The sequence below is a fragment of the Coffea arabica genome, chromosome 10e (assembly GCF_036785885.1).
Source record: "Coffea arabica cultivar ET-39 chromosome 10e, Coffea Arabica ET-39 HiFi, whole genome shotgun sequence".
NCBI classification, from domain to species: domain Eukaryota; kingdom Viridiplantae; phylum Streptophyta; class Magnoliopsida; order Gentianales; family Rubiaceae; genus Coffea; species Coffea arabica.
In genome coordinates, this window is record NC_092328.1 from 37,932,561 (window position 1) to 38,004,649 (window position 72,089).

General features: G+C 37.9%; 1 protein-coding gene across 5 annotated transcripts; it reads right to left on the reverse strand.

Annotated features, from left to right (window-relative positions):
- Positions 1-3,859: 3,859 nt before the first annotated feature.
- LOC113712931 (histone-lysine N-methyltransferase ASHR1-like) lies at positions 3,860-19,260 on the reverse strand. Of its 5 annotated transcripts, XM_027236570.2 has the most exons (14): positions 18,958-19,248; positions 18,395-18,546; positions 17,547-17,681; positions 15,406-15,460; positions 15,163-15,287; positions 13,974-14,062; positions 13,828-13,909; positions 9,286-9,390; positions 9,105-9,195; positions 8,897-9,013; positions 8,524-8,630; positions 8,175-8,244; positions 6,103-6,166; positions 3,860-4,314 (listed from the first exon to the last, which is right to left on the reverse strand). In XM_027236570.2, exons 1-14 carry the CDS (start codon positions 19,058-19,060, stop codon positions 4,149-4,151), a joined length of 1,461 nt encoding a protein of 486 aa, XP_027092371.1. In that variant the 5' UTR covers positions 19,061-19,248; the 3' UTR covers positions 3,860-4,148. The 5 variants fall into 5 exon arrangements, with proteins under 5 accessions (XP_027092371.1, XP_027092373.1, XP_027092372.1 ...); XM_027236572.2 differs by lacking the exon at positions 8,175-8,244 and having other exon boundaries at positions 18,958-19,256; XM_072067544.1 differs by lacking the exon at positions 3,860-4,314 and having other exon boundaries at positions 6,111-6,166; positions 8,160-8,244; positions 18,958-19,260.
- Between the last annotated feature and the right edge of the window lie 52,829 nt (positions 19,261-72,089).

Sequence of the window (72,089 nt, forward strand, 5' to 3'; positions counted from 1 at the left end):
TAAATAAATCGTCAGCAACTTATCTGCCCAATTTAGGTCTGCCAAACTTTGAACCCATTCCTCCTATCATACTAAATTATATTCAAATATTTATTATGCTCTAAATACTATACCAATTGCATTAGCATTGTTAGTATAGGCCTCTCTTCAAAATCTCACAAAAAGGGCAACCCTCGCACATAGTCTTAGGCTCATTAGCTAGTATTCTGATCATAATGTAAGTACTTTATCTATACACTTCAGTAGGAAACAAATTTTCACCATTGAGGTATGACAATGTGAATTTGAAATTAAAAATATTAGTTACTATATATAATTTATCTTCTAAATATGTATCTAATATACCAAATCTAACAATTGTAGACTCTCTTAACTATTGCTTCATTATTTATCACTAATGTTATAGCCAAGTAACAATAATTTATCTTTAAGACTAGGGGGTAAGCCCGTGCGTGATTTGGTACCTATGGTTTAACACAGTTTGTAGTTTTTGCTTGGTGTAATAGTATAGAAGTATAATTTGTAATAGGAAAAAAAAGCTATTAAAAAATTAAGTGTAACTATATATTAAACTGTATGAGAATGGAAGATTAGGTAAAATGGAATCCATAAGTTTCCTTCATAGTGCCTCTTGTATCTGCATGAAACTAAAGTAGTAGTCTGTTGGATTTAGCTTTTTGTTGTAGATGGTAGTTGTCTATTGTAGTAATGTCTTTCCTTGTGTTGTCTCTATTATCTTATAGATAGGTTGAGAGTTGCAAAATTTTTTAATATTTTATTAGAAGCTATTTTTGAGTGTAGTAGTTCTGCTTGAATATTTGTATTTTTTGTAATGCTTACTATGGTAGGATGCTTGCATAGGGGCCGGAGCAATGTTAGCTATATGTTGGTCCTCATTATTGTCATGTTCACGCCAAAGAGTTGGTGCCATTAGTTGACGGCTGTGTAAGATTGTTAGTGAGAATATATTTATAGTGCATTTTTATTAATTGAATAGGTGTTTGTTAAACTGTTGATCAACAATGATGACTTGTTTGGTACGTAGATTTGTTGTTATAGGCTGTGATGGAATGTGAACAGCAATTGCAGGAAGATTTGAACATATGAATTTTTTGATATTGTTATTGAAGAGGCATACATACTTGTTAGTTTTTGAAAGAAAATTTGGATCGTATCTATTTTGTAATTACTGTTAAGGTGGGAAATGGAGACATCTGAAATGAGTGGCTTGTCAATTTCTTGCAATTATTGGACAGTAGTTGTGGTGTTGATGATCCATGAATATTCCTTTTTTTTTTTGGAACTTATGGTCAAAATGGGTTGAACTTTTGCTTTGGAGATGTAATATTTTTTATAGGTGTTAAAAGTTTGATTAAAAATTCTATATTTGTACCATAAATTAGCGCTTCAATCTTTTATCCCTGTACAATAAAAATGCATTAGAAGAAAATGTTAGGTAGAAAATTTGACTAGACAACTCATTGGCTAAATCGTTCTCAATTAACAAATAATATTTATTAAATATATTAAAAATAAATGAGTTTTCTGTGGTATAGTCACATATCCCTTAATGATATTGAATGAATTAAAAAAAATTATGGATAAATCCATGAACAAAGCAAATGAAGAAAGACTTAATTAACAAATCAAATTATAATTTACTCTATTTTGGCTATAAAGCAAATTGATGTATTTTTTGTGATTTATCCTACTCATTAGAAACACAATATTTTACAAATTATCACAAATTCAAGTTAGTTACTTGTATAAATTAAGATCTTTTTTTGTTTTGCTACATCAAAACCTCTGCTTTTCCTTAACACTCATATAAAGCATTTGTTTGAAAATGAGAAACAAGGAATAAGCATATAAATATATAAATTAAAATCATACATGTCAATGATTATGCTAATAGTGATTGAAGTAGGAGTAAAAAAAGATAGAGCTCACTTTGTAGGGTTGGAATTATTGTACATTACCTAACCATTAACGAAGAGCAATTTGATAGCATTTTTCATCTTTTGAGTATGGTAGTTTTTGTTTTTCAATCACTTGAATAATAGTACTCACTTGAATAATAGTACTTTAATTGCGAGTGAGACGTTAGATTTTTGACAACTCGAGTAAGTCTTCAATTATTGTTCTTTGTGTGTATAAAGCTGATAATACTTATGTTAGGACTAAAGAAATAGCAAATATGAAGTTTGGAATAGAACTTAATTAATCAGAGATTTGCATTTGAAGTCCAGAAACCGTGAAGCCAAAGTGAGAATAAATTACTCACCTGAATTGGAATTAGAAGCCATAGGTATAAATTGTGCACTTGAATTTTGTCACATCACTAGTTGGGTATTGAAATGGAAGGAATGGAAGGAAAGAAGAGGTTGCAAAGAAACAAATTTTGATAATGAAAGGAAATGTTTCAGAGGAACTGATCAGGAAGGAGTAAAATTCCAATTGATAAGCACCTCAACTTTGGTGCTATTAAAGTGATAGTAAAGAAGAAGAAGTTGAACAAGTTGGCTGTTATATTGTGATTATGGGCATCCAATATAACTTTCCTAATGATTTCTATTAATTAATATATTAACATCTCTCTTGCTCATAAATATGCTATACACTTACATTTTGTGAAACAGGAAGGCACAGAATGACAAGAAAAGAAACAAAGGAAAAAAGCACAGAAGGAACAAAGACCAATGAAGAATTGAGGTTGTTTAGATTATTACAGCAATACAAAGGCTATTATAACTTGTACCTGTTGCTATAAAAACAACCACGATAACCACACATTTCAAAAATACTCAAGGCCCATTTGGGGTTGTGGTGGCTTATTGAAAAATACTTTTCTATTAGAGTTTTTAATAAAAGTACTTATCAACTGCTTAAGTGCTTTTAAATATATTATTTGGAGATATAATTCAATAAGTACTTGTTGTATTGAATAATGTATAATTTAAAAATTTTTAAAAGTATTTATCTCTTTATTTGGTTTATAATATAGAATAAGATGATTAAATTTGATGTTTTATTTTTTAAATCACAAAAGCTACTCTAAAAACACCAAATTTGAACTTTTGTCAAAAGTGCTTTTAACATCAAAAGCTCTATTTCTAATTTTATGGAATGATGTTTATCAAACATTTTAAAAGTACTTTTAACACCTAAAAGTACTTTTTTTACCAAAAGTACCGCAACCTCAAACAGGGTCTCTTACGTTTCAAAAAACACAAATTGAACTATACTACATTTACAAACAAAAGCCATTTCTGGAAGAACAAGAAAACAAACTCTACGATAAATTGTACTCCACGCAATAACTACACCCCAAATAACCTTACAATCAAAAAATGCCTCTACCCTTACTGTTGAAATTTAAAGCCCTTTTTAATCTAAACTCATTCTTATATAATACAAGGATACCATAATAAATTAGAACTTTAACTGAATTGCCCTAGCAGTCGCAGTTTGCTGCCCATTTTCCCTAACATGCCAACTACACTTCATTGGAATTAGCCTCATTATTATAGATTTTCTTCCATAGTGAAATAATTATAACTCCAACACTGGTTTAGAATTGTTTAGCGAGTTTAAACATCGTGCAAGCATAATTAATTATGTCGACTGCCCAATTTCTTTAAATCTCCTTATTTATATGAGTTGCAATATAATGCTAATATGATGTATGAAAAACCCCGTAGTAGACCAATGTATACTATAAAACCAAAATTAGTGCAAACTATATCGCTCTGCTACTTCTCTTGCATTCGAGAGCATCCCTCTGATGTTTTGACCAAAGTTATGTAGGACTCTTCTTTTTCTACATACTAATTTGAAGAACTAAAGCAAAGCATATTCCTGGGCTCTTAAGCTGTTTGGATTTCCTATTCATCTCAATATGCAACACAGTTACAAGAACATTGATAAAGTTCCCCCTTTTGATACAACGGTTATCTTTAGCCACCTATCTATCTCTGATCTCTGAATCTCGAATCTCGAAATCTCTCTCATGCATAGGATGGGGTTGTGAGCTCCCAAAGACTTGATGCACAAGGTTAGAGATCTTCAGATTATCATAACAACATCATATTCATGGAAATATACACCACCTTACATTTGCTTAGGTGCGCATCTGAAATGGGAAAATCTCACTGATCGTCCTTGCATGAAAGACTGTAAGATGCCTCAGCACGTGCTTCCTCCAACTTAATCAGGAGTTCCTTCATAAAAGAGGTGCTTGTTCCATGAGTGATTCGCAATACGTCCACTGCCTTGGTTAATGACTGGATGGCTTCATTAGTCTCTCCAAGAAACCTGAGATGGAAACGCGCTTAGCGATCCCCAATTTCATGTGTGAATCAAAGATTCCTGGAGATTTTAGCTCCCTATAGATTCTAAATCTAGCGATTGAAAAGAACAGTGGAAACTAAATTCTCATACATTTCTATTGTACTAAGAAGCTATCAATAGCTTGGAAATTACTAAAAGGCAAATGATTCTTGGCTCAAGTGTGTTCATCCGTCTGGGTATTACTTTTCTTTTGGTATTTCTCTCAGAAGAATAAAACCAATATGTAAGACTCGAAGAGATTCCGTAATAATTTCTTTCTTCTCGAGAAACTGCACCTTCTGAAAAATGGCTTTATAATAAATGTAATGAAATTGCTTGGCCCTACATATGAGACAGAAGATTGGATTTTCGTAGCTTCTACACCTTCAAATTGTAAAAATCAAGTCAAACAAAGTCAAATTAATTGAAAAATGTAAGTAAAGCTAAGCTGGAGGTGGACAAGCTTGGACATGCTATTTGGAAATCGAGTCTTTAGAAAAGGAAACAAGAAAAGAGAAAGCACTTAAAAAACATTATCAAGGACAATAAGCTTTGAAGGTTATCTATAATCATTAACTCTTTTACCAGATACATAATTAAACAAGTCTCGTAATAAATACTAGAGTAACGGTTGTTGCTATGGGTCACTTATGGTACCAACCGGGCTCATTCAGCAAGGCTGTCAAGCCACTTAAGGCGTAATGGATTTATTCAACCGTGGATGATGGTTTAATGTGCTGGGAACCAAATGTATGGAAAAAAGGAGATTGGAAGGCACAGCAATATGCAACCCTCAAGGAGGATGTTTGGTAGATGCAGAAGCTCAAGCAAGGATTATGATGCCAATCAAGGTTTCACGAGGAAAATAGGGGTATGTATTGTAACAATACTTGACATCTCACCTCAAGATACCTTAGAATCTTTGTTCATATTAAAGAATCAAATTCTAGATTGACACAATAAATTCTACATGTGCTTGAGGTAAGCAATCAGTCCAACTAAATTCAGGGTCAAAAACTACAAATACACTACTGTCTGTCTAAGGTTTCCATCCAACTAAGGGTAATGCATTAACCATACACAACTTAAACCTCCTTAATAGATGCATATTGTATCCAATTCTACACATTCAAGTCCATCACCCAGTGCATTAGTAACTCTAGCCTAATTTACAGTTACAGCCTTGAACCAGGGAACCTCTCAAAAGTAACCACATCCTAATTATTAGACCCTTTCTATATTGATCAATTAGTATTAACTCTGTCTTGTGACATCTGTTTGGAAAGTTATGACACACTGAAGCACCAAATACATTACAAATCTACTGGCTGCACAAATACGTCTCTCTGTCTCCCTTTTTCTCTCTCTCAGGCCCGCCCCCCTCTATGGTGTTCTTCTCATGTGCCCTGGATTATGGAGTCATTTGTAGCATTAAGTGAGGTCCCTACCCAGAGGAAAAGGCATCTCATTCCCTTCACTCCTAAAAATGCCACCACTGACAGAATAGACAAGGTTTGCAACTCTACTGCTAAAGGAAATTACACTCCAGAAATTGTTCACCTATACACACTCAGCATCAAAGTTTCATTCGTAATCAATTACAGGGACAGGCAACAGGAATGATGGATGCAAACGAACTTATGCAGTATACCGCCCATCGGAATTCAGAAAATAGGCTAGGTGACAAGAATTATCATGAAAACCTGAAACCAAATAACCAGACTGATCTTCAAGGCAAATGGAAAAACAAGAAACAAAAGGTTAAGTTCTAACCATTCAAGTTTTCCACAAGTATAATATTGCAAACCAACCAAAGGATGTAAGCGCGGATATACTCCTGTTAAAGAAACAGGATGGTGCATTAGAAGAAAACATACCCAACATAAAGAACAAAATTTGAAAAAAAGATTGTTCAAAAAGCTGAATGTACAATAACAAATCTAAGTAGACAACCTGATGGAAATGTTTGGATCCAACATATGAGATGGATACATTCTCATGGAAATAAATTTTATTAAATTAAATAACAGACACAAACAAAATACAGCTTCCACTTCAAATTTCAACACGATTATGGACCATGACTATTGCTAAATTGCAGCTAAAATGATAATTTATTACTCATTGTCCTTACATCAAACAACTAACATAATTTCATTAACACCTCGCCTTTCTAATTACTTACTGCTTACCACAAAATCTTCCTATTCAAAGTCAGATTGCCAGGTGGTTGATCTCTCACCTTTCACTTCCCAATGTGCAGGATGTACTAAACTAATGCCCAACAGCCACTGCTATTATTAGTAGGAGATCTCAGTCATTAATTTCATAAATTATGCATAACGATAATATAGTCAAAGATACCAAAATATGGAGAGACATCTATTCGGTTTAATGACTTTAAAGAGAGGGACAGGGTTTGAAGAAAGAATTTGCTCAATAGGGTTAGAGCTGGTCTGATGAGTCCTTAGCTGACAAATGTCTCAGTAAAAATTCATTAGTCTACGTAGCAAAGAGGAAAGGAGAGAAGTAGGACTTAAAACTAATCCATCCCCAAAATACAACTCTCTAAAGATCAAAGTCCCCAAGTTCCTCAATCATTGAACAGAAACCAAGAGTAAACTGATATTCTTCTGCGTAAATAACAATTTTGTACTAATCAAATATAAAAAGAAGTTAGATATAGATTTCCTTTGAGAATTGTAATGAATAAAACTGATTCTTCATAAGCAGAGATATCACCATATTTCGTTTCTCTGCTGGAGTACTATAAAGCACTATCCATATTTTTTTAAATCCACTTAATTTTATATACAAAGAGAAATGAAGGTGCCCTTTGTCTTTTATAATTCTATTTCAAGCTTTTCATTTTTTTTCTTAACCTTCTAGTTTATGATCAGTCCATACATATTTAAACCGAATTTCATTATAGATAGTCCATGGGAAACTCTAAACACTTCTATTGATAGATTTGATCTGGTATTCTGACAGAATTGACAATAAAACCAGTATTGAAAGGGTAGATAGCAGACATGGATTTGAATAATTGGTTTTTCAATTCATTTTTCTTCATACATATTCTAAACTACCTACCAGTCCCTACTAGGAATTTATGATCAACTAATACCGCAAACTGCCCCAAAAAAAAAAATGTTAAACCAATAAGAGCTGTGGCTAGGCACTTGCTTCATATATTTCTTCTCTTTATTATATCTTCCTAAAATTTTAAGATACTCAAAACCAAATTCATTTTTAACGCAACATTCGGTCTTCCTCATTGTTTTACTCATTAGCATAAATAGCAGATTAAACTATTTGGCAGCATAATATAACTGTTACATTTTGCCTATTTAATCCCTTCTGGCAGGGTTTCAAGAGTCTTTGGTTGTCTTGAAAACTAGAAGTGTCAGTTTGCAATATCATAAGCCTGTCTGCACGTATTTATGCATCTCTATATACACATTACACACGGGTGAAAACAAATATACATATAATGTATATACATGTCCATATCTCCTTTTTTTTTTTTTTTACATAATGTAGAGTATCATGCATGGCATATTAAATGTCTCCATGCAGTACCAAAGCGGAAGTGAAAATATATCCAACTAATCTTGACCCATTTGGTAATTTCAATTTCATAAGATCAGAAAATCTATCACAAGTTTGAAAAGTAATATTTACCTCAAGTATATGCATGATTTTTTTAATGACAGATCATTAACACAATATACCAAATATAAAGATCAGCAGAACTGTGCTAGCTTTCACAAAGCCCTTCATGGAACTACAAAGACTAAACCACCAACTCAAGAGGTAAACAATTCTACCTGGATGCTACTTACTCTCATAGATAGGGATAACAAATCTGCAATATGCTAGAGCCTCTTTCCAATTTTGAAGCTCCATGTATATCTGTAAAAGATTAATCTACTACTATTTAATCAACAGAATATATCTCCCCTAAAAGATTTAATGTGTTTCACTTGTGATAATCATACTCCGATGGAGAACAAACAAGGATGAGGATCCAATATCATGAGACCAATATTTGTACAGCAAGGACACAACTTACCGTTCCAAGTAAATAATTGAACCGCAGTTGCTGGTTCTCCATCCAATTATGGTTTACAGATACAAACTTCAAAAAAGTATGTAGATGCATGTTAGAAAGATCAAGTCATTGCACCATACCTTCAGAAGAGTCTCCCTTGTCCGCATTAGATTAATCGAGAATGGATGGCACAGCTCCAACTGTTGTTTCTCAATTGCCTTGTACGTCAAACTAGCATCTATTTTATCTAAATCTAGTAAAGGAACAGCAAATGTTTGCAAGAAACTTCCCAAGCATTGTATCATCATGGTAGACCTTTCACTCTCCCAGCCCCCTATCCCCTACTTCTTTGTTGGCCGACAAAAGTACAGAGTTTGTTAGGAAAAACATTCTTCAATCTTTTAATAAGAGAAAAAGGAAAAGGACTTTCAGATGTAAAGTCAGTGATTCTGTTATCAGCACAGCATCATGTTGCCAATGCACAATAATCTAACCAAAAACTTCTAAGGATACTTCCAGAGGAGCACATGGAAGCTTTTTCTATCAAATATTTGACTTCCCATTCAATGTCTTTAATTTCTTCCTTCTCTCTAAGCAGTCCGCATTCTTGGCACACAAATCCCCTATTTTCTGGAAGTTATGCGAGACAAAACTCATCAGACTAGAGCAAGGTTAGGGGCTTCAGAAATGGTGGAGAAATATTAACCACAATCACATCTACCAGGGTCACGGAGCAGAAAACCACTGCAACTGTTATCCTTGCAGCAATAACCTTCCAGGATTGCACTTTCTTTAATATCATCATATTGGCCCTGAACATTATACAGCTTATTGGCTGAATTCAAGCAAAAAGTGTAGTTCCAAACGAAGGTATTCTTAGAAGGAAAAGGCAAATTCAATACCGCTTTAATGCAGCGGGGACAAGTGCAAGTAAAAAAGTATTGTTCCTTGAGGGCCTTTTGACGAGTCATAGTGCTTGCTGCAGTTTCTATGTAGCTTATCAGTACCTTCAGAGCCAGCAAAGCAAGTTATCCATAAATAGAGAATCAAAATTTCAATAGTGAGAAGTTAAAAAAAAAAAAAGAACATAAAATCTCATCTCAAACAAACTGAATCAAAATTTCAATAGTTAGAAGTATAAATTTAAATAAAAACATAAAATCTCATCTCAAACAAACTGCTCCGTAGATATTGATCAAATATGTATCTGGGAGGCTGAAATATATTAGCCTGTATCATGTGTGTGTGTATGAGAGAAAGAGAGAGAGGCGGAAGAATGGAACGTTCACACAGAAAATTAAAAGCAAGGAAACTTTAATTACGATTTAATACAACTAAAGATTTGACAACATATTTTGGTTCTTATCTTTCACTTATTGTTTGACAAATTATGGTTCAGAGCATCTTCCTCTTTGGAGTTGCAGATTTCTCAAATTCCTATATAGAATTGCAACAGGGTGGATATCTAGGTTGTTTTATAAAATTTACCTCATATTCCTATATAGCCATCAAACAAGGCAATTATCTACCTAGTTAGGTCTTCCTCAATGTTCCATAAAATTTACTTCACACATGCAGATGCATGCAAAGTTAAACTTAAGTACACAAACAAGTACTGAATAGGTCTAAAATCACTTTAAACTGAACTATGTCTTGTATTCAAGAATAGATTTGGAACAACATAAGCCTCTTTATTTATAAGAAAGATCAGAAGAGTAAATTAGAATACGGTAAACACTTTACTACTTTTACTACTTTACTTTAGAAATTCCAAGAGCTATAATATTAAACTCATGAGAACCTATCATCTATATTGGAGAAGAATACTTCCATCATTTTGCAATTTTCATATTAATGATGTATTTAGGAATGAAGTTGTTTATTAAAATTGTAGAATACAGGTAGCAATGATGCTGAAAGCAGATTTGTTCCACAGTAAATGCAATTTCTCCTTAATTTGGACATGTCTATTATGTGGTACTGTAGTATTTGTGAGTACTTTTCTGAAGACTAACATTCCATGTCCTTTTTTTTTTTTGCAAAATGTATGCTAATTTATAGTGCAATTTTTGCAAACTTACTTTTTCCAATACTAACATTTCATGCCTTAATTTTCCCTTTATTTACATATTTATATATCTTATTTTTGGACTATGTCTATTAACCTTATAGGGTCTGGTTACCCTGTACGGCTTAACCTCTTAAACCAGAACCAGTTGAAGAGCATTGGGAATGTTTAGCAATTTTTCCTAACTGGTATAACTAATCGAGGTCGGAGAGTTGCAAATAGACCACTTAACCAATCCATTTACACCTAGAAATAAACAAAAGTGCTTTTCTTAAAACTTGTTCTCCATCAACTGCACTGTTCTTGGACTCATGGCCAAGGGATCTATGAGTAATAAACTCAAGTGATTTTCCCCAGATGCCCCATGAGCTATCTTACCTGGAATCAAGTATGAGTGTCGGGTTTGTTGCGTGTGTAGGTGTTGAACTCGTTATTTTGCAATCAAAGTACAGTGGCACCGCCAAAGAGTCAGTAACAGGTCCAGAGATAGACTAAATATATATACACTACCTGTCTTTCCAGATATGTTTGCTAATTTGATAGTGGAGTTTATAATTATTTGTGCAGTTTCTCCTTTTCTTTTTTCTCTTGCGTGTTTTCTCAGCAAAATACCCAATTCATTTTTTTTTCGAATTAAGCCTATACTAATTACTTTAGCCAAACATCAGGAGCCTAGATAAATGCTTCAAATATTAACTCTGCTGACTATAAGACTTCAATCACATAACATGTGGCAATCCTTATCAACTCTCACATGACCCATTAAGCATACATATCCTAAAGCAATCGGAGCATTGCCAGACTCCACTCTTTTAGCATCGCCTAGTTCTCCTAGCAGTTTTCCTTCACATTAGCTAAAGCTTGAATAGAATCGGAAGTCAAAGTAACCCCAATCATCTTTCACCAGATCCAAACCGACTCAATACCCGGTATCTGTGGTGCTTCCTAGCAAACTGTCGAGTCCAGGAAACAGAGCCCAATTCTTTGAGGGACTATCTCAGGACAAAAACAGCCTAAAGAAGACTATAACTCTTTGACACATTACTGCAAACTTGGCAAGCATATCAGTTTTTATTTTTCCTTCCTAAAACATTTAGATTTGAGATCTAGGAAAACCATGAATAAAGATTTTTGGATTTTATATGCCACTTCAAGAACATCAAGGAATAGAGTGCCACCAACTCTGAAATTTTGACCAAAGTCAAAAATGTTCCTTGAATCATACTTTCTCTCATATCCCAAATAAATGATAGAAGAGTAACAGAAAAAACATTACACCAAAAGGAAAGAGAGATATCAAGCCCTAATTGATGTAACAATCTACAAGTACTTTTCTGAAGACGGTTCTAATTGATCAAAAAGAAATTTTTAGTGAACATGTCCTTGCAGTTTTTCAGATACATCATAAGTATTATAGTGACCTGGGATTTTGGACACAAACTACTTTCTTTTTTATGTAGAGATCATCCAGCATAAAATCTATGTATCATACTAGCTACTTTGACAAGGAGATAACTTTTGAAATTAGCTCGTGAAGCCGATCTTCTTTTGCCAAAAGTAGAAGTTTTACATGGTTAATCTTTGTCAAGTTTAACTGCAACTCTAAAGCATTCTGCTGACTCATCCAAGAGCGTATTGGCCTTTATAATCCAATGTGTTCCAAGTTTTCCTAATGCCAGCTATTAAAGTGATTTTCCCAGAAAAGGATATAAGACTAAACAAAGCTTTCAAACTAATTTCCCCTACCATGCCTTTTTCTGTTAGGGGACAGTGCTTCAGGGCTCTAATTGAAACAAATAAAGTAGAACCAGCCAAGTTTGATAAGCAATTTTGCGATATAAAATTTTCATCTTCTTCAGATATTACAGGGAATGGTGCAACAAGGATTTCTACCTTTCCATCTAGTCAAAATCCAGATGCTCTGGCACCATGAAATATTTTATTCCATGAATATGTTGGCCAAGAATCTTTTCAAATGCTCACGGGTCAGGTATGCTGACCCGAACCCGAAAATTTCAGGTTGACGGGTTGGCGGGTCGACCCGAAATGACCCGAAACTTAATTTTAATTTATTAATTTATCACTGTAATTTCTAATAAAATCAATTTCTCACAAAACTAATTACATAATCAAGTAATAAAATTTTAAATAAATAATTCCAAACCAAATCTAAAATAAATTAAACACCGTAAAAGTGTTTTATCCCAAACAAAATATAAAATAAATTAAAACAATATAAAAGTAAAAAATAATATAATATATTATTTGTCCAAATATAATAATTTCAACTTCACACAAATTAAAATAAATTCATTTAGGATTAAGTAATTAATGCATTTGAAAAAAAGAATAACTTAGTTTAGTTAGATTAAATTATTTTTATGTTTATTAAATTATTTTTAATTCGTAAACGGGTCATATCGGGTCATATCAGGTCACCACAGGTTGACCCGAAATCGACCTGTTTTCTTTTCGGGTTCATCGGGTCCAACCCGATTCTGACCTGAATTCCCGAAACCTCAACCCAAACCCATTAATTTCGTGTTAGGTTTGTGTCGTGTTTTCAGGTCGTGTCGAAAATTGCCACCCCTACTCAATAGGGTCACGTCAAAAGACAAACTGATAATAGACCTAAAAGTGATTCAATAGGGTCACGTCAAACTCAACAGGGACACAAGAAAGACCTAAAAGTGACTCAATAGGGTCACGTCAAAAGACAAACTGATAACAGAGCCTGAAGCTCTGATACCATGTAAAGTAAGAAAAAGGGAGAGAAAATACTCTTCTTCATATTTTTGGACTACACAATATACAAATATATATACACAAGTGTAACCTAATTTAGATCCTAAAATCATGCTAGTCTAAATCAATCTGCTACCTAATTAATATATGATACTATAATCATATGATACCTAATTAATATATGATACTATAATCAAATCTTTCCTAATATTTACAATATTAAATCTTTCCATAATATCAGATCACATATCTTCAACACTCATGAATCCATTAATGATACAATATTAGGCCATATATAGAACTTTACCAGCACATCCATCAGTATAGTGGCTAATAACACTACCCCATATGCATCTACAGTGACACTCTAACTCCCATAGTTCATCTTAGTACTGGGCATGTATCGGCAACACTCGATTCATCAAACCTTATATGTTGCTATCTGAGCTTTTTCCGGCAGATTCCCACTAGTGAGGTATGTGAATTTTCTAAAACTCTTCAACTCAGGAAGCTATAAACTTTCTAAATCCAATCTGAATCCTACGAAAATATTAATTCTGTTTCATCCAATGTAAAACCAATAAGCATTTCTATGAAACTAAAATGACGAAACTAAACTAACGCATATTACCTCAGTACCTTTGGGTATGTGCTCAACAGCACGGACCACAGCCAACCTCCCTTCGAATACTAAAACAGAATTTGGCAAACAGCTGCAAAAGAAAGACCAGAAGTGAGGAGCTGCTGAAGCAGAATTTACATACTTCAATCAGTTACCTGTGATTAATAAGAGAAATAACAGGATACAATCCAGTTGCCAAGGGTCTGAGTTCAGCATCACAAATAGTGTGTGCATTGCAAGCAAGCTGCATGTTGAAAAGCCAAGAGTTCATTGACACCAAGGGTTTTCTAGCATAAATAAATAAATAATCAGATTGAATCTTTTTAAGTTTACATATTCTCAACCAAGCAAAATTGTGACAGTCACAGAATGTTGCTTACACTGCTTCAAATTATAAGGTTGATTAATAAATTATGTTCATTCCAAAGAACTTGATTAGTTCATTTGTATTCAGAATAAGATATTAAGAAACTCTCACTGAAACCCATCCACTTAAGAGAAACAGATTGAAGCAAGATGAAGAGAAGAAAGGTACCACAAAGGCAGATGAAATTATCAGAAAATAATGAGACAATCAGAAGAGAAGCAGAAGCTCAAGTACCAAAACAAATGAGCTCGTTTGGCAAGGTTTTATAAAATTGATTTAGCAATTTGAAACAGCAGATATGCAGTTTGAGTACTCTTCTGAAGGATCAGTTTAAGTATGTTCTATGCTAAATAATCTCACAATTTCATCTATAGGCTCTGCATCGATAACTTATTTATTTGCCCTTTTATTGCCAGAGTTACTAGTAGTAAATTTATAATAACCATAGTATGTCAAAATTTAGACAGCAAGTTTCAGTTTGATACAAGGTACTCTGATTTCCAAGTTTGTCTGTCCTTAAAATCTTATGCATCAACTCTCCTGGGCAGCTTAAACAATGCCAATTCTCAGAAATAAATTCCCACTCTGTTGGGCAACAAGTTTTTTTTTTTAAAAAAAAAAAAAAAATTCATCTAGCAGAGTCTCTAATTCTAAGAGTTATAATGTTGCTGGTCCACAAACTTGGCCATTGCTTAAAAAAATATTGTCCTTACATAAATTCAAATAGCTGCTGATTAGTTTGGTTTCGGTGCTGCATATTAAAGACCCTGTGCCATTCTAATTTGTTTACTTAGGGAGATTAGTCATAAATCAGCAAACCATGAAACAGTAGTTCTGTGTATTCTAATCAGAATGTATGACATCTGGTACAGGAGTGCGTGTATTCAAATTTTTACTGTTCAGGATACTATTTCAGAGACTGGTCTTTGAAATACATGAAAAATAGTTTGCTCATGACAAATGATCAAAGAAGATACCTTAGAAAAATTTACTGCAATGTCCTTTATGTTGATCTTGGCCTCGGGCCATTGGAGAATTAAACTAACAAGGTTCGCCATTTGTGCATATAAAACCAATTGATTCTCATCAATTTCAGACATGTATGTATAAAGTTGTCAAGGAAGAAGCAGAACAAAACAAAATAGATAAGCCTGTTTTAATAAAATGCCAAGAGCTAATGATGTCAAGTTGAAAACTGAACTTAAAACAAAGAAGGATACGAGAGACCAAAGCCTCCACCAAGCCGTAGTTGTCTGTGGAAGTCATTGCTATAACCTAGAAGGCACATTAACAGTATTTAAATAGATTAAGAAGGTTAAAAATCACATAGTGAAGGTGGAAAATTATACATAGTTCCTACAAAAAGCTGTGAAAAAAAAAATGCATGGCTGGAAACAGGAGGAATGGACTATTCAAGAAAATAATCTGAAAGTTGAGAGTCCCTCTAATGGCAGCACTTTTTTGTATGGTAAGGAGCAAGGATGTCACTCTGGTAGCCAAAATGGCAGCAGCACTATCCTTATTGCTGGTGCTACATGTCTAGGAAGGATGGGAAAGACAAGAACGACCTCCAGTTTTGTGACATGAGCACTGAGTGATATGATTATTTCAAAAAATATTTGGAAATAAGTGAACAAACCAAAGATTCAGGTTGGGATGGGTATGAGCAGGAATGATTCTCAAAAAGATCAACTATTCATATTTCTCTAACTCTTCAGAACTAAGTCAACAAACCAAAGACATTCAGGCTGAGATGGGTACGAGCAAGAATGCATCTCAAAAAGATTTAACTATTTGTCTTTCTCAAATCAAACCCCATGTAGTTTGTAAAGGCCCATTGGTGTAAAATCTCACCAACTCATGCATTTGAACCTTATAAGCTATGGACATCATGAACATCCAACTGTAACATGTATACAATAATAATTTTAATGGAAAGTAATCTACAGAAAATATTTGAACGGTATTTGTGTGTGAACCTGAGATGTAAAAATTACAAATAGATCCTCTGGAAAGTTATGGATATCAAATCCTGTTCAACTCCTATCAGCAAATTTTCAAAGATTTATACAAATAATTCTCAACTGCGGAAATATCTATTTTTTGAAGGTTATCCCTTCATGTTCAAGTACTCAGCTTTCATAGAAATGCTGAAAATACAAGAGTTCATTAACAAAGTCAATTGATTTTATTCAATAAGCTTTCATAGAAATGGCGAAAATACAAGAGATCATTAACAGAGTCAATTGATTTGATTCAATAACAATACCTTTTGCAAAGTCAGGATACATGTGAAACAAAGATTCTGTTCTAATATTTGAGATATACCACGTGATATTTAGATGATGTATTAAAAACATGTGTCTGCATATTTACAGGGAGGAGAGAGAGAGAGACTCATTCAATTGCAGGCAGAAATCTAATACCTATTCCATTCAACCAATCCACAACACCAAGAAACAAAAACAACAAAAAACAAGAAAAAGATGCCACAGTGCATGACACAACCACGGTGCATGATGCATCAACTAGTTATTTAAGAGATTGCAAATAAAATACTGGACTGAATCAAGAACTACAGTGCTTCTAATGTCAGACAATCAGTTCAAGATGACCATATTGTCAGCATGCAATGCTTAGATTTTATACAAATTGTGAAAAGGAGACCATTTACAAAGTGAATCGGTATTATTTCACAAAATTAAAGTTTCTCTTACCAATATCGGTAACAATACCTTTTGCAAAGTCAAGAAACATGTGAAACAAAGATTTTGCTCAATATTCAAGAGATGCCATGTTATATGTAACCGATGCATAAAATAAGTGTGTCGCCTTTTTTGTTTTTTGTTTTTTTTGGGGGGGGGGGGGGTGGGGTGGGGAGGGAGAGAGAGAGTGAGTGAGTGAGACTTATTGAATTGCAAGAAGAAATCTACTACGTGATCCATTCAATCAATTTACAATAACATAGGAAAAGGAAAATGTTTAGGACACGAAATAAAAAAAAAAGGACTAGAAAAAAATAAGCCACAGTGCAGCACGCATCAACTAGTTAATTAAGAAATTGAAAGTAAAATGCTGGATTGTATTGAGAACTATATATAGTGCTTCAAGAGTCAGATAATCAGTTCAAAGGAGACAACATTGTCAGCATGCAAAAGATTGCTACAGCTCAAAAATAGCATTCTGGTGGCGTATTGAGTCCAAATATAAACCACGGTAGAGAGCATAAAAGGTATTGAATCTTGATATAAGCCCAAAACTGAGACAAAGCTCTTACAACTATGAACAAGTGCAATTATAGTCATATATTGAGTCCTTTTCTAAAACAATTGAGGTGAATACCAAGAGGTAAAAACTTCACCTGCTCAACTTGCAGCTTTCTTCGCAAATAGAGCTTCACCATTAATCGTATGGAAGGTGTGAGAGACTTAATCCTCCCTTTTTCAACTTTAGACAACACTTGGCATTCAAGACGATGAAGTTTCCAATCCGTCTTCTGCAGTTGATACCACAAGCAAATTAAACAGTAAGAAGATAAAATAAAAAATATTAACAAAAGCTTTGACCATTAGAAAAAAGTAACCGCTATGGAAATTATGTATCACATCCTTTGTTATCATGTCTAAATTATTATCTCCTCTCTGGATCACATTATCTAATTGCAAAAGCAGCATTATTTTGCCTTACTAAGACAGGGTAGAAGAGCCCAACACTGCAGCTGTCCTTTTGATTACTCGTTTTGGCTTGTAATCTATATTTTTGTTGCTATTTCTACAAAAGAAGCTACTCTCATCCAAGACAATTCACAATGTTCCAAGTAAATCATCAGGAGTTTTTTCCTAATATTGAGGAGATTTTCACAATTGCCTACAGGGTGTAGTGCAAAACCTTTGAACATAGACATACTTTAAGCTCCAAATATGCACCACTCCAAAATAGTATATCAATTAAATATTTTATTCACAAAAGGCTCTGATTCATAGCCCATCAAACTCCTGTCCATTTACCTAAGCTTCAACGGTCTCAAGATCTTGTCTCTTCCAATTTTACTCATCCAAAGGGTGCAAAAATACTAAAATAAACAGCTGAAGAACAACCATAGAAGCCGTAAAAGAAAATACTAAACAAAAGATAGGATTAAACTAGCATAAATTAAAAATATAATTCCAAAATGACAAATATTTGTACCATGAATTTAAAAGGATATACCTGGCATGTGCTCCCACAATACCAAACAACTTGGCAAGCAGAACACTTCTTGAGATTCCTAGTGCTGAGGCACCATTCACACCTGGAACTTGAATCATTTGAGTTCTTATTTGGTACTGCGACATAAGGCTCTTGGCTTATTATCACCTCCCCTAATACAAAATTTATCACACTAGTAAACCATAGTAGCAAATTAACCACATAACACTGATAATTATTTCCCATTTCACATTTCTGAAAGCACCTCCCCCACACCCCCCCCCCCCCCCCCACAAATTAATCAAATATACCTTGTTTTAATATTCCAATAGACACAAAAAAAAGGGTTAACAATATCTGCTTCAAGAAAGCTATGAATTCTCTATTTTGCGCGCTTTTCTCAATTTCAGAAGCACCCCGAATAACCAAGTAAACAAAACAAAAACCCCAGGAAATCCCAGATGTTAAAAACGCAAAAAAGGAATAAAAAACAATAATAATAATTTCAACTGCCAGTAAAAATGTCTAGTTTTCTGCTATTTTTCCAGTTGAAGAAGATTAGAGAGAAAGAAAGTCAGAGATACCCGGAGAAAAGTGTCTGGAGGTGAAGAGACAGCGTCCTTTATCCGGGAGAGTTGAAACTGTTAAGCTTCTTCCGTCATTTAGCGCCTTCTGCAGTTCCTCCATCTTCAATTCAACACTCTCAAGTCTCAGTAGACTCCTCTGCCGAGAGAAAATGGCCTCAGTACTCGCAAGTCTCAATAGACTTTCGCTGCAAAAGAAAAGTGGTTTCGTAGCTGAAAATTTTATTTAAAAAATAAGAGGAAAAAACCTGGGAAGCCCTTAAACTATTGCCGTTGTCATCTTTTGACCCCATCTAAAAGTTCCTTTGGGAGTGGAAGATTTGAATAGAAAAGAAAGGGAAAGAAGAGAAAGTTTACTTTTGCTTTATTTGTTAGTTTTAAGTAGGAAAGAAAAGAAAAGAAATGGAAGGATGAATAGTTATGAAAATGCTTCCTCCCAAATCGGAAAGAAATGGGAAGAAAGTTTGGAGAAAGCTTGATATTTTTTTTAAAATGCCTATTTTGTCCTTAAAAAAGGTTTTGAACAAATATTTAATGACTTCTATGTCCAAAATCATTCCACTAATTCTCAAAACTCCCAAACAACATAACAATCTCTTCCCTTCTCTTCTCTTCTTTCATAACTTAAGCTTTCCCTTCTTTTCTTTTCTATCATAAACTCCCAAACTAAGCCTAAAATTTGTTTCTGATTGATCCTTAAACAATTAAAAATGCATACTTTGAGGACTTCTGATGACTTTAACCACAAATCTGACCAGAATTAAAGGGCATTTTTGTCCGTTCATGTTTGAACTCTCGGGACCAGCAACTAAGGAGCGTAAAAAGAGATTGAAAGATGCAACTCTTCAATTTTTAAGCAAGCCAAAATCGAAACAACGGAAATCCTTTCCCAAAATCGAGTTTTGCCCATAACAAAAACCCATTTCTTGTTGAAATTTCATCTAAAGTATAAGAATGGCTAGATAATCTGTCAATTACAGCTATTGAAGGTTGCATGGGAGAAATTCTGCATTGAAAGCTACGAATCGACAGAGAAATGGAATGGATGATCAGAAGGAGGGATGCATGTTTTGACCCATATCTCGTATACGGTAATGTGCCTCTTGATTTGTAAGCTTATATCGTCGGGGTTTGTGTGTGTAATTGTTGTGTTATTATTGAACGATTTAGGGGCTGTTAAAGAATTAGATGTTGGTTGATAAGGGTTTAGATATAGTGGAGTTTAATTAAATTAATTGGGTGGAAACAAGGTTTGAGAGTTTTGTCCTGTTGGTAGGTTGCATGGAGTCCTACTATATCTATGGTCCATTATTAGTTTGCTAAAAATAGTAAATTAATGAAATTTCTGGTATAGAGTTTAACAAAAAATAGTTGATGTCGCATGGGCAAATGCTTATTTAGCAATTTTGCTGCTTATTTTTACTACTCTATGAATATAGTGAATTTTGACTTTAATTTGATACATGATTGTGCAGAACATGGGAGTGAATATTTTACTATTAGATTGCACTATGGGGGCAAGTATAATGGTTCAGATTACAGATTTTATACTGGTGGTGAAGTTGATCATATAGATTTGTGTGATGGTGATAGAATGTCAGTGCTTGAGATTAATGCAATGTTAAAAAAACTGGGGTATGGGGAAGAGGAAGCTGTGTTGTACTATTACCTTGAGCCGACAAGTGCTCTACCTAATGGACTGAGGCAATTGTAAACTGATCAACATGTTAACCAGTTCTGTAGTTGGGTATAGGAATATAAGGTGATGGAAGTTTACTGTGACCATAAGACCATTGAAGAGGTATTGAAAATGCAATTCAATGAGCCTGTAGAGACACATGCAACACCACCAAAATCTGGTGTTTTGATAGAAGAAATAGATGATGAGGGCAGAGTTATAGAGGAGCCTTGTACTGATATGGTATTAACCAAAAAGCCTTTGAATACTGGAACTCAAAACCAAAAAAAAAGTGGTGCAAGTGTAAGTGAAAATTTAACAGAAAAACAGGTGCAGAAAGACATTCTTAATGAAAAGATTCCAACCTCACATGCTGAAATTGAAGGTGGCAAACAAAAGACAACAACTAAAACAGTTGGAGGGGTAGGTACTAGTAAGGGTAGAGACAATGATGCTGCTGATGACACGAGCAGCAGCTCAGATAATGAGCAGTTCAGTGCTGATGATAATTTCTGCAGAGATGACTTGATGTTTGAGGATGCAGGTAGTCTAGATGAAACAGAAAATGACCAGCAATCTGTGGGAAGCCAGCAGAATGAGCATGAAGATGTGACTGGAACTTCTAACATTCATACCCAACAATCATAAAAGAAAGGCAGAAAAAATAAAGCAAGACAGCCTGCAACTTTTGGTTTAAAAACTATAGATGTTGGAGTTGCATTTGATGGGGACAAAATAGATGATCAACTAGATAGTGGTGAAGAGTCATCTAAGGAAAGGGGAGGAAATATCCCCAAATTCATTGACTTTATCCCAGAGAGGGACATGAAGAATCCAAGGTTCTTTAAAGGGCAAAGATTTGCTAATAGCAGAGAGTTCAAAGAAACTCTTAAAAGCTATGCAATTGTTAATGGTAAACCCGTGAAGCCTTGCAAAAATGAGAGAAAAAGAGTTAGAGCAAAATGGTAATCCCCCTGTAGGTGGTTTGTTTTTGCCTCAACAGTAAATTGTCTAGGCACAAATGACTTAATGGTGAAGTCAATCTATGATAAGCATGAAAACTGTGGTCATGCTTGGAAGAATAGAGCTATTACCTCAAAGTGGTTGTCAAATAGGTATGAAGAGAGGTACAGGTCCAATCTACAACTGCCTGTGAAAGAGTTAATACAAACAGTTGATGAAGAGTATAGGTCCAAAATCACTAGAGCAGTGGCATATAAAGCAAGAGCACTAGCTACTCAAACTGTGAAGGGTTCAGCTGAAGAGCAGTACAAACTTTTGGGTAGGTACTCTGAGGAGCTTAAAAAGACTCATCCAGGTACAACGACTGAAATTATGTTCACTCTATTCAGAAAACCTGGTGCTAATCCAACATTCATGTGATACTATTGCTGTTTGGGGCCACTTAAGCGGGGATTTTTTAGTGGCTGCAGGCCACTAATAGGTCTTGATGGTTGTCATATTAAAGGAACTCATCGTGATCAATTACTAACAGCTATGGGTGTTGACCCTAACAATGGATGGTGGCCCATTGCATGGGCAGTTGTTGAAAAAGAAGCTGGAGAGCAATGGAAATGGTTCCTTCAACTCCTTGCTGATGACCTGAATATTGACAATCAACATCATTACAACTTCATTTCTAATCAACAAAAGGTAAGAATATCAATATAGTTTGAGTGTTAACAATTGTTCCAATAGAAACGATATTTTTCATATTTATCAGTTTGAGTGTTGACTCATGTTTTTTTACCTTTGTAAAGGGATTGGACAGAGCTATGTCTAAGATACTTCTTGGAGTGACCATAGATATTGTGTACATCATATGTACATAAATTTTAAAAAGAAACATCCCGGCAAAGCTTTAACGTCCAAGATGTGGAGTATAGCCACTAGTACAAGTATGGAAGAGTTCAACAAGGCCATGGAAGACATGAAAGATTTTGACTGTGAGGCCTTTAAATGGGTGAAAAAAGCACCTCATGCCAGGCACTGGTGCAAGGCATTTTTTCCAGTCCATACGAAATGTGATATGTTGGTAAACAATATTTGTGAAACCTTCAATGCGTTCATTCTTGAAGCCAGAGACAAACCAATAATATCAATGCTTGAACAAATAAGAGAGAAGGCGATGCAGAGGATCCAACAAAGAAGAGAAGGGATATCTAAATAGACTGAACCAGTAGGGCCCCTAATCAAGGAATTGATTAAGGATAGAATTAAGCAGGCTTGCCTTTGGGAGCCAATCTGGAATGGTTTGTATGGCTACCAAGTGAAAGGTCCTCGGGCAGCTCAATATGCAGTAGATTTCAGGAAAAACACATGCACGTGCCAACTTTGAGAGATAAGTGGGATTCCGTATATTCATGCCATTTCTACAATGCTGATGTCTGATAGAAATCCAATGCAGTTCACAGCCCCATGCTACTCAAGAGAGTTGTTTGCTAAAATTTATGAGAATGTCTTGTAGCCAATTAGTGGGGTCTCACTTTGGCCTAATTCTGAGCATTTGGAAATGGATCCTCCAGTCGCTTGTGTACAACTTGGAAGGCCGAAAAAGGCTAGAAGAAGGGATATAACAGAGGAAAAGGGAAATGGTACCAAGCTGCGCAAGATAGTTGTGATACACTGTAGAAAATGTGAAGAGACTGGCCACAATGCTGTAACTTGTTCAAGAGATAGAGGGGCTGAGCAGCAACAACAAAGCCAAAATTCAGAAAAGTAACAGTCCAAATGAGTATGAAATTTGAATTTTCACTAACATTGTTTGTACATTAGTCCACATATTGATCTGCTCGGATTTACACTTTCAGGGAATGAGAGGAAAGCAGGGTGTACCTGAATCTTCTCATGCAAATAAAGAGCAGGGACAGCAATCTAGATAGCCTACCTAACAGCAGAATCAATCACAAAACAACCACAACAACAGCCTTCTCAAGCTAGACAACAACACCAACCACCAGCCTTCAGTCAATCAACACAACAGCAAAAGCAACAACAACCACCCCAGAATCAAGCCTCCAGGACAAAGAAAAACAATACATTGACTGATGCTGAAAAGGGAAGGATAAACTCCAACTATGCTTATCTTGGAAAGCAACCTCCTTTTACTGTAGGAAGATGGAAAGGAATATGGGGCAAAGGTAGAGCCACAAGAAGTGGTATTCAGAATCAAAGTGAAAGTGCTGGTGGAAGAGGAAGAGGAAGTGAGAATCCAAATCAAGATGAAGTTGCTGGTACAGGAGGAAGAAGAAATGTCAATCAAACTCAAAGTGAGGATGCTGGTGCAAGAGGAAGAGGAAGAGGACGTGTGCCTTCATCTTCAATTAACTATTAGATTTGTAGCCTAGTCAATGGCATTGGATGCCCCTTTACTTTTGCTTCCAGAACATGACTTATCTTGTGCTATGTCGAGCATGAAAATGACTTGTCTTTTTGGTAGTTTATTCGTAGATGTCATACGGTTGGACCACCTTTTGTTGTCTTGACTCTTGGTATTAATGATGTAATTATATGTTAGCAGTTGATATTTAATCAAAAAGGTTTTTGGTTTCCCTATGTTCTATCATAATCCAGTTTTACACTATTCTAGCTTTTCCATTGTTAAACATGTTAAAATGAACACGTCAAACATGCCATTGTTCCAATTGTACATTGCTCACAAAAACAGAATAAACCAATATGATGTGATCATTAAAGCAAAACATGCTTTTCCAATACGTTCTGTGTCCAATTAAAGCAAAACATGCTTTTCCATTCACCCATGAACTATATTTGTACATTACATTCCAGTTCCACTTTCTTCATTCCTTTGCTTATAATACATCTTTTCTGGGGTAATTACAATAGATCGTTATTTCCTAAATTTCCAAACACCCAGACTGCAAATCCTGCTAACACAAAGCCATAGGTGATTGCAAGAGCTGCAGCAAACTTCCTCTCCCTTGATGCATGCTGAATATTTCCTCTGGTTAGGAGCTCTAGGGCAATTCGAAAACTTATGCTCAATACTACCGCACCTGAAACACTTTCCTTGCTTTTTCCAGCACTCGACCTTAGTGTGGTTAATCTTGCCACAATATCCACAATTTGCGTGAGAAGTGACGGCTTGACCAATTTGAGGTTTTCCTTTGTATTTCTTCTCCAGTTCTACGTTTTTGCGTAGCAACTCAGTTTTCTCTGCATATTCTTGTTTCCACCGTCCTTCCTAGTAGTCAGCCAATTTCCTTTGAAATTCTACCTCATTTCGAAGAATGTCTATTTCCTTACGCATCTTTTCCGAAATTGTCATCTTACTAGTTGGCTTAAGTCAAATGCTAGCCTGCCAGGCAAATCAAATGATCAAAATGAGTAGCTATTCATAATGGAAGCTCGAGTCATATTACTCTTTCATTCTTTTGCTTATAGGTTACCCCGGAATATAAATTTTAACTATTCTATGCTTAATACGGGCAAGCTCTTAAGTCTCCACGAGATTACTATCATTACTTACAAGCACAACAAGATACGGGGACCTTATTCCTTAATATAAAAATTCCATGTCTTAGTTCACTTTCCAATGCTTATCTAAAAAATTGTTCGAGAAGAAATCATAACCTCTTGCTATCATTAGTGCCTTATTGTATACTTTCAAATCAATCTTACTATTTCGACGTTAGATTTTTTTTGAAACTTAGATAGGCGAACTTCGAGTATCATTCCATTTTCATACCTCTCTTGATTTTTAGGTTGGCTTATTGGTCTAGAGTTTTGGTGCTCAACCAAAATGCTAGGACATCAATCGTATGGTCAATAGCAGTAGCTATGTGATTGTTTTCCTTCGTTTCTAGGATTTTGGTTCGGTCCAGCAGTCGTTCTCTAACCATTCCCTTGAGCTTGGGGTTGCTTAACCCCTCGCCCTCGGTCCCTTTCCACTTTTTTGGCAGCTCATAAATTTAACATTTAAAAAGGCATGACATAAAATGAGTGCACATAAACGAAGTTTGAAAAGTGACACTTTGATCATGCCAACCAAATATGAAGTCATAAAGCACTAAAGCCAAGCATCTCATGAGTAACGTTTAATTGTTTAAAAAAGATAAGAAACATAGTGAAACAAAATACAAATTGCAATGCCCTTTAAGCGAGCACCACCCCGTCTATCTTTGACAAAGCAGTTAAAGTAGACTGAGTCACTAGCTTAGTGATTGGTGGAGCCAGAAGTCTCTGCTATTTCAGTAGGATCATTTTCATTTTCTGCACTAGCAGTTTTAATCTCATGTTGCTTATTGAGTATCTTGTTATTCTTCACTTGTTCAACCAAGGTAATACACCCAACCATCGACTTATCCGTCCGGTCTCTAATTTCGTGTACTACCCTAACAAGTCGGTTCTTAGCTCCTTGAAGCTGCTCACTAGGAGCCTTTGTCTTTTCCTTGCTCCTCAAGTACCTTTGTCTCCACTTCAGGAATTCTAGTAATCTTGGCATCCACAATTACCCTCAGTTCTCAAGTATCCTCTCGAACTACCCCTGTTTCCTCGGATAGCCATCTCCAATCATTGACCCCCGTAACACTCTGTTATTTGGGTACGAGTAAGTCCCCTAGCAATCACATGGGGTCCTAGTTCAGCAAGTTGGATTATATCTCCAATAAATTTTTCCTAGGCCTTTCTCAATAACGGATTACCGGAAGGCGTCCCCGAGACGGTTCAATAGCACCGTTAACTTCCGTAACTTACAATTAAAATTAAAAACTTAAATGAGTCCAAGTATACTGAATAAACTAGATTTGGTCATCTCATACTATCCCACATATCTCTTACAAGGTCGAGACTCCCAATTGTCCATTAATTCAAACCTAGGTTCTAATTTTCGTCCCCACAAGCGGTCACTTAACTTCCTAACCAGTTCCACAGTCCGGCATCCTAAACTTTTAAGCTTAGGATACACTACAAAGATCTGAAACCTAAACTCTGATACTAACTGTGACGCCATCACTTCTCCCCAAGGCGAACCAAAGGATATCCGCGGAGCGCCTGTCCAGCTCTCGCCAGGACTCAAGGCAATTCGATTCAAGTTTAACGATACATGACAATTAATACAAGCCTAATAAAGAAAAGTCGCTTCCATAATCGAATATCCAAGTCTCACACCACGAGTTCAAGATACATCAGTTATCCAATTCTTACATTAGGTTACCAAAAGATACATCAATTTCCAAAATATACAACAGCCACAATTTCTAGTCAATTACATTTAAAATCTTAATACAAAAGTACATCCAGAGGTTTTCTCCGAGTTTCACTCCATGTCCATTCCTATTAAGGAAAACAAATCTACGGGGTAAGCGATTGCTCGTGAGGCCAAGAAACAAACAGGCAAGCACGTTGTCCAAATAACAATCCCATTTAACAAGAAAAACAATAATATTCGGGTAATTAACAATTCAAGTGAAATATAAACAGAAACAATTCAAGGATATGGTAGCTCTCAGGAGCTAAGTTCCACTTGCTTTGCCAGATCTCAATCGTATACCTTCCCGTGGTAACTCTCCGTCAACCAGATCGGTATTTCCAATCCGTAGACTCCCCTTTACTTCACAAGTCCTTCCACCTTACAACCCCCCACCGGGCCTGAACGTCGATAAAGGCGCCGCTGCACGAGTAGGCCAAGCAAGATCTCTCCAATAGATCAAACTTATCATTTCATTCCCATGACTCACCAAGATTCCCGACCATTCCCATGCAGGCTCGAGTCCCAAGGTCGGCCTATGGGTTTGGGTGTCCCCAATTTAACATTTATGAGTCGAGGAGATTCACTCCAACGACGTATGCAGTCATAGCATACCATTTCATTTCATTCAATCATTCATTTCATTTCAATTGATTCAATCATTTTCAATCAATTCAATCATGGTTCATTTAAATGAGAACGAGTGCGATAAAGTACACACTCGACTCAACACTTAATGCCATGACAACTAATGATGTTGCATATACTGATTTAGAGACTTGATAAAGTTGGATAAGATGTGAACAATAAAAATAAAAGGGAAAGCCTATCGTGTTTGGTCTTTTAAGACAAACTAACAAGTTTGAATGGCCAATTTGTGACGCTCCCACTTCTCCCCAAGGCGAACCAAAAGGTATCCGCGGGGCTCCTGTCCAGCTCACGCTAGGATTCAAGACAATTCGATTCAAGCTTAGCGATACATGACAATTAATACAACCTAATAAAGAAAAGTCGCTTCCATAATCGAATATCCAAATCTCACACCACGAGTTCAAGATACACCAGTTATCCAATTCTTACATTAGGTTACCAAAAGATATATCAATTCTCAAAATATACAATAGCCACAATGTCTAGTCAATTACATTTAAAACCCTAATACAAAACTACATCTAGAGGGTTTCTCCAAGTTTCACTCCATGTCTATTCCTGTTAAGGAAAACAAATCTACGGGGTGAGCGATTGCTCGTGAGGCCAAGAAACACATATGCAAACACGTTGTCCAAATAACAATCCCATTTAACAAGAAAAACAATAACATTCGGGTAATTAACAATTCAAGTGAAATATAAACAGAAACAATTCAAGGATATGGTAGTTCTCTGGAGCTAAGTTCCACATGCTTTGCCAGATCTCAATCGTATACCTTCCCGTGGTGACTCTCTATCAACCGGATCGGTATTTCCAATCCGTAGGCTCCCCTTTACTTCACAAGTCCTTCCACCTGACAACCCCCCACCGGGCCCGAACGTCGATAAAGGTGCTACTGCACGAGTAGGCCAAGCAAGATCTCTCCAATAGATCAAACTTATCATTTCATTCCCATGGCTCACCAAGGTTCCCGACCATGCCCATGCCGGCTCGAATCCCAAGGTCGACCTATGGGTTTGGGCGTCCCCCATTTAACATTTATGAGTTGAGGAGATTCACTCTAACGACGTATGCAGTCATAGCATACCATTTCATTTCATTCAATCATTTAATGCATTCAATCATTCATTTCATTTCAATTGATTCAGTCATTTTCAATCAATTCAATCATGGTTGATAAGTGACTAATTTACGTAATAATTGTATGACATTTTATATTATTTTTAGTCACTTTGGTTATATTATTGGAAGAATATGAATCATTTTGGCTATAATTGGTGAATAAATGTTTTTAAGTGATTAAATGAGGTTTTTATCACTTTTTACTTGGATTTTGTGTATTTTGACAGTTTTGACACATTTTCGTATTTCGGCTATACCTTGAGCTACAATGATCGGATTGGGATGTTCTTGAACCCATTTGAAGATAAGAGATAGATCTACAACTTTGGTGAAGACATCTAAATCCAGTTTGAAGGTTTTCCAGGTCAAAATTCCGAATTACAATAGCAAATTTCTACTGGTCGAAGCTGGAACAGGGCAATGAGCAGGTAAGGGTATTTCGGTCATTGCTCAGCCTACACAAATCCAAATGAGGTGATTCTTGATGCATTGGAAAGCTAACTCAAAGGGATACAAGTTTCATGTTTTGGTCAAGAGTTAAATCAGCTTTTATCATCAAGAAAAATGCAGTTGAAATTGAGTCAAAATCGGAGCAGAGCTGGAAATTGAACCAGAAGTGACCAAATGGTCACTGTATCAATCCGGCCGGAATTTGGCCGGATTTAAGGCCGGATTTATGGCCGGATTGCGGTCAGAAAAGGCTGCTCTGTACGCGTAAAACTCAATTTCACTCCCACCAACTCACATGTGATGCTATACATGTGAGAAACATTCCCAGCTGTAAAAGGGAGATGTAATCCTCATTTCTTGACCACCTTTCATCATTAAAGAGCCAAATTCATTGCAAGAAGAGAGATGGGAGTTCATAGCAAAATAATAGAGAGACATACGGGAGAAGCTTGGAGTCTGCAGAAATGTAGCTCTTTCATCTCCCTAGTGTTAGTTTAGCTTAGTATAGAGTAGTGTAGCTTTTCCATTCTTGTTTATTATCTAGATTAGGATGAAGATGGAGGATGAAGAAGGCAAGGAAGAAAGCTCATGTGACAAGGGTTTTATTCCTTCCAAACTCTTTATCTTTTGTATTTGATTCCAAGTTTAGTTAATAGACAAGTTCTGGATTTTGTGTTCATTATGTGTTTCTAAAGTTTATACCTTGGGTTTGGTTGAACTTTCTATAATTATTAGTGTTTATTATTTGGTTATTTGATTGCTATGATTTGAGCAAGTTATTTAGCACTTTGGCTCTTTAAATCATGATTAATCTGGTACCATTGATTGTGATTATCTAAGGTGTTGTTTCTGCAATGGAAATTGAGATTTAACACTAGTTCAAGAAGTGCTAAACATAGGAAGTACACTCACGAAAGTAGAGGTGCATCTATGTGGTTTTTAGTGATTATTTCATGTAATTTCATTGAATAAATGAACTTGTAGCTAATTTCATAACCATGAGAATAGGTATGGATTAGTTATAAGTATAATTGATTCACTACGAAAGTAGGATTCAAATGCATAAGGAAATTACACCATAATTAGCCTAGATGTAGTACTCAATGATCCAAATATAACACTTGCATGAGTAGTTAGGGATACCACAACCTAAGGAGCTTTCATTTGTTATTTTGTATAATTTCAGTAGGTTAAATTTGTTATGATTCATTGATAGTCTAAATAATAGAGAAGCTTTAGTAATACCGGTAATTGTTCACTCTTCCCTGTGGGATCGACCCGATATATACCCTAAACTACTAGTTGATCTGTATACTTGCAGTGAACGGGTGTAATTCGGTATTTTTTAGCTTGCACGTATGTAAAATACCCGTCAATGGTTCATTTAAATGAGAACGAGTGCGATAAAGTACACACTCGACTCAATAGTTAAAGCCATTCTATTCATAACTGGTAAATTCACATAATTTTAACTATTCATGCACTGACACACACCAATCAAAAACAAGGAAGTAATGCCCACTTGAGGGTTCAGGCGTCCACCGTGGGATTCTCTTGAGTGCCTGGGTAATTAACAATTAACCATTACACACTATCGTTTAAAACCCCTAATTATCAAGAAAGATTGCCCTCATTTATAATCTTAGAGAATATCATGAAAATGAGCCTTAATTACTCGTAAATCAAGGCTCAAAAGTGGGGTTTTAATAGTACAAGAAAATCTAATTTTCATCTTTGAAATCAAATGTAAAACGATCAAGTAATATCGAAAGAAAATGGAGAGTTCTAAATCTCGATTTCCTTTAAGTTCAGAAATTTCAGATTTGAGGTGCGATCTTTAAAAATCATATCTCTCTCTCGGTAGGTCCAAAATTGGAAAACTTGGTACCGTTGGAAACTACTTATAGAGTACTAAAAATTTCTAGAAGACACTTTTCCATGATTCAAAATGGAATATACTCGAATTTCGGCCTCAAGTTGCTGATTTGAACTCCCCGGACAGATTCGGGGTTGATTTTTGACAAACTTTGAAAATTCGGCAAAATTGACAGAATACGAACTAGTCTGTAAAATTTGGAATTCAATTAGAGTTACAATCAAAGTTTAAATCACAACAAACAGCACACGAATCGGAGTTTTGAGCGCCAAGACAGAGCAGATCAAAGTTGGCCAAAAATCGAGACTGTTAGGCAATTTTCCAGTTTTGGAAGTTCAACTTTGGTAACTTATTCGTACGTCAAAACAGTTTTGGAACAACACCAAAATTGGGACAATTCAACTCACATATGAGGACTACCCCTCTACCAAATTTTACTTCAAAATTCACAAGGGAAGGTAGTTAACTAAACTACCAAAATTCAAGGGAATCCGAAGACAAATCTGTCTTCAAGCTTCCGTTTTCCGTTTTCAAATGTTTGGCCAAACAAATCATCTCAAACATGGTTCATTTATGAAGAAAAGGTCTAATAAACATCCAACATATATTTGGTTGGTGATTGACACCAAAAGTTTCAAAATAACAAGTCCCAATTCGAAATAAGCCATTGGCTAGCCCAAAATTAGGGTTTTCTTTCTCTAGTGCAGGTCTGTAATTAGGCCATAATTCACTCAATTCAACTTGGAATTAAACATGGTTGGTGGTGTTGGAAACCAAATTCACTGGGCTACAATTCATCAGAAGAAATCGTTTTAAAATTCTATCCATAGCTAGCTCAAATTTAAGCAACAAGTCCCATCACCTCATTGACTCTCTAGCAGAGTAACAAAACAGTACAGGTAACTTTGAAGAGCTGGTACGGTTTACTCAAGTTGAATCAGGGGATGCATTTTATACCGTTAGAAAACTAGAAGTTTCTAGTTTCTAATGCCACAAATGGCACTCGATTTCGACGTTGGAGCAAAGAGTTATGATTGTTCAAAGTTCACTGCCAGAGCACCTCTGTACACGTTTTCCAGTTTTGAAACCATTTTGAAAATTCAACTTTTAGCCAACTAAATCAAATGATTTTTAGTGGAAACTTTCCACAGAACCCATACAACATATCTACATCAAAATCAAGGCAATTTGACGGCAAAAAATCACACCAAGGGGTACGGCAAGAACAGGGCAGAACCGGCCCTTCTAGTTTTCAACTTTCCTTTGATCTTCTTTTCACTTTTTTCACTTATCTCTACTAGATTAACACTTAACCAACACAAATAACATCCAAACTCATCAAATCAGATCATCAAGTCCATTGTGGGATTTCATAAAGCCCACTCACATGATTCTCAACCATCCAAAGCTACCCACATGAAGCTACAAGCTTCCAAGTGAAATTTAACTCCCTAGAACTAAGATTTAAAGGTTGGATGATCATTACCTCCTAGATGTTGCTAGAGCAGAAATTTCGGTCACTTTGAGCTCCAATAAAACCGTGAGAATGAAGCTCCTTTCCTAGTCCAAGATGATCTCCAAGTGGCTTTGAGTTTGTGGTAGAAATTTGAAGTGATTTGGTGCAAGATTGTGAAGTGAAATGATCAAGCTTTTAGGTCTTCTTCTTCCTTGGGAGGTTCGGCAGCTAGAAGAGAAAGGAAAGAAACGTTGCTGATGGGTGAGGCTTCCTTGGGAAGCCTAAGAGTTTGTGGCCAAAATTACTTCAAAAGTCAACCCTTCAATAGTGCGCGCGCCCGTTTCCTCTCGGGTTTGTTTCACTTGTGCACTAAATGTTTAATGCACTTCCATTAACACTATTATTATGCACTCTTAATAGTCTAAGAATAAAAGTCCTGTAGACACCAAATTTTGGGTGTTTTATTTTTGATTTATTTACTATTCGTTTTTTTTATTATTTATTTTATTTTATTTTATTTTGTCCTGTTTTTATCTATCACAATTAGTTTTATTTACTTTTAGTTTTTCATGTTATTATTTTATTTTTAAGTTTCTAGCATAGAATTTCTCAAAAAGAAAAAGAAAAATATTTAAAAAATATGCTTTAGTCGTTTTTATTCAATGTTTTCTTGAAAAAAAAAAAAAAAAAAGAAAAAGAAAGGAAAAGAAAGAAAATTGGCATTTCGTTTCATCTTAATTAGCATTTCTGCATTTGTTTTTTATTATTATTTATTATTAGATAATTAGTTATCTATATTAATTTATTTTAAAAAAAAAAAAAAATGGCGCGGCATGCACGCTGCAATTTTTTGCAGCGTGCAAAGGACAGCCAGGCTTGCTCTTTGGAAGGCTGGATGTGAGAGGCAAGGCCGACCCTTCATCCTCACCATTCAGGTGAGGGTTTAGAAGGGGGTGAGTTCATATAAAAGCAAAAAGGAGAGTAGCCGCAAGGGGGGATACGGGGATAGAGCATGACGGCTGGAAGTATAGAAAGAAAACAGCAAACAGAGAAGAGAGGGGAGGGGCGGAATTCTAAAAAGGGGAACGAAGGAGAAGGGAGTCGGGGGAGAAGAAAACAGAAAAGAGAGGAAGTTTTTCTTAGAGAGCGGACGGAAGGAAAAACTGAGAGCAGGGGTTTTTGGAGGGGATAGAAAGAATCAAGAGGGCATCGAGCAAAGGCCGAGGAAAAAGGGTGGCTGGAAAGGGTCTGTCTGAGAGAGCAAAAGAGAGAACAAAGGTAAGCTTGGAGGAGGAGAGCAACGGCTGCAGAAAAATTTGGGAAAAGAGAAGAGAGTTGTCGGCTGGCATTTTGGAAAAAAACAAACCTGCGGAGATTGAGAGTGGGACTAGAAGGATTAAGAGTCAAAGGGGGAGGGCTGAGTGAAAAGCTGAGATTGGAGAAAGACTTGGGCTGGAGGAAACTGCAAAGGAGTTCTCGGCTGTGTGAGTGAAGGAACCAGAGGAGGAAGAACGTGGGCAACCGGGAAGATTAAGCTTTTTGGGCTGAGCAAGGACACTTTGTTCATCATCCAAGATTCTGTTTTTTTTCCTTTTGAAAAGGATAAAGGTAATGCCTTTCACTTGTCTTCTGCCCATAGATTATAAAATCATGTCTGAAATGTTGAAGCTTTGCTGCGATGCTGGTTTTGTTTTGCCGTGAGTTTTGCTTTTCTTTTTCTGCACTTCTGGGATTGGCAACACGGTCAGATTTTCTGGATTTGGGGTGAAGTTATGAGAGTTATGTGATTGGGGATGGGCTGTTGTGTAGCTTGACTGGGTTTTCTTTTCCTTCTTCGCATGAGTAGATTTGGTTTGGATTGAAATATTTGCAGAAACTGATTAAAGCTTGTGTCTTTTGCTGTTTTCTTTTGCTGCATTTTCTTTGTTGTTTTCGATTGGAATGGTCAGTAGATAGATTCATGTTTAAAGATGTGCGCGAGTGGATTTGTAGATGATGAATGCCGTGCAATACTCTTGGCAATCCATTCATTCAAGTTGTAAAAATTTCTGCCGCAAGGCAAGGGCTGCACGCCTACTTGCTGTTTTTCTCTACTACCAGCAATAGCAAACAACAATTTCTTTTTTTAGTCATCTTTTGCTAGCTTAATCTGTTTGAATGGGAAGGAAATGAAAGGCTTGGTCTCAGTTTGTACGTTGTGAAGGCTGCAATACTTGAGCTGGAAAATGGATTTCAGATTGCTAGCTATTCTACATGATTGTCTGTCAGAATTTCGGTAGTCCATTAGCCCTTTGATTGTTCTTGTTGGTTTGGAGTTAGAGTTCAGTAGCCTGTTGTGAGTTAAAGTGAGGATGTTGGGTTGGAAATATTTAATCAAAGCCTTGTCTATGAACCAAAATCTGGTCCGCACTATGAAAAGGAAAAATCTGGTTACCGAGACCATTTCTGCATTTATTTTTCAGAACTTTGGGACGATACATTTCTATGTTTTATGGTCATTTGGGTTGTGATCATTGTGTGGTCCATTACTTGGCTTGAAGTTGTGGCTTTGGGTTGAAAAATATCTATCCAAGGTTGTGTATTTGAATTGAAAAATCTGTTTTGGCTTGAAGGCAAAGTGCCGCAGTTTTTCTTTGAAGTTTAATAGAAATAGGTGCAGAAGCTCTTTGTCTACGTAGATTGCATGAAGATTGCATGAAATCATTTTCTAAAATTTCACTTTGGCCCCCCAAGTCTCCCCTTGTCCTACTATGGCTCAATCAATTGAATGATCTCCTCAATTTGGTCCTTGGTAGCTTTTAATTTTACAACTTCATTGCTTGTTTGTTTCAATTGACTATCATGCTTTGTTTCAATTGCACTTAATTCATGACTTTAAGGGCTTTATGACCAAGTGAGCTTGTGTTTGCTTATTTTATTTAATTTTTCCAAATAAAGTGGTACCTTGACCGTTTTATTGTTTTGAAGCCATTTTTCTTTCATTTGGACTCCATTCCAAGGGAGGTACACTCTATCCCTTATTTGCACTTCATTTGACCCTACGTGCTCCTACGTGTTATGTGAATATGCATGTCTACGTTGCTTTCTTTGCCTTTCTTTAATTCCTTTCATTTATTTTATTTACTTTTGCTTTTTATTTAAGTTATTCATTATGGGGTATGTGTACACCTCTTGGCTTGTAATAGATAGGGCTTGGCGAGCAATTTGGTCCATTTCCCCTTCCCCTTTTGTTGCCTTTCTTTAATTCCTTTCATTTATTTCATTCACTTTTGCTTTTTATTTAAGTTATTCATCATGGGGTATGTGTACACCTCTTGGCTTGTAATAGATAGGGCTCGGAGAGCATCTGGTCCATTTCCCCTTCCCCTTGGTTGCTTGCTTTTGTTGCTACATGTTTAAGTGCTTTATTAGGCTCTTGCATCTAGTCGAGCATGCAAAGTGTTATGTGCTACGTGTTTATAAGTGATTTGCATGTTTACTCGCTTTTTATAGTGTGGATGAATGGAATGGATGAGTTGTGGCTTCTTTTATCGTTTCCACTAGTCTAATGCTAGTAGGAATTCATAGAAAGGGCTAGTCCAATGCTAGACCCAATAGAATTTTTCCTTTGTTTTTCATTAATGCATTATTTGCCTGTCCACTACATATCATGCATTTTCCCTTAGTTTTATCATTTGGCATGCTCCTCAATTCCCTTTTCCCTTCATTTTAGGCCTCTTGCATCTCATGCTAGTTATAGGGTCCATTTTGTTTGAGAGTCCCCTTAAATATGGGATATAGACGAGTGTGGCTTTTTCCAAGCCTTAGCACGCTTGTATTCCCTCTATCAAAGGGAAAATTAAGTCACAAAGTTAGGACTCCCCGTTCCCATCTTGATGCATTCCTATAGGATTCATGCATTTTTCATTCACGATCACATACACTTACTTTATATTCTCTCTCTTTTTCTACATTCTCACTTCACACTACTTTTACACGTTTTTATTCAACTACTCACACTCTATACCATATCACTCGCACACATGCACTTTATATTATTTTCACATCATCATTCTTTACTCACCTTACCTTGTAAATACATTTGCACACCTCCACTTACATCCTATTATTTTTATCACTTTTCTCACTTCACACAAACTCACATTTTCACATGGCATGCATTCCACTCATTTTTACGTCATTTAGGATTATGTGTGACCTCTCCAAAGGATCATTATTGGGCTTCACAATTAATGTGATTGGCACCACTCAACCTTTGAAGAGAAATTTCCCCCATGTCCCCCTAGGTCTAGGTTTTGCATTCATATAGTCATATCCAACATGCGATACATACCTTGGGTAGGAAAATTAGGAAAGGCAAGGCTAAATCACGCAACTAGCCTTGGCTAGGTCGAAGGGGTGCCTTGGATTTTTATCCTTGCCTTCCCCTTCGTCAAATGTGACTCCCGAACCTTTTTTCGTTGGTTTACGTGGACTAGAAGTCGTTTAAAAGGGGTTTCTTTCTACCTTTCCTTTAGAAAAAAATACTTTTTGGGTGACTTGGTACACCCTAACTCTATACCAAGTGGCGACTCCATTTTTCATTCAAAAAACCCCTTTTGAACTTTATTTGGCCAAATCGTCGCATTCTCAAGTCCCATGGCCTTTTACTTTTCATTTTACACACATTCACATTCCACTACTCACACACCACAACACACACATTCAAAAAGTGGGGCGCGACAAGTCCAAAGTCCCTCAATTAGTCACGCGCGCGAAAATGCGAACTTCCGACTTGTGCGTGAGAAAGTGTAGTTTCCAAGAAATTCTCGTAACGATAGTATAACTAACTAATAATTGGGTGATAAATCATAAAAATAACCATTTTAGAGATATAAACATGAGTCCTCACATGAGTCTAGTATTAATTTCTCAAATCTCCAATAAATTTGTATCAGCGCGTCTTTTGGAAAACTATCGACGCGCGAGCGGTATACACTTAATTAGAACTCATTCACCTTTAATTTTTCAATTAACTTTTCTTAATCTACTATTGGTCATTCTTAATTCCCCAAGGTAATTGCACTCTCGGATAGAATATCGCCTCGAGACACGTGTACTCATTGTTCCTAACTAAACGAGTTTTCAAAAAGTAAATTTTCCAACAAAACGCTTTAAAAACATAAAGAGGCGTTGTTCCCTATAAATGGATTTAAAATGGTCGAAATAAATAATTCAGAGAAAATGAGTGAATAAATATTTAAATAAACCAATAATATTCGATAAAAATAAGAAAATTTTCGGGTCCTCACATCCTCCCCATCTTAAAAAGAATTTCGCCCTCGAAATTCACATCTAGAACAATATCATTCCCTTTATGGTTAAGCCTACTACATCAATCACTAACTTACATTTTCCAACCCATACTTCACAATTTCTATTCATCCCACAAGCAATCAAACCTTGATTTTCCCCAATAGGCATTTTAACTTCCAAGTCATATGGCAACTTAATCAGCTTCATGTCTACCTCATATAGGTAATGTCTTTACTTCTTTAATGCAAATATTATAGCCACTAACTCCAAATCGTGAGTTGGCCTCTTTCTCTCGTACTATTTTAACTTTCCAGAGGCATATACAATCACCTCATCATGTATTATTAATATACATTTTAAATCATCCTTTGAAACATCTGTATAAATCACAAAACTACCTCCTCCGCTCGGTAACGCTAACACAGGTGCATCGGTTAAACACTTTTCACTTTTAAAATTCTTCCTCACATTTAGAATCCCAAATAACTTGCCATGTCTTGCACTCTTAGAAAAATCCTTGGTAAACCAAAGGTAATATTCGACTAACTCTAAGAACTCCAAATTTTTCCTCTTTAAACAGCTTCCACTTTAGCTGAATCAATAACAATTCCTTCCTTAGATATTGTATAACCTAGAAAGGCTACTTCTTCTAATCGAACTCACATTTATTGAACTTAACGAAAGTTGGCGTTCTTTTAGAGTTTGTAAAACTATCATCAGGTATTTTTCACGGTCTCATCAAACCTTACAGTGTACCGATATATCATCAATAAATACCACCACAGATCAATCCAAATACGATTTAAAACCCCGATGCATTAAGGTCATAATTGCTACTAGTGCATTAGTCAATCCAAAGGGCGTAACTAAAAATTCAAAGTGTCCCCATCTGGAATTGGGAGTGGTCTTAAACACATCAGTTTCTAGGATTCTCAACCAGTAATAGCTCTACTTTAAATTCAACAGGAATAATACCACGGCCCATTGCCATTGATCAAAATTCTTGGTTATGTGAGGCAACAGAGTATTTGTTTTTAATGGTCACATCGTTCAAGTCTCGGTAGTCTATATATATAGCGTCAAACTTCCATCCCAATTATTATATCATGTCCCTTAATCATTAGGCTCGTTAAATCTATTAAACATTTCCTTTCACCAACTCAAATCTCCCAATTTTAATATCTCAAATTGGCGATCAACCATTGGATCTCAACTCCAACCCTAAGCTCTCGATTTTTGGTTCCGATCCCTGGTCACCTCTAAGACCTCAGGGTTGTCCATTTTCAAGTACAATTTTGACCACGTCCAATACCGTTTGTGTCTTATTACAAACCTAAAAGTATGGGGCAAAGTTTAAATATACATGTAAGTCACAAAATCAATTAGAAGCGAAGTAAATTTTTATATGTCATAAAGATCATAATTGTTACATCCAGTTGGAAGAGGTTTATCAAATCATTTCAAAAGGAAAAGGGGAAACAACAAGATTATAGCAAAACGTGTCAAGTTGTCAAGATACAAAATAACAAAAGACTTTCCCTTATGCAAAAGATTGAGTCTCCAGAAGTGCCTGTCTAGTCTAGGGTAAAACTATAACCTCTATCCCTCGAGTGGAGTTAACTACCCCACTCGTAAAACTTCCAGCACTTAGACCCCCTCCTGGCACTCGATTACTTTGTGGCAGATCTAGCTGGCCGCTGAATATTTCCTCTGGTTAGGAGCTCTAGGGCAATTCGAAAACTTATACTCGATACTACCGCACCTGAAACACTTTCCTTGCTTTTTTCAACACTCAGCCTCAGTGTGGTTAATCTTGCCACAGTATCCACAATTTGCGTGAGAAGTGACGGCTTGACCAATTTGAGGTTTTCCTTTGTATTTCTTCTCCAGTTCTACGTTCTTGCGTAGCAACTCAGTTTTCTCTGCAAATTCTTGTTTCCACCGTCCTTCCCAGTAGTCAGCCAATTTCCTTTGAAATTCTACCTCATTTCGAAGAATGTCCATTTCCTTACACATCTTTTCCGAAGTTGTCATCTTACTAGTTGGCTTAAGTCAAATGCTAGCCTGCCAGGCAAATCAAAGGATCAAAATGAGTAGCTATTCATAATGGAAGCTCGAGCCATATTACTCTTTCATTCTTTTGCTTATAGGTTACCCCGGAATATAAATCTTAACTATTCTATGCTTAATACGGGCGAGCTCTTAAGTCTCCACGAGATTACTATCATTACTTACAAACACAACAAGATACGGGGACCTTATTCCTTAATATAAAAATTCCATGTCTTAGTTCACTTTCCAATGCTTATCTACAAAATTGTTCGAGAAGAAATCATAACCTCTTGCTCTCATTAGTGCCTTATTGTATACTTTCAAATCAATCTTACTATTTCGACGTTAGATTTTCGTGAAACTTAGATAGGCAAACTTCGAGAATCATTCCATTTTCACACCTCTCTTGATTCTTAGGTTGGCTTGTTGGTCTAGAGCTTTGGTGCTCAACCAACCGTGCTAGGACATCAATCGTATGGTCAATAGCAGTAGCTACGTGATTGTTTTCCTTCGTTTCTAGGATTTTGGTTCGGTCCAGCAGTCGTTCTCTAACCATTCCCTTGAGTTTGGGGTTGTTTAACCCATCGCCCTCGGTCCCTTTCCACTTTTTTGGCAGCTCATAAATTTAACATTTAAAAAGGCATGACATAAAATGAGTGCACATAAACGAAATTTGAAAAGTGACACTTTGATCATGCCAACCAAATATGAAGTCATAAAGCAATAAAGTCATAGATTTGAAGTCATAAAGCAATAAAGTCAAGCATCTCATGAGTAACGTTTAATTGTTTAAAAAAGATAGGAAACATAGTGAAATAAAATACAAATTACAATGCCCTTTAAGCGAGCACCACCCCGTCTATCTTTGACAAAGCCGTTAATGTAGACTGAGTCACTAGCTTAGTGATTGGTGGAGCCAGAAGTCTCTGCTATTTCAGTAGGATCATTTTTATTTTCTGCACTAGGAGTTTTAATCTCATGTCCCTTATTGAGTATCTTGTCATTCTTTACTTGTTCAACCAAGGTAATACACCCAGCCATCGACTTATTCGTCCGGTCTCTAATTTCGTGTACTACCCTAACAAGTCGGTTCTTAGCTCCTTGAAGCTGCTCACTAGGAGCCTTTGTCTTTTCCTTGCTCCTCAAGTACCTCCGTCTCCACTTCAGAAATTCTAGTAGTCTAGGCATCCACAATTACCCTCAGTTCTCGAGTATCCTCTCGAACTACCCCTGTTTCCTCGGATAGTCATCTCCAATCATTGACCCCCATAACACTTTGTTATTTGGGTACAAGTAAGTCCCCTAGCAATCATAAGGGGTTCTAATTCAGCAAATTGGATTATATCTCCATTGAATTTTTCCTATGCCTTTCTCAATAACGGATCACCGGAAGGCGTCCTCGAGACAGTTCAATACCATCGTTACCTTCCGTAACTTACAATTAAAATTAAAAACTTAAATGAGTCCAAGTATACTGAATAAACTAGATTTGGTCATCTTATACTATCTTACATATCTCTTACAAGGTCGAGACTCCCAATTGTCCATTAATTCAAACCTAGGTTCTAATTTTCGTACCCACAAGTGGTCACTTAACTTCCTAACCAGTTCCACAGTCTGGCATCCTAAACTTTTAAGCTTAGGATACACTACAAAGATCTGAAACCTAAACTCTGATTCTAACTGTGACGCCCCCACTTCTCCCCAAGGCGAACCGAAGGGTATCCACGGGGCGCCTGTCCAGCTCTCGCCAGGACTCAAGACAATTCGATTCAAGTTTAACGATACATGACAATTAATACAAGCCTAATAAAGAAAAGTCGCTTTCATAATCGAATATCCAAGTCTCACACCACGAGTTCAAGATACATTAGCTATCCAATTCTTACATTAGGTTACTAAAAGATACATCAATTCCCAAAATATACAACAGCCACAATTTCTAGTCAATTACATTTAAAACCCTAATACAAAAGTACATCCAGAGGTTTTCTCCGAGTTTCACTCCATGTCCATTCCTATTAAGGAAAACAAATCTACGGGGTGAGCGATTGCTCGTGAGGCCAGGAAACAAACATGCAAGCACATTGTCCAAATAACAATCCCATTTAACAAGAAAAATAATAATATTCGGGTAATTAACAATTCAAGGATATGGTAGCTCTCAGGAGCTAAGTTCCACTTGTTTTGCCAGATCTCAATCGTATACCTTCCCGTGGTGACTCTCCGTCAACCGGATCGGTATTTCCAATCCGTAGACTCCACTTTACTTCACAAGTCCTTCCACCTTACAACCCCCCCCCACCGGGCTCGAACGTCGATAAAGGCGCTACTGCACGAGTAGGCCAAGCAAGATCTCTCCAATAGATCAAACTTATCTTTTCATTCCCATGGCTCACCAAGGTTCCCGACCATGCCCATGCCGGTTCGAGTCCCAAGGTCGGCCTATGGGTTTGGGCATCCCCCATTTAACATTAATGAGTCGTGGAGATTCACTCCAACGATGTATGCAGTCATAGCATACCATTTCATTTCATTCAATCATTCATTTCATTTCAATTGATTCAATCATTTTCAATCAATTCAATCATAGTTCATTTAAATGAGAACGAGTGCGATAAAGTACACACTCGACTCAACAGTTAAAGCCATTCTATTCATAACTGGTAAATTCACATAATTTTAACTATTCATGCACTTTACACTCACCAATCAAAAATAAGGAAGTAATGCCCACTTGAGGATTTAGGCGTCCACCGTGGGATCCTCTTGAGTGCCTGAGTAATTAACAATTAACCATTACACACTATAATTTAAAACCCCTAAATATCAAGAAAGATTGCACTCATTTACAATCTTAGAGAATGCCATGAAAATGAGCCTTAATTACCCGTAAATCGAGACTCAAAAGTTGGATTTTAATAGTACAAGGAAATCTGATTTTCATCTTTGAAATCAAATGTAAAATAATCAAGTAATATCGAAGGAAAATGGAGAGTTCTAAAACTCGATTTCCTTTGAGTTCAGAAATTTCAGATTTGAGGTGCGATCTTTTAAAAATCATATCTCACTCTCGGTAGGTCCAAAATTGGAAAACTTGGTACCGTTGGAAACTACTTATAGAGTACTAAAAGTTCCTAGAAGACACTTTTCCATGATTCAAAATGAAATATACTCGATTTCGGCCTCAAGTTGCTGATTTGGACTCGCCGGACAGATTCGGGGTTGGTTTTTGACAAACTTTGGAAATTCAGAAAAATTCACAGAATGCGAACTAGCCCGTAAAATTTGGAACACAATTAGAGTCACAATCAAAGTTTATATCACAACAAACAACACACGAATCGGAGTTTTGAGCGCCCAGATATAGCAGATCAAAGTTGGCCAAAAATCGAGACTGTTAGGCAATTTTCCAGATTTGGAAGTTTAACTTTGGTAACTTATTCGTACGCCAAAACAGTTTTGGAATGACACCAAAATTGGTACAATTCAATTCCCATATGAGGACTACCCCTCTACCAAATTTCACTTGAAAATTCACAAGGGAAGGTAGTTAACTAAACTACCAAAGTTCAAGGGAATCCGAAGACAAATCTGTATTCAAGATTCCGTTTCCCGTTTTCAAACGTTTGGCCAATCAAATCATCTCAAACATGGTTCATTTATGAAGAAAAGGTCTAAGAAACATCCAACATAATTTTGGTAGGTGATTGACGCCAAAAGTTTCAAAATAACAAGTCCCAATTCGAAATAAGCCATTGGCTAGCCCAAAATTAGGGTTTTCTTTCTCTGGTGCAGGTCTGTAATTAGGCCATAATTCACTAAATTAAACTTGGAATTAAACATGGTTAGTGGTGTTGGAAACTACATGCATAGGGCTACAATTCATCAGAAGAAATCGTTTTAAAATTCTGTCCATAGCTAGCTCAAATTTAAGCAACAAGTCCCAGCATCTCATTGACTCTCTAGCAGAGTAACAAAACAGGACAGGTAACTTTAAAGAGCTGGTACGGTTCACTCAAGTCGAATCAGGGGATACATTTTATACCGTTAGAAAACTAGAATTGTCTAGTTTCTTATGCCATAAACAACACTCGATTTCAACATCAGAGCAAAGAGTTATGATTGTTCAAAGTTCGCTGCCAGAGCACCTCTGTACACATTTTCCAGTTTTGAAACCATTTCGAAAATTCAACTTTTAGCCAACCAAATCAAATGATTTTTGGTGAAAACTTTCCACACTACCCATACAACATATCTGCATCAAAATCACGGCAATTTGACCACAAAATATCGCACCAAGGGGTGCGGCAAGAACAGGGCAGAAGCGGCCCTTCTAGTTTTCAACTTTCCTTTGATCTTCTTTTCACTTTTTCCACTTATCTCTACTAGATTAACACTTAATCAACATAAATAACATCCAAACTCATCAAATCAGATCATCAAGTCCATTGTGGGATTTCAAAGAGCCCACTCACATGATTTTCAACCATCCAAAGCTACCCACATGAAGCTACAAGCTTCCAAGTGAAATTTAACTCCTTAGAACTAAGATTTAAAGGTTGAATGATCATTACCTCCTAGATGTTGCTAGAGCAGAAATTTCAGTCACTATGAGATCCAAGAAAACTATGACGACCCCACCGTACCCAGAGGCATACCAAAGGGTTTAGCGGATCGCCTGCCTAGTTCGCGCCAAGACTCGATTCCAAAAAATGATAAAATAAATTTCACGCTAAATGAAAGTTCTATATACACTATTACATCTTCAAAAGTTATATAAACTATTACATCAAGCCATACATACTACTAGTACCAGAAAGTAAATCCTAAAAAAGTTACTAACTATAACCACCACAACAAATATATACATCTTACTAGTCCACTTATAACAAATACTAGGGCAACATCAGTTATTCTTTAAACCAAAAGTCTATACATCTTTCCGAGAGATCCCCGCATTGGCCCCTACTAAGGAAAACAAATGGAATGGGGTAAGCTATATGCTTAGTGAATAATCAGGGGTAAAAATGTAAAATTCCATCCAAATAAACATGTAAACCAAGATATTTCACATCAATAGATAGAAATGTAATATCACAATGGTAGGATACGGGTGGCTTCAAATCCAGTTCATTTCCCCGAGCTTGAACGCCTGTTGACACTCTGTCAACCAAAATACTCATGGTCCGTAGACTCCACTTACTTTCCCCGTTCACCTTATCAACCCTCGCTGGCCAATCAACAGCACACAGCAGCTCGAGCGAAACAAAATCACTTAGTTTTAATCAAAGCTTTAACAAAGAACGAAATCCCAAGGTTAGCATGGAACTAATTTTGACCAAACCCCGGCTAATTCGAATAGTCCGTCTACCCTTGGAACCGGCCTGGAACCAAGCCCCGAGATATACAATCTCCCAATAGATGATATCTCTCAACAAAGTACATAACAAAATACTCACCCCAACAGCACACAGCACAAGGGGTTCAACTTAAATCATGTAATCACCCCAACAGTACACAGCAAAAGGGTGATACTCAACACAAGACATGTATTCTCACATATTAAATCAAGAACAAAGGATGGGCTTTGGTCGAGTGAGATAAAGTACACTCTCGCCTAAGTACCCATTTAACATATACAAGGTACTTTGACAATTTATCATATAAACCAACCCAATTACTCACTTAAAATAGTTAGCATGCAAATCAATGCACTTTATACGGGTCCACTGACTCCGTCCGGTTCGTCACTGTCTGTGACAGAAGATTATACTCAACTATCAGTTAATCGACCATCACAAATGGAAATAAGGACTAAAATGATCAAAGCGGAGAAAACGGCAAAGAAGTGCATGCGCGCGTGCGTGAAAATGAAAACGGTATAAAAACGGGTTACACGGTTTTGACCATAACTAGAGCTATGGTTATCGGATCAAGGTGTACTAGGTAGCGTCTCGAAACTAAGAAAAGGGTTACAGCTTTCATGAAGACAACTCAACCTAGTTTTTAGTGGATCTAGGTCACATTTGTAGATTACAGAACCAAAACTTCGAAGGCTGGTTTATACCTCTAGTGAAAATTTGGGCGGCATGCCCCTTGTGTTTACCTATTTTTCAGCTATTTATGGCCTCATTATTTTCCTCAAATCAGTCCCAATGTCACACATAGGTAATGTTTGTGAGAACCCATAAAACCCTAATTATTATCCTAGGGTTTATTTCCCCTGAATTGCATGTTTTCTGCATTTTCTGGCTTAGAAATATTTTCTTAGTGGATTTTATGAGCAATTATAGTTTTAAGATGATTTTTCTAGCATTGGAGAATTTTTAGAAAATTAAGAGTAAATAGTGGACGTGGGACCCACTAGTGCGAAAAGTTCGGAAAAATTCGGCCAATAAGGTTAAGTTTCGGATACTGTTTAAAATTTATCGGGTGTTAAGTGATAAGTAGAATGTGTGAAGTGATTGATGTGAGAGAGGAAAGAAAGATAAGAATGCATTTATGGAGGTGACAAGTGTCACCTCCTCATTGGAAGTTTTTTAAGAATTACTATTCCCAATTTTGACTTTTTTGACCAAAGGATTATATATCAAAAAAATGCACAAAAATCACCATTTTTCTTCTCTTGTTGGCCGGCCACCTTGAGCAAGGAAGGAAGAAACTTTCTTCATCATTCAAGCTTCTACTTGTTGCAAATCAACCAAAAACATTGGTTACATCCAATTCCATTCCATACAATCTTACCTTCTAGTGCTAGTAAGTTGTTTATTGAAGCTTGGTTGAAGGTTTAAGGTGTTCAACAACCTCTTCTCTCTTGTTTCTTGGTAAGTGAAGCTTGAACACCCTCTTACACCCTATGAAGCTTAAATTATGCTTAGTAGTGCTTGAAGTGCAGAAATTTCTGGTTTTCTCTTGGTTTGAAGTGATTTGGTGAAGTTTTTCATTTTATTGATGATTTTTCTGGTTTAATTGGATTATGATGGTGTGGTTGTTTGTGATGATTGGCAATGGACTATTATGGCTCTAGTGGATGTGAAATGTGGTTAAATGCAACTAATTTTGGATTTGGATGGAAAATTGGCAAGTTAGGGTTTGAAAGTCCCCAATTCTGTCCGGTTTTAGATCACTAGGTTAGAGGCCGAATTAGACTTTGCTCAAAACATGAAAGTTGTAGGTATTGATGTGATGGAGATGCCTGTAAAATTTCAGGTCATTTGGATTAGTGTAGAATGAGTTATGACGAAATTACTGTAGCTGTTCTGCTTTGGACAGAATGCGAAAACTGCGATAGTAATTGGCCATTTTGACTGGTTTTGGTTTGGATTTTGGAGTTGGTGTCTTCTGATGAAATGTAGCTGGATGACTTAGCTAACTTATGCCTTTGGAATTTCGGCAATTGGACTTGTATGGACAGAGATATACTGATTACAGTTTTTGGTGATTTGCAAACCTGTTTTGGTATTTCTGGTTTAGTATTTTGCAATTTTGACCTAGTTAAGCTAGGAACTGGATTGAGTGCCCTTCTACATTGTTGTAGCCCTGTTTCATAGCTTCGAAATGGTGGGTCTTACACCCCAACCGATAACCGTAGTGAAATTTACGCCATTACCGCATTCTAAGCTCAAACACGGTTTTTCTATCGAGGCTTAAGTTAAGGCCATATATTAATTTCTGGTTTGCTATCATGCCTACTTATGCATGTGAAACCCTATTGGGGTTGTGTTTAGTATTGTTTGATGACTCGTTCTCGAGTCTCATTGCATTTGTTGTGTGATTCTAGGGCGTGACGGTAGCTCACGGCGTCTTGGTGATCACGGTGTATGAAACACCATTTTCTTACTTGGTGAGTATACTACTCACTTGATGGATTACTATGTGGCTTTGTTAAATGTTATGTGATGCCTTAATGGCCTACTTGGATATTGAAATTGATCAGGGTGAGGGTGTACTTGACCGCCCTCACCTCTTTTGTTATTGTCACTGATTGGTTACCGTTTTATTGCATTACTGGACTTGATATATTGGTTGATAAATTCCATTTCATGGAAACCGAATTGATGTCGTTTGGACGATGTCCAACGGCCGTACTGCATTACTGAGCTCAACTCCGTTTGGTAGTCAATTGGATCGAGCCGGCGAGGGCTTGGTCGTGAAGATTGAATTGCCACGGGGACTGTACTGGGGAACCTTGTGGTAAGGAGACCCTTGGTTCCGGTAAACTCGAGTATTACCAAAAGCTACTGAAATGGAGTGCGGGCCCGGTTGGGGTATGTTGGGTGGAAGGAATGGAAGTAAAGAGTTGTCTACGGTTTGGTATTTTAACATTGACGGAGAGTCAATGAGATTGGTTCAAGATTGCAAGCGTGGAAATGGGCTCTTGAGAGCCGACCGTATCCTTTTACCATTTTGCTTCATTGCTTAGTTGTGCACTTTAAATGAAGGTTCATTCTTATATGACTTTGATTGCTTATTGGGTGGTATACCACTGGGCCTTGGCTCATTCCGTGTTATTTGTTTTCCTTACAGGAATATAAATGCTTTTGAAAATGGACTGGATAGTCAATTGCCATACTGAGCTTGTACATGTCTTTTGTATCGCTCTCGAAGTGAAACCCTAATGTAACGGGTTCATTTCCTTTTGATAGGCAAATCGAATGTGTACTCCTTAATGAATGGTTGGCATGCCATTATGGATGTAAATGATGATTTCCATTGTATATATATGTTTATATGTTGAATTGATGTTTGGATGAACTTCGGAGCGAATCGGCTTTCAAACGGCAAAAGAAAAATTTTTTTGGCAAAAGCTCACTGGCCTGAATCCGGCCAGGAATCCGGCCAGAAACTGGCCGGATTGAAGGCCGGATTGCCTGAGAAAAATTTGAAACCCGGCCAGTTGCTCACTGGCCGGTATCCGGCCAGACAATCCGGCCGGAATATTGGCCGGATTGCCGGCCGGATTGGGTGGAACTTTTGAGAAAAATCGAGTTGCTCACTGGACAGTATCCGGCCAAGAATCCGGCCGCTAATCCGGCCAGATTCCGGCCGGATTCTGGCGTGTCCAGCACTATTCATTTCGGTTTTCAATTTTCGTTTTTTTTTATTTTGTGTTTTCTGACTTGTTTGCGCGCAATGGTATGTTCCGGAACGTTATAGAACGACGTTAACTGTACCGTAGTCCTGGCGAGAGCTGGGCAGGCAGTCCGCTAACCCCTTTGGTTCGCCTTAGGGGAAGGTGGGGCTGTCACAGGTGGTATCAGAGCCTAGGTTTGAATTAGCCTGGGTGTTATAGGACTGTTTGACTTGAGGATTGTTGTTTTTGGCCTTTAAGCTTATATTTATGATTACATGTTCTTGTGATGTAGGATGGCCGAACAGGGTGACCCTAGTGCTAGTCCTTCGGGGGCTAGACCTCGTAAAGTACTCCCCGTGATTCCCTATCAGATACGGCCGGGAGGGGCCGTCATTCGTTGGAGCCCTTCTAACCGTCTACGACGGTGCCCATGTAAGGAGAGGTATGCCTACCCGAACACCCTCGTGTTTGCGCTAGATAAAGAGCGCAAGGGGTTGGCGCGAGAGAATGCTCGACTGGAGGTCGATGCTATCCAGGATAGGGCACCTTGTGGATAGTGGTGGTTTTTGAATGTACATAGGGATAGGGATAGAGCCTTAGCTAACCGTTTTGGATGTAGAGTTAGCTACGTGTAAATTCCTTTTGATAGGCCTATCCTCAGGTGGATCTTTTGTGTACGTACGTGCTTTGGCCGTACTTGACTGACTGCTTGTATAAATGTTTGGCTTGTATATATGTGTGTTTGTGCTCATGTTTGCGACGTATAACTGTGTGTTAATGTGCAAGTTTATGTGTTACTTACTTGCTTTATTACTGCTTTGGATTAGTACTTTTGCCTAGACCGAGTGAACTCATGGAAGGTACTCGGAGTGGTCGGGGGCGTGGGCGCGGTATTAGACAACCCACACCGGTTAGAGAAACTGGGGAAGCTTCTACTGGCCCAATTCCTGAACCTCAAATAGACCCCAATGCTCAAATAGCTGCTGCTATGCAGCAAATGACCAACCTACTTGCACAAGTAGTGCAACAACAGGGCCAGAACCCAAACCCTAACCCTGGAAACCCCGGAAACCCTGGCCATCATAATGAGAGCGAAGATAGAGCTCTAGAACGTTTCCAAAAGTTTTCCCCGCCAAAGTTTATTGGGGGACCCGACCCTGACGTCGCCGAGAAGTGGCTTGAGAAAATGGTTGATATCTTCGCGGCCCTACACTACCCAGACGAACGGCAGGTGACATTTGCCGTGTTTCAACTTGAAGGGGCTGCCCGTTCCTGGTGGAACGTAATTAGGCAGAAATGGGAACGAGAGCAGACACCGAGGACTTGGGTGAACTTCATCCGAGAATTTAATGCCAAGTTCTTCCCTCCTCTTGTCCAGGAGAGGAAGGAGGACGAGTTTATCCGGCTCCGGCAAGGGGCTCAGACTGTGGCGGAGTACGAGAGTCAATTTACCCGCTTGTCCAAATTCGCGCCTGAGCTAATCATAACTGAGCAATGACGGGTTAGGCGCTTCATTCAGGGTTTGAATGTCGAGATCCAGAAAGACCTCGCGGCGGCTCAAGTCACTACTTTTAGTGAGGCAATGGAAAAAGCCCAACGGGTTGAGAGTGCACGGCTGCAGGTCCGAAACTTCCAGGCTAAGAAGCGTGGTTTTCCTGGGAGTACGTCCGGACAAGGTGAGAAGAGCACTCCCTCGAAGTTTGGACGAGGATCGGGTGGTGGTCGACAATCTGGATCAGGCAGAGGGACTCCGTTCAGGGGTGGCCAAGCTGGGCGAGGACAAAGGGGAAATGCTCAGGGTGGCTCGGCTTCGGCACCTCGCGGTCCCTGTGGGCACTGTGGAAAGCTGAACCACACCGAAGACAACTGTTGGAGGAAACAGGGTAAGTGCCTGCGGTGTGGAAGTGCGGACCATCAATTAGCTACATGCCCAGTCCTGAAACAGGATGGAAAAGGAAGTCAACTACCGCCAAGAACCAACACTGGACCAGCCAAGGAAGACGGATCCAAACCTAAGGTGCCAGCTAGGGTATATTCCTTAGAGCCCCACCAGATCCCAGAGTCTTCCGAGGTGGTGGAAGGTACGATCCCTATTTTCCACCGCTTTGCTAAAGTGTTAATTGATCCTGGTGCCACTCATTCGTTTGTTAACCCTGATTTCATGTGTGGCATCGATATAAAACCTGCTAGCTTACCATATGACTTAGAGGTTAGTACACCTACGGGGAATCAACGTTTGGTGACTAGTATGGTCTATAGGGATTGTGATGTATGGGTTGGTGAAAGGAGATTTCTAGGAGACCTGATTAGCTTGTCCATTAAGGGGTACGACGTGATTTTGGGTATGGACTGGTTAGCCAAATATAACGCCCAACTGGACTGTAAAACGAAGATAGTGGAATTTCGCATTCCTGGTGAGGCAACCTTAAGGTTGGATGTAAGGGGTAGGTTAGCCTCATCTGCTCTCATTTCGGGCATTCGAGCTAGGAAACTGATAAGTAAAGGGGCGCAAGGATATTTGGCCTTTCTAATTAATACCCCTACGGATAAGTTAAAGGTAGAAGATGTAGCCATAGTGAGGGACTTTCCGGATGTTTTCCCTGATGAGTTAGTGGCCTTACCTCCGGAAAGAGAGATAGAATTCCGAATAGATCTTTTACCTGGAACCGCACCTATCTCGAAAACCCCTTACCGAATGGCGCCTGCAGAACTTAAGGAGCTTAAGTTGCAGTTGCAAGATCTGTTGGAGCGGGGATTCATTCACGAGAGTGAGTCTCCTTGGGGAGCTCCGGTCCTATTTGTGAAGAAAAAGGACGGAACGTTGAGGATGTGTATTGATTATAGGGGATTGAACAACGTTACGATCAAGAACAAGTATCCACTGCCCCACATCGACGAGTTGTTTGACCAGCTGCAAGGAGCAGTGGTCTTCTCGAAGTTGGACCTCCGACAGGGATACTACCAGTTGTTGATTAGGAAGGAGGACATTCCGAAAACTGCTTTCAATTCAAGATATGGGCATTACGAGTTCGCCGTTATGCCCTTTGGACTGACTAATGCTCCCGCCGCCTTCATGGACTTAATGCATAGGGTTTTTAAACCCTACCTGGACCGATTTGTTGTGGTGTTTATTGATGATATTTTGGTCTACTCTAAGTCACGCGAGGAGCATGAGGAGCATCTGAGAGTGGTGTTGCAGACGTTGAGGGAGCATCAGCTGTATGCCAAGTTTAGTAAATGCGAGTTCTGGTTGGAGAAAGTAGCGTTTCTAGGGCACGTGATCTCCTACGAAGGTATTTCAGTGGACCCGGCGAAGGTTGAGGCCGTGACAAATTGGAAGAGGCCAAAAACCCCCACGGAAATTCGTAGCTTTCTAGGGCTGGCTGGATATTACCGACGGTTTATTAAAGATTTTTCCAAACTGGCAGGACCTTTAACTGACTTGACAAAGAAGCATGGTCAGTTTATCTGGAACGGCCGATGCGAAACAAGTTTTCAGGAATTAAAGAAAAGACTGACCATGGCTCCGGTACTGGTCTTGCCAAATGGAGTGGACGGGTTTGCAGTATATGCAGACGCGTCGCGAGAAGGATTGGGGTGCGTTTTGATGCAGAACCGGAATGTGATTGCTTTCGCCTCTAGAAAATTGAAGCTTCACGAGCAGAACTACCCGACTCATGATCTGGAACTAGCTGCAGTGGTGTTTGCTCTGAAAAAGTGGAGGCATTACCTATACGGAGTGACCTTCGAAGTGTTTTCGGATCACAAGAGTCTTAGGTACCTCTTCTCCCAGAAGGAACTGAATATGAGACAACGACGATGGATGGAATTCTTGGAAGATTACGACTGTACGATCAATTACCATCCGGGAAAGGCAAATGTGGTAGCAGATGCCTTGAGTCGTAAGGTGCAAATAGCAGGGCTAATGATTAAAGAGTGGGCTTTGCTAGAATCCGTGTGCGAGTGGAAACCCTGTCTAGGGAGCCATAAGGTGATATTTGGCAATGTTAGGGTTACCTCCACTCTACTGGAACGTATTAAAGAGGCACAAAAAGAAGATTTGACGGTACAGAAATGGAAAGAGAAAGTGGATAAGGGAGAAACTACGGACTTCAATTTGAGTCCTGAGGGTATTTTAAAGTACCGAAACCGAGTGGTGGTACCAAAGGATGAGGCATTGAAAGCAGAAATTCTGGAGGAAGCTCATAGATCTAAGTACACAATTCATCCGGGTAGCAGCAAGATGTATCAAGACCTGAAAGGAACCTATTGGTGGGACAATATGAAGAAGGAAATCGCGCAATATGTACAAAAATGTCTCATTTGCCAGCAAGTGAAGGCAGAGCATCAAAAACCATCGGGTCTGTTACAACCCTTGGAGATACCCGAGTGGAAGTGGGAAAACATTACCATGGACTTCGTTTCCGGTTTACCGAGGACGCAAAGAGGACACGATGCCGTTTGGGTGATCGTTGATCGATTAACCAAGTCGGCCCATTTCTTGCCGGTGAACATGAAGTATTCAATGGACAAGTTGGCTCGACTATACATGGATGAGGTTGTAAGACTACACGGTGTACCTGTGAGTATTGTTTCCGATCGGGATCCACGATTTGTATCACGGTTTTGGCAGAAATTTCAAGAAACCCTGGGGACGAAACTCAACTTGAGCACGACCTATCATCCTCAGACGGATGGCCAGTCGGAACGGACAATTCAGACGCTCGAGGACATGCTACGAACGTGCATTCTGGACTTTGGAGGCAATTGGGGTCAGCACATGACCTTAGTCGAATTTGCATATAACAATAGCTTCCATTCGTCAATTCAAATGGCTCCGTATGAAGCTCTCTACGGACGCAAATGCCGCTCACCGATTTACTGGGATGAAGTTGGTGAAAAGAAAGCACTAGATCCGGCAACCATTCCATGGATGGAAGAGGCTCAAGAGAAGGTCAAGTTGATAAGGCAACGGATCCAAACCGCTCAAAGTCGCCAAAAGAGCTACGCGGATAATCGAAGAAAAGATTTGGAATTTGAAGTTGGAGACCATGTGTTTCTAAAAATCACACCTTTACGAAGTCTTACAACGGGCAAAGGAAAGAAACTTCAACCGCGGTACGTCGGACCTTACAAGATCCTGCAGAGGGTTGGAGCGGTCGCGTATCGATTGGAACTACCGTCCAGTCTTTCTCGAATCCATGATGTATTCCACGTCTCGATACTAAAGAAGTACCATCCTGACCCATCTCATGTTTTACAACCGGAAGATATCGAAGTAGATGAATCACTAGCCTATGAAGAGAAACCAGTCCAAGTACTCGATCGAAAAGTCAAAGAGCTCCGAAACAAGCGGATTCCTCTAGTGAAGGTGCTATGGAGAAACCACGGAGTTGAGGAAGCTACCTGGGAAATGGAAGGGGAAATGCGAAAGAAATACCCAAACCTTTTCGAGAATTAAGGTGAGAAATTTCGAGGACGAAATTCTTTTAAGGGGGGGAGAGTGTGAGAACCCATAAAACCCTAATTATTATCCTAGGGTTTATTTCCCCTGAATTGCATGTTTTCTGCATTTTCTGGCTTAGAAATATTTTCTTAGTGGATTTTATGAGCAATTATAGTTTTAAGATGATTTTTCTAGCATTGGAGAATTTTTAGAAAATTAAGAGTAAATAGTGGACGTGGGACCCACTAGTGCGAAAAGTTCGGAAAAATTCGGCCAATAAGGTTAAGTTTCGGATACTGTTTAAAATTTATCGGGTGTTAAGTGATAAGTAGAATGTGTGAAGTGATTGATGTGAGAGAGGAAAGAAAGATAAGAATGCATTTATGGAGGTGACAAGTGTCACCTCCTCATTGGAAGTTTTTTAAGAATTACTATTCCCAATTTTGACTTTTTTGACCAAAGGATTATATATCAAAAAAATGCACAAAAATCACCATTTTTCTTCTCTTGTTGGCCGGCCACCTTGAGCAAGGAAGGAAGAAACTTTCTTCATCATTCAAGCTTCTACTTGTTGCAAATCAACCAAAAACATTGGTTACATCCAATTCCATTCCATACAATCTTACCTTCTAGTGCTAGTAAGTTGTTTATTGAAGCTTGGTTGAAGGTTTAAGGTGTTCAACAACCTCTTCTCTCTTGTTTCTTGGTAAGTGAAGCTTGAACACCCTCTTACACCCTATGAAGCTTAAATTATGCTTAGTAGTGCTTGAAGTGCAGAAATTTCTGGTTTTCTCTTGGTTTGAAGTGATTTGGTGAAGTTTTTCATTTTATTGATGATTTTTCTGGTTTAATTGGATTATGATGGTGTGGTTGTTTGTGATGATTGGCAATGGACTATTATGGCTCTAGTGGATGTGAAATGTGGTTAAATGCAACTAATTTTGGATTTGGATGGAAAATTGGCAAGTTAGGGTTTGAAAGTCCCCAATTCTGTCCGGTTTTAGATCACTAGGTTAGAGGCCGAATTAGACTTTGCTCAAAACATGAAAGTTGTAGGTATTGATGTGATGGAGATGCCTGTAAAATTTCAGGTCATTTGGATTAGTGTAGAATGAGTTATGACGAAATTACTGTAGCTGTTCTGCTTTGGACAGAATGCGAAAACTGCGATAGTAATTGGCCATTTTGACTGGTTTTGGTTTGGATTTTGGAGTTGGTGTCTTCTGATGAAATGTAGCTGGATGACTTAGCTAACTTATGCCTTTGGAATTTCGGCAATTGGACTTGTATGGACAGAGATATACTGATTACAGTTTTTGGTGATTTGCAAACCTGTTTTGGTATTTCTGGTTTAGTATTTTGCAATTTTGACCTAGTTAAGCTAGGAACTGGATTGAGTGCCCTTCTACATTGTTGTAGCCCTGTTTCATAGCTTCGAAATGGTGGGTCTTACACCCCAACCGATAACCGTAGTGAAATTTACGCCATTACCGCATTCTAAGCTCAAACACGGTTTTTCTATCGAGGCTTAAGTTAAGGCCATATATTAATTTCTGGTTTGCTATCATGCCTACTTATGCATGTGAAACCCTATTGGGGTTGTGTTTAGTATTGTTTGATGACTCGTTCTCGAGTCTCATTGCATTTGTTGTGTGATTCTAGGGCGTGACGGTAGCTCACGGCGTCTTGGTGATCACGGTGTATGAAACACCATTTTCTTACTTGGTGAGTATACTACTCACTTGATGGATTACTATGTGGCTTTGTTAAATGTTATGTGATGCCTTAATGGCCTACTTGGATATTGAAATTGATCAGGGTGAGGGTGTACTTGACCGCCCTCACCTCTTTTGTTATTGTCACTGATTGGTTACCGTTTTATTGCATTACTGGACTTGATATATTGGTTGATAAATTCCATTTCATGGAAACCGAATTGATGTCGTTTGGACGATGTCCAACGGCCGTACTGCATTACTGAGCTCAACTCCGTTTGGTAGTCAATTGGATCGAGCCGGCGAGGGCTTGGTCGTGAAGATTGAATTGCCACGGGGACTGTACTGGGGAACCTTGTGGTAAGGAGACCCTTGGTTCCGGTAAACTCGAGTATTACCAAAAGCTACTGAAATGGAGTGCGGGCCCGGTTGGGGTATGTTGGGTGGAAGGAATGGAAGTAAAGAGTTGTCTACGGTTTGGTATTTTAACATTGACGGAGAGTCAATGAGATTGGTTCAAGATTGCAAGCGTGGAAATGGGCTCTTGAGAGCCGACCGTATCCTTTTACCATTTTGCTTCATTGCTTAGTTGTGCACTTTAAATGAAGGTTCATTCTTATATGACTTTGATTGCTTATTGGGTGGTATACCACTGGGCCTTGGCTCATTCCGTGTTATTTGTTTTCCTTACAGGAATATAAATGCTTTTGAAAATGGACTGGATAGTCAATTGCCATACTGAGCTTGTACATGTCTTTTGTATCGCTCTCGAAGTGAAACCCTAATGTAACGGGTTCATTTCCTTTTGATAGGCAAATCGAATGTGTACTCCTTAATGAATGGTTGGCATGCCATTATGGATGTAAATGATGATTTCCATTGTATATATATGTTTATATGTTGAATTGATGTTTGGATGAACTTCGGAGCGAATCGGCTTTCAAACGGCAAAAGAAAAAATTTTTTGGCAAAAGCTCACTGGCCTGAATCCGGCCAGGAATCCGGCCAGAAACTGGCCGGATTGAAGGCCGGATTGCCTGAGAAAAATTGGAAACCCGGCCAGTTGCTCACTGGCCGGTATCCGGCCAGACAATCCGGCCGGAATATTGGCCGGATTGCCGGCCGGATTGGGTGGAACTTTTGAGAAAAATCGAGTTGCTCACTGGACAGTATCCGGCCAAGAATCCGGCCGCTAATCCGGCCAGATTCCGGCCGGATTCTGGCGTGTCCAGCACTATTCATTTCGGTTTTCAATTTTCGTTTTTTTTTATTTTGTGTTTTCTGACTTGTTTGCGCGCAATGGTATGTTCCGGAACGTTATAGAACGACGTTAACTGTACCGTAGTCCTGGCGAGAGCTGGGCAGGCAGTCCGCTAACCCCTTTGGTTCGCCTTAGGGGAAGGTGGGGCTGTCACAATGTTACCACAATAGCCCTTCAACTAGGCTCAAAATAATCCAATTACAACACAAGTGTTAACAAGGCAACCGGAAATCAAGTTTAAAGGCAAATAGCTAAATGGTAGATTTGATGTCTTTTGGCGTTTTGGTCACAACTAAAGCTACGCCTATCGGTTTGGGGTAAACGTTATACCGTTTCGAAGCTAAGACATAGAACTACAAGTCTCATGAAGACATCAACAACTAGTTCGTGCATTTTCAAGGTCAAATCGTGTAATCTCAAAGAAGACAGAAAACTGTCCAGAAAACAGGGCATTTGACAGTCAGGGGTATTTCTATCATTTCATATGGTACAGTGTTCCTATTGTGCTGAAATTTTACAGAAAACTATATAACACCATTTTCTACAACTTTCATGTTTTGAGTTAAGCCTAATTCGGCCTCCATCATGGCCGAATGGAACCGGTCAGAACAGGGCAATCTAAAAACTCAAACCTGAAATTTAGTGAATTCAAAGTGTAAACTTCACATTTCTAGCTTGAACCACTACTACAACTTCCTATACAAGATTATATACCCCATATACCATCTAAACAACAAGAAATATAAGTGAACAATTCAAAACCCTAACTCACAAATCCACAACCACAATCATCAAAATCACTTAAGTAGGTATCACAAGCCAAGAATACAAGTTGCTACATAACTTAAGCAAGATTAAGGGAAAGAAATAGGATGAGCAGCCATAGTACCTCAATAAAATGCTTGCAAGAGATATCCTTCACCTCTCCTTGAAAAATTTTAGCTCCCCAAGCTTCCTAAGCCCCAATTTAGAAGTTAATCGGTTTAGATTTCTTGATTTCTCACTCAAATAAGCTAAGCTCAAGATGGAAATGGAGTTTTCTTTCTCTTGTTTTCTCCCTCAAAGCTCACGGCTGAAATGAATAGCAATTTAAGTGATTTTTGGTGATAAATATAGAAGAAATTGGTTGGTCAACAACCTTAGGATGATCGCCACTTGTCGCCATGAGATGAACTTTCAAATTTTTTCTTTTTCCCTTGTTTTTCTAGTCAATAATTTCGGCCATCAAGAGCTGAGTAAGGGGCTGATATTTTGCACTAATATCAATGATGTTTTATGGTAGGAAAGTGGTGGCCAAGTGGTGTGCTCAATCGGTAGTGAACGATACCCGTCGGCTCAGCCGATTTTTCTTAAATCACGTATACTAGGGTTTTAACTTATAATTCACTAACTTATTATTATCACTTCTCATCACATACTTAATATCATCTAAAACTCACTCTTAATCACTAAATTTAATCCACACTCCGTACCGAATAGTCACACTATGAAAAGGCATAAAAATCTTAGTTTACCCTAACGATGAATGAAAAGGGAAACCTCTTAATTCTATTCTTTATTCCAACCATTGGGGATGTAAATGAGTAGTATAGCTATTATAAGGTAATGGATTCCAAATAAAAGGGAATTTTAAGAAAAATATGAGGGATTTTACAACTCCATCGATTAAAATTAGGGTTTCGATTAAAATATGAGAGATTTAAGAAAACCTGTTAGTCACAAGTAAAACTAGGGTTTTGAGTACAAGTAGGGTTTCTAGTCTTTAAAACAAAACAATGTCTTAAAATAAAAATAAAATAAAGAAACCATAATATCCTCTTTGAGACGAAACAAAACATTCTCCTAAAAGTCGGGGTATCACAAAAACCGTGAGAATGAAGCTCCTTTCCTAGTCCAAGATGATCTCTAAGTGGTTTTGAGTTTGTGGTAGAAATTTGAAGTGATTTGGTGCAAGATTGTGAAGTGAAATGATGAAGCTTTTTGGTCTTCTTCTTCCTTGGGAGGTTCGGCAGCTAGAAGAGAAAGCAAAGAAACGTTGCTGATGGGTGAGGCTTCCTTGGGAAGCCTAAGAGTTTGTGGCCAAAATTACTCCAAAAGTCAACCCTCCAATAGTGCGCGCACGCGCTCATTTCGTGCCCGTTTTCTCTCGGGTTTGTTAAACTTGTGCACTAAACCTCTAATGCACTTCCATTAACACTATTATTATACACTCTTAATAGTCTAAGAATAAAATTCCAAAGTCCCTCAATTAGTCACGCGCGCGAAAACGCGAACTTCCGACTTGTGCGCGAGAAAGTGCAGTTTCCAAGAAATTCTCGTAACGATAGTATAACTAACTAATACTTGGGTGATAAATCATAAAAATAACCATTTTAGAGATATAAACATGAGTCTTCACATGAGTCTAGTATTAATTTCTCAAATCTCCAATAAATTTGTATCAGCGCGTCTTTCGGAAAACTATCGACGCGCGAGCGGTATACGCTTAATTAGAACTCATTCACCTCTAATTCCTCAATTAACTTTTTTTAATCTACTATTGGTCATTCTTAATTCCCCAAGATAATTGCACTCTCGGATAGAATATCGCCTCGAGACACGTGTACTCATTGTTCCTAACTAAACAAGTTTTCAAAAAGTAAATTTTCCAACAAAACACTTTAAAAACATAAAGAGGCATTGTTCCCTATAAATGGATTTAAAATGGTCGAAATAAATAATTCGGAGAAAATGAGTGAATAAATATTTAAATAAACCAATAATATTCGATAAAAATAAGAAAATTTTCGGGTCCTCACACAATTTAGGAATTGTGAATTTCAAGCAATCTCATTGAATTGTTTAGGCCACAAATTTAGTGCATGCAGTGATTTCGGAAAGCTAAATGCACACTTATAAATTTCATGCAAGAAATGGTAGAATTAACAATTTTAGTTTAGCTTTTTTCTATGGTCAATCATGAAGTCTCCCAAGCAAAAGAGGATAATGCATATAAATATTTACAAAACTATAAAATAGGAAGAGTCTAAATGAATTGAATAAGAATGTTGTCCAACTAGAATACAATTGAGAAAAGAAAATGAGAAATTTTTAAGGAACATGCCTCTATTTTTCTTCCTTTTTTTGGACAAAACAATGTGAAAGTCAACTTTTTTTTTTGTGTAAATTAGCTATTAAATCCATATTCCAATAATTCTAAGATATGAATATGAAATCTCATAGATGTACTGAAATTGGGCGTTCGTATAACAAATGAACTTGTTGCGGGATTGTCTCAAGAATCAATAAATAACACTTCTAATTTTCAAGACTTTATCAAACGAATAGAGTTGTTAAATGTAGAAAAACATTTTTACTTTATTGAAACACTCCTTATAAATGTCAGGAAGGGAAACAAAGGAAAAAAGAAAAATATATAGAGCTAGTAAGCAAAACTGCAAACTTGGTATCCATGTCTTATGTGTAGACACCAAATTTTTGGTTTCGAACTTTATTTATTTAATTAGTTTAATTTTAGATTTATTTGTTTCAATTTTAGGTTTATTTTATTTTATTTTATTCCTATTTCATGTCTCTTATTTTATTTTAATTGATTTAAAAGCATTTTTTTTAATCTACTAAATTTCAAAAAAAAAAAAATGAAAACAAATGTCATGCGCGCTTGCCCCTTTTGTTCTTATAAGCAGCCGAAGCAAAGCTCAGATATTAGAAAAAACGAGCGCAATTCCATTTCTTTTCCCATTGTTTTGTCCATCGTTTTTCTTTACCATCGGATTACTTTAACTCCATTCCATTTGGCTCTCATCAACACCATTGATGTGAGGGTTTAGAGAGTTGGGTTCTGATATAAAAGAAAAGGCAGCCAAGGTTTTGAAAAAAACCGGGCATGACGGCGGAAAAAGAAAGGCAGTGAAAAGGATAGGAAAAAGGGAAGAGTAAAAAAGGGTACGGCAAAGAGGGGAGAGGGATAGGAGAGGACTGACAGCTGAAACTTGGGGCTTAAGCTGAGAGTTGGACGGCGAGGTAAGAAAGAAACCAGAGAGCTGGAGTTGCGGCGGAAACTGAGAAAAAGAAAAGGGAGAGAGGGATGGAGAGGAGGAGCTAACGGCTAGAACAAGGAGGTTTTCTGGGCAGAGGAAAAGGGAAAACCAAACGGGTTGAACTGGAAGAAAAGAAACAAGGAAGGAAAAAAGGAAGCGAACAAAAGCAAAAGGAAGGGGTTTGGTCTGGGGAGGAAACGGCGGGAAAGAGCCGAAAAAACAGAGGGAAGAAAAGAAAAGGGTGGCGTCTAAGGCTGAGGAAGCGAGAAAGTTGGCGGCTGGGCTGGAAAAAGGGAAGGAAAGGGAGCAAGAGAAAGGGGGGAAGCAAGAGGTAAGGGTGGCAGCGGAGGAAGGTGACAGCTAAGAAAAAGGCTTGGCAGTAGGAGGGCAAACGAAGGCCGTGAGCTGAGGAAGGAAGCTGAAAAGAACGCAGCCAAACTGCAAGAAAAGGCAGAAGAAAAAGAAAATTGGGGGGGGGGGAATTTTGGGGTCGGTGGACGGACGGGCTGTGAAAAACAAAGAAAACTAGAAGAAGAGGAGGCTGAGAGAGACCGAGGGAGTAGCAGATAGAAAAGGGAAAAACAGAGGGCAAGGAGTAATGGGGAAATCTGAAAAAGAACCTACGGGCAAGGAAAGAGAACAAAGAAAGGGCAAGCTGAGGAAAATCAATAGCCAAACGGAAAGCAAGAGGAGCTGCCGCCGGCGGAATCCATCGCCACCACCTCGTCTGAGTCCAACACCACTGCCTGCAGATCACCAGTAACCAGAGCCATCACCATTCCGTCGGATCCGCCACTGTTATCCACGAACCTCCACCATGAGTGATCACTATAAGTTAATCTTCTCCTTTACATTTCAGTTTTTCGTTCGAATACAATCTCTGAAAGCTTTTAGAGCATGTCTGCCGATGAACATGCCATGTCCGCTGTTAGCTTGTTGTTTCAAATTTCATGTCAATTGCTCATGGTTTTTTCTGTATGTTGATTGGACTGAAATTTTGGGTTTTGCTGAAAATTTTGGGGCCAATTATAGCTTCAATTGAGTAAGGAAGTAGCGAAGTTTCTAATGCCCCCAACCTGTTTGAGAAAAGGCCCAACTGAAAATTCTAATTTTGATTCGGCCAGTTTAATGCTCATCCCTTTTGCGCCTTTCCTATTTTTCTTTTTCTTATCCTTTTCTCTTGTATGAATCTGGGTCATGTCTCGACATTACGAAGGAGCTCGTGTGATTTTCATCGGGAATGGTTAAAATTGAAATCGAAATTTGGTATGTCTCTGTTTGCGAAGAAAGCTGAAATGGCAGCTGATGTGTTTTGATTTTCAATGGTTTAATGTTCTTGATTTGGTTGTGTTAATCAAAAGGGGTTGTGATAGTCAAAGGGGATCAAATTAATCCGAATCTCAGGCTTGAATTTGGGTTTGTGCATGATTTATGCACTGAATAAGCTAATAATTGTGTTACGGATGAAGCTACGGATGAATCTGTGATGTGATGCTTCATTGGGAGGGGTTGATCCCTTCTTTTTGCTGCTTGTATAATCTTGATGTTAGTTTTCAATGGTAAAAGGAGTAAGTGGGGCATTTTTGCTAACTTGAAAATTGATTGAGAACAAACCCAGAGGAAAGCTTGCGGATGTAAAATTGCAGAAGGTAGCATAAGAAGAAGAAAGCTTTTGCGAAGCATGAATGAATAAATTTCTGAAAATTTCGCAATTGACCCCAAGACTTTTATAAATGCTTTCAATTGGGTTCTTGCTACAGTTTCAAATTGGTCCTTGAACTTCATCTTTCCTTCAATTTTTGCCCCCAAAGTTCTGGAAATTATGATTAGGCCATAAAAACTTTTTGATATTTGCAATTTGATCCTTGGCAGCTTTGATTTCGCAATTTCATTACTTGTTTGCTTCAATTAACCACCATGCTTTGTTTAAATTGCACTCAATTTATAATTTTAAGGGCTTTATGACCAAGTGAGCTTGTATTTGTATATTTTCTTTAATTTTCTTAATTAAATTGGTACCCTGACCATTTTATTGTTTTGGAGGGTAAATAAGAGAGTGATTTCACTCCATTAGGGCTTCATCTCCAGGGAGGTACACTCTATCCTTTATTCTTGCCTTTATTTGACCATATGTGCCCTATGTGACTTTATGTGATTAATTGCATGCTTTTAAATATTTTTTATTTGAATTAATTTGTGTAGTCATCTTATTTGTTTTAATTTAGTTTATTTATTTTAATTTAATTTGTGATCATTTGAAAGGCACTTGAATGCTAAATTTGTAATAGTTAGGTATTTATTTTAATTATTTATTCTCACTTTCCTCCCCTGAGATTGTAGTAGGGCCCCCCTAATGTAATAGTTAGGGCTTGTTTGCTTTATTTGCTTGGTATGTTTTTGCATGCTCATGTGCTATGTGTTACCGCTTTCTTAGGGCCTCACATCTAGATATCATACTTATTTGTTATGTGTCTATGTGATATTATGTGTTTTCATGCTTTTATTAGGTCTTACATGATTTATTTGATTGTAACAAATGCATGTCGTCACCACACTAGTCCAACGCCAGTTGTGGCCCCCTTTCCCGAATCCACACTAGTCCAATGCTAGTCGTGACTCTTGGTTCCATTTTTCTCACTAGTCCAATGCTAGTGAGAATTCATAGACATGGGCTAGTCCAATGCTAGACCCTTAGGAGCCCATTCGCGCGTTAGATCATGATTGTATGATAAAATCACTTCATCTCATGCATATTTTTCACTTTCTAGGGTTTTTTATCATTTTGTATGATATTCCCCTTATACGTATATCCCTTATCCCTAATTTCCCTATATATACCCCTATGTATGATACATAACATTAGAATTGCATTTCATTTTAGAATTAGGATTATGGTAGTGCATTTGCTTGATTAGATTAGGGAATAACCCCTTGAATATGGGATATGGACGAGTTTGGCTTTCTAGCCTTAGCATGCTCGTATTCCCTCTATTAAAGGGAAAATTGAGTCACGAACATTAGTCCTCCGTACCCGACATGATACACTCCTTTAAGACATGTGTATTTGCATAATTATTTTATTCCTTTTCTTTTCTTAGAGTCTCATATGTTTGCATTATCTGTGACTTCTTCGAAAAGTCTTCATTGGGCATCACAATTAATGTGATTGGCACCAATTGAGCTTTGAAGAGATATTTTGACCCCCCGATATCCTCTTAGGTCTAGGGTTTGCATTCATATAGTACATCCAAATGTGATAAATCTTTAGGTTAAGATAAGAAAATCTTTGACTAAATCGCGCAACTAGCCTTGGCTAGGTTGAAAGGGTGCCTTGGATTCTTATCCTTGCCTTCTCTTTCTTCAAATGTGACTCCCGAATCTTTTTCTCTGATTTTTGTGGACTTGGAGTCGTTTAAAAAGGGTTTTCCTGCTTTCTTTTTTGAAAAATTCATTTTTTTAGGTGACTTGGTACACCTTAACTCAATACCAAGTGGCAACTCCGATTTTATTTCAAAAACCCTTTTTAAACTATAATTTGGCCCCAAATCGTCGCATTACAAACCCCATTTAGGCCCATTTTCTTTTTAAATTAAGAATTCATTTTCCAATCAAAAATCAATCAAAAATTCATTTTCCTAAACTACTTTATTTTTATTTTAAAAATGGGGCGCGACAGCTGGCGACTCCACTGGGGACGTAGAGAGTCCGAGCAAATTTGATTTAGTCATTCTTTTTCTTCTTTTAACCTTCTCATATATCGCATTTGGATGTTTAGGGTTGCATTCTTCTTTTCCTTCTGCCCTTTTTCTCTTTTTAGGGATTTTGCATCTATCACGCGCATAATTGCTCTTCGCATACTATGTATATGATGAATGAATGGTTCATTTATTTTACTTTTACTTGTTTCGCGATTACATTTTGGGATGGGGGGTAATTATCCTAGAACCTTCGACCACATCTAATGGTACAATCCCTCCCCTCAATAAGAAAGCACCTTATACGTGCATGCATAGTATTATTTACCCTATTTTTTTTCTTTTTCGTGGGCGTTTCCCACACCTCCTTGTAGGATTAGGATCGATTGCCTTGGGTAGGCAGATGGTGTGCTCTGTGCCCATAGCGCTACCTAAGGGATCACTCGAGCCACCGATCAAAGGCCCTGGGAGTGATGACCCTTCGCCTTTAGGTCTGAAGGCTTGGGAACCTTGAGACTTATCGAGTCCAGATGCATTAGTAAACCAAACCTCATGCATCCATATTAGAATTGCCTAGGGTAGAGTTGACCTTATCCTGAATTAGGAACACTAGGCACGAGGGGAGGGATTCCACCCTTCTTTCTTTATTTTTCTTTATTGTCTTTTATATCAATTAATTGCCTCAACGTGTTATGTGATTATTTATTGAACTAACATTTCTTTGTTTTCTTGTCTTTTGCATTCACAAACGCTAGGAATTAAAAGATCTGGCATGATCCACTTTTAGAACTTACCCTCTTAGATAGGTTATTGCATGTTTAAGATTCCAATGAATTGCATTGAAAATTGAACATCATTCTAGGCCCACCCGGGCATGCAAAGGGTTCCTCATGTTATATTTTGCATATTTAAATTGCTTTGATAAATTGGCGTCATGCATAAGCCTTAAAGGGAATGCCACTTAGGGGATCCCACGATAGGAATAAACCACCTTATTATGTCTCGGACAAGTAGTCCAATGAGACTTGCATGTTTATGTTTCTTGTACCTTCCAAGGGGGTAGTGCACAAGGTAAGGTAGGATCTGATCTTCTTCCATAATCGTAGAACAAATTTTGCACATTAGAATATGAACATCTAACAATCATTTTTGGCCATTTATCAAAAACTGGTAAAAATCCCTTGCGTAAAGGACATTAATTTGAGGAAATTTACAAATGGTCCTTCTTTGTTGAAACGATAAACATATTGAGGCCAAATCTTGATTTTAGAAGACTCATAGACTAATGCATCGCAATGATTTTTTTGAAACTACCAATAGGTAGACAATTCAATAAACCATCATTTCCATTCAATTGATCAAATTATCCATCAAATTCATCCAATTTATTTGGTCAATTCATTCATTTTAGGACAATATAGTCAATTTTTGAATAAATCATCCATTTCATTCTTTTGACCAGTTTACCATTTTTAGGGCAATCCGGTCAACTTTGAATAAATTATCAATTTCATCCAGTTCATTTGACTAGTTTACCCTTTTTAGGGTAATCCGGTCGATTGTAAATAAATTGTCAATTTCATTCAACCCATTTGACCAATTAGGGTTTCAATGTCGAATTTCAAATTGGGAAACCTAGTCGATTTTGAAAAAATCATCCATTGCATCCAGCCATTTGGTCGATTGGGGTTTTGACCCATGCTTCACTGAGAAAATTTGTCAACGAATTTCAATCTCTCTGATAGGAAGTTCGTCAAGGTCAAACTGGTGCGTTTTGCAAATTCTTGTATCGGTCAAAGTGATCAATCCATTAGGACGTTGTCCTCATTTCGACAAATGTCTCTCGTCACCCCAATTGACCAAATTTTTCAAATTATTTTTCACTCAATAAGTTGATCGGATCCATCAGGTATTGTATAGTGCCTATTCTAGAGGATTGCATTTTCATGCTAGACCTACCCTTGGCATAAAAGGGCTCCCCCATAGGACATGCATACCGATTTTACAATTTTGCTTACTAACTCTGGGATTTTTTCTTTTATTTTCCCCCTCCCCTGCATTTATAAAAGACGTTTCAATAGGTGAAAATATTTTTCTATATTTGATAACGATTTTTATCTAATAAATCCTGAAAATTACAAGTATTACTTGATTTTGGGGCAGACCCTACAATGTAAATTTGGAAATTTGTGACAGCCCCACTTTACCCTAAGGCGAACCAAAGGGTTCAGCGGACTGCCTGCCCAGCTCTCGCCGGGACTCAGTCGATCACTTCAAGCAATCATCGGAAAACCCATAAAAGAACACAACAACGATCCAACTTAAAAGAAAATTTATATACAAAAATATCTCAAAAGAAGTACAATCGTTCAATATACAGAGGTTCTCAAATCACCATACAACCAGCCCGTGCCAAGCACTAGGGCGAGAACCATTACAAAAGAAAACCAAGAACTAGACCCAGCTTGTCTATACAGGCTCTCGTCCTTGCACGCCTTCCCCTGTTAAGGAAAACAAAACTAAAGGGATGAGCAGGAAAGCTCAGTGAGGTTCCGAACACATAGGCAAACAAGAAGTTCAATGCATTCATTACATATAACCAATAATTCAAAATACAAATACAAAAGAAAGCGATAAAGACATTCATTAAAAGGATACGTGCTCACAAGGAGCCATCGCTCATTCGTTCGTTCATTCATTCTCCTTTCATTCCCTTATGTCTCCAATCATTTGAAAATGCATTTTATATAAGTAAAACCCTCATTCATTCATTCGTTCATTCATTCATTCATCCCCTTCCCTGACCGTTGGCCAGGCTCCACCAGACTTCAAGGTAATACTCGAGTATACCGAAACGTTCACCCAGGTCCCTAATCGCCCGACCGAGTCCGCTTCTGGCTCGAGACGACCGGTAACAAGGGACAGTGGCCAGTTCAGCCAAAAGGCTTACATTCATGCACAATTAACATTGCAATCGTTCGATCATTGAAAACTTCACAATCATTTAGGCCGAGTGCGATAAAGTACACACTCGCCTAGAAAACTCGTTTTAACAATCATTAAAACATTTAACATGTTATCAATCATTCATACCAGCCATATAGTCAGGAAACATAACAAACAAGGAACACTCACCTAATTATGCAAAATAATGTGCAAAATATGCTTCCAGATATTACCCTCGGTCACCGAGAAAACCTAAGATGTAACGAGAAAGAATATTACAATTCATACAGCAAAACAAGTAAGTGAAATCAAGGAACTCGGCTAATTACGAGTAAAGCGAGTAAAACGGATAAAGGTGACTTTAAAGTGAAAAGAGTCCATTAGGGCCGGTGGACGGATTTAACTAGGGTTGATAAATTAAATACAAAAGTAACTCCAAAAAGGTTATTAAGTTTCCGACGGAAAATACTTAACTAGAACAATTTATAACCCAACTCGATAGACTAAGAAATATCGTTTTCGAATTTGTTCGCGTGGTTCAAGATCAACTCATTTTCAAAGAAATATTATAGGCTAAACGTCTTCACTACAAATCATGCGAAAGGAAGACAAAATACGTTAACTTCCACACTTAAAGCCTCGCTTAAAAATAATTCACTTGTATTCATAGGAAAGGGCGTAAAGAACATTTGGGGTTTCGAACGGAAAAGATATCATGTATTAAAAGGGTAAAACGATCACATTATTTGCCAAGCGGAAAATACGAGTTTAAATAGAAACTCAACCCTCGAACCCTTATTCAAAGACCCGATGGCATTTTCAATGCAATACGTTCAACTTGACACAAAATACATTTCCAAAACCACTTGAACTTACTTACTATACAAGAATATAAACAGACGGCATTTCCCCTTAAATTTTACATTTTCACCCTACAATCCAAAAACCCATTATTCATAGTCATTAACCAATATCACATATACAATTATCAAGCAATACAACACACTCAAAAAGGCTATAAAACCCCTCAATCAAAGATAAATAGAAACCAATAAGCCAATCCTAGAAAATCCCCAAATTAAACCCTAGAACCGGAAATTCACACTACAAGCGGAAATTTTCCGCAAACAACCGTAAATAACGTATAAAGAGTCCATTTAACACCATAACAATCCATCAATTCAAGTCCAATCCATGACTTTCATATAAAATCAGAGAAATCCCAAATAAATTAGAAAATGGTCCAACTTGACCTAAACCCAAGAAATCATCCACAATATAGCATCTTTAACCTTCACAATCTATCAATAAACCATTATTCAAACAAAATAATAATTTCCTTAGCAACTCACCTTGCAACAACTCAAGCAAAGGTAGGAACTTAAGACTTCCCCTTTAAAAGCAACTCCACCAAGAGCTTGTACCCAACTTAGATAAGAAATTAATCGGAGCAATTTGCAAAACAAACGGTTAAATCTCAAGCTTGGAGTAGAAATTTGAAAGAGCTTTTCTTGTTTTCTCTCTATGAAGCTCGGTTGAGCAGGGAACAAAAATGAAGACAAAAGCCACCAAAACCAAGATATTTATGAAGGAAACAGCCGGTCAAAGCTTCTGACTGGCTGTGACACGTCATAATCCGGCCGGAATCTGGCCGGATTTCCTGCCGGATTCATGGCCGGATACAGGGCAGTAGCTACGACCATTTTTTTTCAAAGCTGCACAACAATCCGGCCGGATTCGGCCCTTCAGCTTTTTCGAAAAATTTTCCCTCTTTTCCAAGTTTGATTGACACGCTCAATCGTACTTCTAACACATACACATACATACATATCTCACATATAATTGCACATAACAACAAGGCCTTCTTTTGATTTAAAACGAGTAGGTGACAAATCGTCACTTAAACGGGAAACGAGGAAAAACCAAATACGTAAAAAATATGAAAAGTTTAGGGTTCTCACAATCTCCCCTCCTTAAGAAATTTCGCCCTCGAAATTTTTTACCTTCATTTGCCTCAAACGAGTCCGGAATAGCTTGGTTGTTTAACGCATACGCTTTTGCCGGTACACTTGGTCGGTTCCCTTTTTCTTTCACCGGTTTTGATTTAATTCCATCCAGTGACTGAGTACTACCCTCACGTGGATGTCTCCTCGGACAATTGCTCACTTGATGCTCACTGCTTCGACAGATTAAACATTTCCGCCCTTTTCACCAACAAGCATCTTTGGTATGGTTGGCCTTTCCACAATAGCCACAAGTCAAGTGAGAAGCCATCTTTTGGCTTCCTTGAGAAATCTCCGCAGGTCCGATGTGGCTTCCTTTAGTAGACCTCTCATTTAACGCCCCTAATGTCCATGGTGGGCGGGATAACTGGTTCGCCTTCTGCACTTTAGGGGGCGCCATTGTTTCACTAAACTCGTCCAACCCACTGCCTGACGCACCCCTTTTCCGAGCTTGAGAGGCCTTTATCTGGGCTTTTGCCTCCTCAATTCTTTGAGATTTTTCTAGAACTTCCGTAAACGTATTTACTTGTGCCGCCGCTAATGCCTCCTGGATGTCCAAATTCAATACCTGTATGAACCGTCTCACTCTTCTCGGTTCTGTGGCTACTAATTCAGAAGCAAACTTGGATAATTTGGTGAATTTCGTTTCATATTCAGCCACACTTAAGGTCCCCTGGCGTAGTCCAATAAATTCGTCCTCCCTCCTTTCTTGGACTAAAGGTGGGAGGTACTTCTCGTTAAACTCTCTTAGAAAGTTCGCCCATGTCCACACGGTTTGTTCTCTTTCCCACTTCGCTCTAATCACGTTCCACCATGCTCGGGCCGGCCCTTCAAATTGGAACACCGCAAAGGTCACTTGTCTTTGCTCAGTGTAGTTTAGGGCTGTGAAGATATTAACCATGGCCTCTACCCATTGTTCGGCCATGTCCGGATCGGACCCTCCAAGGAATTTCGGAGGATTAAACTTCTGAAACCTCTCTAGAGCCCGATCTTCTCCTATTTCAGGGTTCTGGGGTTGATTTATAGGCATTTGGCCTTGTTGGTCCACCAACCTTGTCAAAATGTTTGCCATTTGTTGAATTGCCGTCGCCATTTGGTCCCCGGCCTCAACTCTAGGTTCTTGTTCTTGTGCGGCTGTTGTTGCCCTTTCCTCTCTTGGCTCTTGGGCTCGTTTATTCCCACGGCCGCGTCCACGTCCACGACTACGTCTTCCGTCCATATATATTGTTTTCCCTTCTCTCTTTTTTTTTTTCCAAAAGTAGTTTAATGAATAAATGCAATAAGGGGACTAAAGTAACAAAAATTGAGGCACCAAATACACAAGTAACATATATACATATAACACTCCACATATCAAAAGAATAGATGATCAAGTACACAAGTACGTATCAAGTTAGGCAAATATTCATATACACGAATACATCAACGGACGTCATGTAATAAGAATATACGGGCGAATCAAACGAGGAGGTGATGTGTCGTCCCAGTCTCAGCTAAGGTAACCCCGTCCGGTCCCTCACGTCACTTACTATTCAAACCAGATATCCCTTAACCCCTTGTACTCATTCCAGTCGAACAAAGCCTGTTCATGTTCCCACCATACAAGTTTCAAATACTTAGCACTACCTCAACTCTGGAGTACTCGGGTACAAGAATCCGAAATAAGATAATTCATCTCTCGAGCTGGCCAGTCCCAAGAGTAAACCATCTACAATCGGAATTCCTCCCAAACGTACCTATCTATGGTCCTCGGATACCACAAGAAAATTTAAGGCCTATAACGTTCACATCTCAAAGCTTATGCTCGAACGAGCACTTAATCCTTCATACCTATTCATCAATTAGTCCAGGCTCACTCCGCGCAGAGACCGCGCGAAGCAGGCTCTGATACCAACTGTGACAGCCCCACTTTACCCTAAGGCGAACCAAAGAATTCAGCGGACTGCCTGTCCAACTCTCTCCGGGACTCAGTCGATCACTTCAAGCAATCATCGGAAAACCCATAAAAGAACACAACAACGATCCAACTTAAAAGAAAATTTATATACAAAAATATCTCAAAAGAAGTACAATCGTCAAATATACAGAGGTTCTCAAATCACCATACAACCAGCCCGTGCCAAGTACTAGGGCGAGAACCATTACAAAAGAAAACCAAGAGC

Coding starts and splice junctions, on each gene's coding strand:
- LOC113712931 (XM_027236570.2), bottom strand. CDS start 19,060: ATGGAGGAACTGCAGAAGGCGCTAAATGACGGAAGAAGCTTAACAGTT. Junction 6,167..8,174: donor TGTTATCCCTATCTATGAGA/GTAAGTAGCATC, acceptor TTTCTTTAACAG/GAGTATATCCGCGCTTACAT. Junction 4,315..6,102: donor ACTTGTGGAAAACTTGAATG/GTTAGAACTTAA, acceptor TTTCCATCTCAG/GTTTCTTGGAGAGACTAATG.